The sequence below is a fragment of the Aythya ferina genome, assembly GCF_964211825.1.
Source record: "Aythya ferina genome assembly, chromosome: 4".
Classification (NCBI taxonomy): Eukaryota; Metazoa; Chordata; class Aves; order Anseriformes; family Anatidae; genus Aythya; species Aythya ferina.
The window spans coordinates 13,303,854-13,375,942 of NC_140300.1; the positions used below are offsets into that span (position 1 = coordinate 13,303,854).

At 42.6% G+C, this 72,089-nt stretch overlaps 1 protein-coding gene and 1 long non-coding RNA gene across 2 annotated transcripts; both read right to left on the minus strand.

Moving 5' to 3' along the window:
- Nucleotides 1–5,680: 5,680 nt before the first annotated feature.
- On the minus strand, nucleotides 5,681–8,772 carry MSX1 (msh homeobox 1). Its single transcript, XM_084517007.1, has 2 exons — nucleotides 8,246–8,772; nucleotides 5,681–6,672 (listed from the first exon to the last, which is right to left on the minus strand). Exons 1-2 carry the CDS (start codon nucleotides 8,712–8,714, stop codon nucleotides 6,242–6,244), a joined length of 900 nt encoding a protein of 299 aa, XP_084373133.1. The 5' UTR covers nucleotides 8,715–8,772; the 3' UTR covers nucleotides 5,681–6,241.
- A 24,941-nt stretch (nucleotides 8,773–33,713) lies between these two features.
- LOC311436481 lies at nucleotides 33,714–40,380 on the minus strand. Its single transcript, XR_014692891.1, has 2 exons — nucleotides 40,140–40,380; nucleotides 33,714–33,940 (listed from the first exon to the last, which is right to left on the minus strand). It is a non-coding gene; the product is annotated as an uncharacterized lncRNA (long non-coding RNA).
- Nucleotides 40,381–72,089: the final 31,709 nt, after the last annotated feature.

Genomic DNA, 72,089 nt, shown 5'->3' on the forward strand with positions numbered 1-72,089 from the left:
GAGCACTAAAGAAAGTTGCTATTTGAATTGCAATTTATACCGATATGTTTTTTATCCAATACAATCACGCTGCCTTCTGCCTCTCAGCTGATGAGGGTCTTGCAGAGAACTTGCATTTAGGTTCCCAGCTAAGTGGCAGCTGGGAACATCTCCGTTCAGTAACCTGCAGCATCTGCACGCTCAGGTGGGTGCCTCCAGGGGAAGTAATTAATTCAAGGCAATTCATGCTTAAAGTGTTGAATCGAGTATGCCGACTTGTGTTTCTCTCCATGCCTATTCCAGCCCCACAGCACATGTACAACACAGCACATATTTTGTAACCCTACTTTTTGTTTTACAAATAGAATTTAATGCATATTTTTTATGTAGCCTCCTACCCAAAGGGAGGATTGACAACGTCACGGAAAGAAAAGTCTTCGGTCAGACTGACAACATCCATGACATCCCAATGTCTCTTCTTGTGGTTTACCATGGTTATGGTTTTCACAGTAAGTCCAAAGCTCATTACAAGGTTTTGAAAAGCATTTATGGCTTTTAGTGAGTAAAGTGTGAGGAGCAGATGCTCCCCAAGACTACTGCACATGAGCCTGAGTTAATAAGAGGGCAGGTCTAGGAACCCCAGAAAGTCTCTTCCAGTACTTTGCTGATGTAAATGTGTCTACAGTGCAAGACCCCTTATTTTTAAAGCATCCCAGCATCATTTCTGTATTTGAGTTAGCTGTTATTTGCATAATAATACCCAATGCACACAAAACATTGGATCAAAGGAAAGTTATTTCTTCCCTCCAGTTTGCCTTTTGGAAATAATTCTCTTTTCCTCCCATCCTGAGAGCTTCCCCACACCATTTTGTAGTCTTCCAGTTAACATGTTTGTCATCTTTTGCTACCAGTCCTCTTCTCCAGCTGCCACGTCTTTGCTCTCCTGCATGCAAAATGAGCCTGAGTAATGGCAAAACCTTTAAATCCTACCTCCCCTGGATGCTCCTTCTCATTCTAGCCCTCCACCAGGCAGGAACAGTGGTGGTCAGAGGCTCCTGAATGTATTTGTTGTCACAGGGTACCTCCTTCTCCAAAGTACATCAAGTGCACATCCCACCCTGCCTGGTGTTGGACACAAGACACCTACAATAAAAACATTGTTCAATTAGGCTGAAAGCACATTTACTTTGGTCTACATCTTTTCATGCCCATGTCCCCTGATCTCAGTCCTGCTGATCACCCTGATCCCACTGCCCCGTTGTCTGCCCCAGCTTCCAGGGTGGATTCTGGACACAGAATCAGTCTCAGATTTTGAACATTGCTCCTACAAACTCATTCACAGGTCAATCTTACTGTCAAGGCCAGAGTCAGTACTATTTAACTGAGCAGTTTTGATTATCCTGTGAGCCTGATGAAGAGTTTTGTTTCTTTTCCTCAGTGCTAAGGCAGAAGATATTCTATGAATGCTTGCACCATCATGAGAATTAGCTGAGACCCCACAGCACAGCAGCCAGAGGTGGGGTCCTCAGCAGTGTCCAGAGATGAAATGGGGAGCTTTGCACGGTGGCTTTGCTGCACATTCCTGGTGTCCCAAGGGGGACCGACTCCAAGTAGCTCCCCTTCCTGTTCTCCCTCTGATCCCTGCCGGGTGGGAAGCAGGGCCAGCCTCGAAGCAATAAAAGATCTCTGCCATGAAGAAGTACAATGAAGCGGAGTTAGCGTCGACCGATTTACTGCTGTAAGCAAATCACTACCACATCTCTCCTTTGCAATTTACTACTCGTAGTTAAATGACTCAGAGCTCTTGCTTCTGGCACTGCCGCCAGGCTCTCCTGCCCCAGAGCTGGGCAGACAATGGCTACATGGTGCAGAGGGGCCTCGGGCCAGCCCCTGGGAGCTGTGGGCTGGGATGCCCATTATCGCCGTGCCTCATTTTTGGGCTCCCTGCTGCGGAACAGATTGCTCCGGCCAGGGACAGACACCACTGTGCTTCACACAAGGTGTGGGCAGAGTTAAAAGCTAAGGAAAGGGAACTTCAGAAATCCACAGGCTCCCTGGGTTAGAATATATATACACACACACATATATATACACACTTTTGGGCCCCCATGTTGTGTTAGGCAGTGAGAAGGTGTCTCATTCTGCCACAAACTCTCTGGCAGCTGAGTGCCTAAGCCACATCAGCCTGCTTTTGTGGAAAACTAGGGAGGGAAGAGAACCACCTCGTCACATCCGACAGCTCATTGGATACAGTATAGGATATCTCAAGCAATGGGAGCCTTACTTTCCAGTCACCGCTCTGCTGGATTTAATTTGGATTGCCCTGCGGCTCCGAGGAGTGTCCTGACCACTAGGCTCTTTAGGCGGCCGCTTTTTCTTGCTGTCTCTGGCCACCTCCGTGTCTAATATAAAACCAAACATATCGTGAGGAGAGATGAAGAGCAACTATCTCTGAGTCACTAATAAATCGTTGATTGGGATTTTCACCCTGCTTACGAAATATCTGAGTGCAGATGTTTACCTGAAATGGGGAAGCACCAGGGGGTCAGCGCCCCTTCTGTGGGTGTCTGGCCGCTTTGCTCAGTACACCTTTCAGTTTCCAGCCCTTTGGGAGGAAGGGCTGATGTGAGGGGACGCAGGTCAAATGATGAACCTGGCTTTAAGCTAGTGAGGAGCTGAGAGCAGGTTGCCCCCCCTTCCCCCTCCCCGACCGGCCTTTACAATGGGCAAGGCTCGGCAGCTCCCTGCTTTGCTTCTGCTGGCTGAGGGCTGTGTTCCCAGGCACAATCCTGAGCAGCAGGAGGCTGCTACTGCTCTGCCCAACTCTCTCGCTGAATATAGCTTCCCCTCACTTTTTCAAAACGGGCTTTTAGCTCCTAATTCACTTGAGCACTGTGGAAATCGCGAGATAAAGCATCAAAGGGAACAGGGCACCGGTCTGCGTTTCGAGTCAATCGCAAATTCTGCCAGAGAGCCCGAAACTCCCAGGAATTCAGAGCAGACAGCAAAGCCGTGGTTTCACCGAAGGTTTGCTTAGCAGGTTTTTCCAGCAGCTGTGTTCTCTGGGGTTAACAAGAAGAGTCTTCCCTTCCTTTTGAGGCTCTCAACCCGCGGCTGCCCACCCCTCTGCCCGCGCCCCGCAGCCGGGCTCCTGGGAGCGCAAGGATGCAAAGAGCCGATTGCGGGCAAAAGTGCCCGAAGAGGCTGGTTTCAGGCGCACAGCCGCCGGCCAAACTCTACAACAGGGCTCATTTGTGGGAATAAAAGTAGAAAAATGGCTTCCTCGATTGGTGTGGATGTGTTTTGCACGCTCGCCGTGCTCTGGCTCCCGTGCCCTGAATTTCCTTCCCTCCGTGGAAACCGGCGCATCAGTGTGTGTGTGTTACACGTATGTGCTCGGGGCCCCTCTGTTTTCTCTCGCCTGTCTGCCCAGGCTCTCTCGGAGTGTGTGGAGATAGGAGGGGGGGTATCAGAGTGACTGGGAGGGGGGCGGGGGAGAGGGAGTTATTAGGAAACTTTGCTTTGGCTACTCTCTATCCTTGGGGCTGCGTGGCGCCAGCACCCTCAAGTTGAAAGGAAAACAGCCATTCTCACTTCCAACTGCCCACTGAGCTCCTTAAGGCGACAAAGACACAAAAGTGAGTTTTATTTGCTGGTAAGCCAGAGGCAAGAAAAAAGAAAAGCCAATTCCCCCTTAAAAAGAGCCGACAAATCCTTTTTGCTCTTTTGTGTGAGCTTTTCCTATTCACATGGAGCGTTCATCCGTGTGATTCCCAACTTATTGTCATTACTTAGTTATTAATTGTTCTCATCTGGGTTTAATTGAGCAACCAAGGACTTTAGCCCAAGGGTCAGGGGGAAATCTTAAAGCAAAGACACGTTCAATAGGAATCCTGCGCTTCGAATATCCATCCCGAGTTGACATAATGTAAAAAAAAAAAAAAAAAAAAAGGGGGGGGGGGGGAGTAAATACAGACAAAGCGGAAAGATTAAAGGATCCCAGCAAGCTCGGAGCCCCGCATTGCCGTGCCCGCAGCGCCCAAAGGTGCCGGCGAAGGGGAGAGGGGCTTGCGGGGAGCCAGCTCGCGGCGGTGCTCGCTACTTCAATTCTACTTGACTTTTATTTTTTATTTTTTTAAGAGCTTCTTTGCAGGATAAACCTGGCCTCCTGTGCCATTAGATCTTCTCCCCAAACCCGCGGTCTAATCGCGCAGAGGCTAAGTTTATCTCCAGCCTTTTCTGCGGCAGACGCAACGTGGGAAAAAAGTCGGCACCGCGCTCTCCTAGTCCGGCGCGGCGTTGTGCGCTGGGGTCAGGATCACAGACACCGTCATTCGCACACAGAAAAGAAATGATCGGGGAAAAAAAAAAAAAAAAAAAGCCAGACAAAAAAAAAAAAAAAAAGACCCACAAAAAAACAAAACTCACGCCAGCCCAGCCAGGACTGGGCGGCCAGTGCGGAGCGAGAGATGAGAAGAGGGGGATTAGAGCAGCGAGCTCTGGAGAAAGTGACTAGGTTCAGGTATGTTGTTTCGCTGAGTTATTGAAAGCATCATTGATATTTAGGAGATGATAAAAGTCCCGCCTCGCCCCCAGCTACAGTCTCGCTGGAGCCACAGTGCCTGCAGAAGATTGCCTAGCCTCATTACAGCAATTATTTTCCTTCTAACTTTGCTTCAACCTTAACGTTTTAAATTGCTGGAAATGAAAGCAGCGAAAAAAAAAAAAAAAAAAAAAAAAAAAAAAAAAGAGAGAGAGAGAGAGAGAAAGAAAGAAAAAGGAAAGAAAGAAAAATATAAAGAGTCCCAATTTCTCAGCGCCCATTCCCAGCACGCAAAGATAAAGTAGGAAGGTAGAAAATAACGAGGGAAATCCACCAACCCACCCTCTCTCCTAGCCTAAGGACCCTTCAAACAAAATCAGGTCTAGGGGGGCAATGAGGGGACTCCGGGGACGAAGCCGGCGGGGGGACGCGGTGCTGCCGGGGTCGGCGGACGCTGCGCGGTGCGGAACGGCACGGAACTGCACAGCCCGGCACGGCACGGAACTGCCTCGGCTGTGGCCGGCGGTTTCTGCACGGCCGCAGTGACCGGGACGGGTTTCCAGCGGGGCCGGGCGCTGGGGGCTGCGGGGCGCCCGGAACCGGCGCCGAGCGGTCCCGACCGCGAGCCCCGCGGGCGGCGGGTCCCTCCCCTGGCTGCTGTGTCCCCGAACAGCCCCGTTCCTATCCCCGGCTCTTAACGGCCCCGTCCGCATGGCCCTGTCCCCTCTGCCCCTTTTCCCACACCACCCCGGCCGCGGTAGCCCCATCTTCATCTCACTGCCCCGAAGCCCACCGTGCTCCCTTCTCCTGAAGGAAGGAAGCCCTCGGGCTCTTCCCAGCCTTGGGAGCTCCTCCCGACTCTGGCTGAGGGTGCCCGGCAGGGCCAGGCTGATGCTACCCCGGTATCCACAGCCCCAGAGCAGGGGTTACAGCGCAGGGGCTGGGGTCTATAGGAAGAAATTTCCACCTTGAACCAGCCCTCGAGGCATCGTACCAGGCTGCTCCAGGGCACACAGCGAACTGAGAGCCCTGCCAAGGAAGGAATAAAAGTTTCTGGTACGGCCGGTCCTGCTCTCCTGTCCCCATGACACACAGACATGCTTCGTCCTGTGTCATCCCCCGGCAGGGCAAGGAGCAAAGAAGCTGCGTGAAACAACAGTAGCTTAAAATTAATTTATTTAACAAATATAGCTATAATATAAATGATAATAAAATTTCAAATATACAGTATATTACATAGTACACAGAGCCCCTTCCACAGGAGCCAGTGGAGGAACAAACACAGGTAACAGCCAGTGCTGCTACACAGGGACATGGGAGGCGGCTCTACGCTTCTGCCTCTTGACTTCGCCTTGCAGAAAGTGAGAGAAAAGTTCTTTCAAGCCCCTTTTTTGCCATTTCTCTTCCACAGTTCCTTCCCCCATGCTGGGGGCTTTCCCCAGGTTGCCAGGTGGGCCAGGGGGGAGCAGGGCAGGGCTGACCCATGGCCACGCAGCACCGGGGAGCAGCTGGGGCGATGCCTCAGGTTTTTCCCAGCCAGAGCACGAAGCAGCTCCCAGGATGGCCATGGAGAGCAGATCAAGACTGGACGGGAGAAATGGAGCCAGACTGGAGAAGTCTCTGCCACAAGGCCTGTGGGGGAGTCCGCAGTGAGGGCACATAGCTGGAGGAGCAGGGAGGGAGCATGTGCGGGGCCGGCAGGCTGGGCAGGGCTCAGCTCTATGTGAGGTGGTACATGCTGTATCCCACATGTGCCGTGTACAGTCCCACGGGAGCCACAGGCAGCCCTGCCCGCTGGAAAGGGCTGGAGGCGCCGTACAAGGAGGCACCGGCCACAGCCGGGCCGCCCAGCGGGAAGGAGATGCCGAAAGCAGCGGGTGGCAGCATGGGCTTGGCTGCCATCTTCAGCTTCTCCAGCTCGGCCTCCTGGAGCCGCTTGGCCTTGGCACGGCGGTTCTGGAACCAGATCTTCACCTGGGTTTCCGTGAGGCTGAGTGAGCTGGAGAACTCGGCACGCTCGGCAATGGACAGGTACTGCTTCTGCCGAAATTTCCTCTCCAGGGCCAGCAGCTGTGCTGTGGTGAAGGGCGTCCGGGGCTTCCTGTTCGTCTTGTGCTTGCGCAGGGTGCAGGCTGGGGGGCTCAGCCGCCCTGAGCCGACAGCAGCAAGCAGGAGGAGAAGCAGGGAAGGAGAGAGACAGCTCAGTTAGCAGCACCCAGACACGCTCACTTCACAGAGCCCCCACCCTGCAGCAGTGGGGGCAGGGACAGTGAGGTCCCCCCCAAAGTAAAGTGGCCCAAAAACTCCAGCGCCTTGGTCCTCCCTGCCTGGGGCATGCTTCAAATTGACATTTCCCCTTGCTGTAGGGCCGACGGGTGTTTCACTACGCTTTTTCAAAGCTCCCAGGACCAAAGTCACTCACAGCCACTTGTGCTTCATGGCCAGGAGCCCTGCGGCTCCAGAACAAACCGCTGCACAGGGCTCTGCACACCCCCTCTGCCTTCACTTCACCGCTCCCCTCTCATTAGCAGCACAAACAAATTAAGAGAATGACCCCTCAAAAAAATATATATATACATGTTGTCCTTTTGACTGGATTAAGGGAAAAAAAATAAACAAAACTGGCTGGCTTCTTACTCTCACACCCTCTTCATTAGGCCCCTGGGAACCAGATTAAGCATGCAATTAATTATGAGCTTGGAATTAGCACTCAGCTTCTACAACTCTTCACCAGCCTGCTCCTCTCCTCTTATTCGAGATTTCTAAGGGTCCTCAGCCTCAATTGGCCCGGGTTTACTTAGCAAAAGTAACTTGTACTTTGCAATTTAAGTAAATAAAACCACGGTGGTTCTCTCCAGAAGTCCTTTCGGGAAGTCTTCCTTTCCCCAAAGGAGCAGGCAGCTCTGCTTACAGCTCTAAGAGTACCCCAAAAGCTTCACGGAGCCTCAGCCTGAGCCTTTCCCACAGGAACGGGAGCGGTTTGGGGGCAGAATGTGGCCCAGGACGGGCTCTATCAGGCTGCATCAGCCGGAGGCTGCCGCTCCACCGCGCTGAGCACAGGGGATGCACGGGACTTTCTGCTCGTGTGACTCTCGCTCGTGTTTCCGAGAATTTGGGATCTCTCCGGAGTAAAGCAGCAAAACATTCGGGTGTTGCGGCTCTCGGGACTGCCGAAATAACAACGCCGCAGAGAGCAGCCCGAGGGGCCGAAGCCCGAACAAGTCCGAAGCCGCTGCATCCGGGACCGTGCGCGTCCTTACAAAATAAGGAGAGCTGCTTTCAGGGAAAAAAAAAAATATATGTATATATATAATCCCTAAAAAACAAACAAACAAAAAAACAAACACTAAACTCCCTGCCGAGGCTAAATCCTGCTCGCAGACTGCGCACGGTCGCTTCGCGCCCCCAGAGCGGCTAAGAGGCACCCAGGCCGGCTTTTGGTGTTTTCTTTTCTGCTTTTCCTTCCCCTCCCCGGCCAGCTTTTGGCACAAGAAACAGCCCTGGCGCGACCGCTCTTCCTTCGCCTCTGAAGCCACCGCCGGGACTGGCCGGGCTCCGGCGACGTCTGAGGCGTTTCATTCCTTCGGAAACGCCCAAGTGGCCCGGCAGAGAGCGCGACCCGCCGGGAAAGCCCCTCCGGGAGAGGCCGGAGAGGAGAGGAAAGCCCCCGGCGGCCCCGCAGCGCTCCCCTCCCCCCCACGCCGTCGGGGTCCCGCTACTTACTGGGTGGGGGTGGCGAGAAGCGGGGACTCTGCATCCAGGGGCTTCGCTCCTGCTTGTCGGGGCTCTCCGCCTTGACGAGCGCTTCCTCGGGCAGCTTGACCAGCCCCCCGACGGCGAAGTGGCCGCCGAGGGGCAGCGGGGACGCCGGCGCCTCTGCCGTCGGGGCGCCCAGACGGGGGCTGAGGCTCCCACGGGCGGCCGCCCCGACGGCCGCCGGGACCCCGTTGCCCTCGGGGCCGGCGAGCTGGCCGTCCCTGCCTCCCGGCGCCTTCCTGCGGTCAGCCATGAGTGCCTCCACGCTGAACGGCAGGAGGGAAGGCGAAACCTTGGGCTTGTCGCTCTCCTCTTCTCCGCCCATCGCAGCCGCCGCGACGGGGAGGCCGCCGCCAGGCTTGGCGAATGCGGAGGCGGGCGGCTCGTCGCTGCGGACCCCGGTGGGCGCGGTGGTCATGTCCGCAGCCGGGGCCATGCAGAGGGGGTCCGCTGCCGCCGTGCTGCGCGGGGGCGGCCGCCGCGGCTCATGGGGGGCGGCGTCGGGGCGCGGGAGCCGTCGGCGCGGTCCGGCCCCGCGGCGGGCGGCGCCCCCTGATAAAGGGGAGCGGGAGGCGGCACCGCCCAACCGGAGGGCGGGGGGGGCGGGACGAGGCTCCCCATTGGCTGAGGCCGCGGCCCCGACGGCGGGGAGGGGGCGGGAGGAGGGAGGGGAGAGGGCTCGGCCGCCGTCGGGGCGGTGCGGGGCGCCTCGCTCGGCTCCCACCCGCGGGTGAAGAAGGCCTGGGCCGGCGGCTGGAGCGGGGCATAACCCGGGAGAAGGGGATGGGACGGAACAGGACGGAGGTTCGGGAATCGGGAAAGGGCTTGCTAACGTCGGGGAAACGCCGGTGGAAGGAGTGAGGCTGGGATTTTCCTCCTGCGACCCCCTGACATGGCACCGTGCCGGGTGTGAGAGCTCTGCGTTATCCCCCCTGTGTCTCTAGGGCTGGTTACACATTGGAAAAAAAATAATAAAATAAAGCTTATTTCGTTTTTTTTTCTTCTTCTTCTTTTGTTTTTCTTTTGGTGCTCCGCGCCCATGTGCGCCTACGTGCACGCAACCCCTGGCACGGATGCGTGCGTGTCTCCGGGCCATGAAATATTAATTCCCCTAAAAAAGGGCACATCTAAGCCCCGGCCCCATTAAAGTCCGGGCTATTTTGTTTTGTAAATTTGGTTTACGAGCCCTTATCCCCGCGCCCAGGACGGATGTGCAGTAAAAGGGAGCCGCTCTCTACTGAGGCGATTGGCCGCTCGCTGGGAAAAGTTTATTGATAGCTGCAGGGCTCTAATCTCCTGGAAACACAGGAGGCTCTCGCAGTCATTTAAGGGTAATTATCTAAACGGGGAGGGACAGCGAATTCCCTTTCCTTTTAGCCGGCCCCAATAAAGATGGGAGATTAGGAGCGTATACAGTATGAAATGAATTGATATCATAGACGTTTTATTGACTGATAAACAACGGGATCTGGTTGCAGTGAATTGTCCCGCGCGTACACGACACCCGCAGCCCTCTGCTTGCTGGAGATGGCGCCCCGTGTATGCCCTATCCACGCGTGTACCCAACCCACGCGTATGCATTACCCACGCGTGTTTCTTGCCCACCAAACACACGCACACCTTGTGCTGTGCATCCAGAGGGATGCACCGGGCAGTCCCATTGCATCCCGTAGCCGCTGTCGGGCCGTGGGCTGGGGGTCGGGGGCTGGGGGCTTGGGGCCGGGGTTGGGGGGGGGGTAAAGGGGATAGGGGGGTAGTGCTCGGAGAAGCGGCTGCATTGCTAATTGCGAGAATAAACAATCTGTCACGATTAGTCAGTGCCTCTAATAGGCAGACAAGTGATGTTGTTTTTAGGCGCCAGCAGCGGTCGGATCAAAGGCTTCAGCTGGAGGGGGACTATTGAGGACGTTAACCCGCATCAAGGGAGCAAGGCGCCTTAGCCCTGGGACATCGGCACATTCAGCCTGACAAAATTAGTTTGCTCTACCAATCACACGACATTTTCCCAAAGCCCCGGTGCTTGACGCGAAGATGCACCCCCCCGCCACCCCCGCCCTAGGAAAAGCATGCACAAATACCGGTGCATTTGTGTTTCACGTTGTCCCCCCCCCGATCCTACAGGTAGGATCACTTATTTATTTTTTTTTTCCCTGTTCCCAAACGCAGCCGTGCGAAAGAAAAAAAAAAAAGTGAAAAAAAAAAAAAAAAAAAGTGATGTGTTTATTAGACCCCCGGGCAGCCCCTAGCCTACTTTCGATCTCATTGTTTTGATGGAAATATGAAAAGAAAAATAGAGCTGCTGTTTTTTTTTTTTTTTCCTCCCTTTTCTTTTGCAGAAGGGTTTGGGTATTGGGATGTTGCTGAGGTTTGAGGAGACGAATGTGTGTCCCACACTGAGAGTGAGATCCCGCTTTCCTTGAGAGATGGCAGAATGAGATAATTAGCTTTTTATTTATCTCCCAGCAATGAACGGTTTGTGTTTACGTTTCTGTCATACTTGGTGGTATTTTAATCACTGTACCATAGCGAGGACTTGATTCTAATCCACATGCTGGCAAGCTCTGGGGCTGAAAACGGGAAACCAGTAAAGTTTCTTTCGTTTCTTTTTCCTTTCTCCCTTTCCTTTCTTTCTGGATGAAATATACAGGCTCCAGGTTAGGAATGAAGCAAGCGAATTTACAAAACGAAATCTCTCCCGAGATGGTTTCCCTTATTTAATGGGAACTGCTTAGCACCCGACCTCTTCTCGCCTTGCTCGCCGTGCCCGGGGTGAGCAAAACACCGCTGGAAATTGGGAACTTTTTTGGTATGGCTTCTGTCATGCTGATACTCCCGCTTGTTTTTAGGTGTCTCGTTCTTATTTTCCTCGTTTTCCTATACGGAAAACCGAAGCAAAAGGGCAAGGGGGGGGGGGGGGGGGGAAGGGCGGGTGGATTGGGGAGGGAGAGGAATAGGTGACTTTATTGGCGCTTGTTCCAATCCGGTGTTTTTATTGGGAACCGTGGCGCTTCCCTGAAGGCACTTGTGCTAGATAACAGGATTGGGCAATTAGCATCCTAAACAGTCCCGTTTCGTATAATGAATGTGCAAGGCAAAGCCATTACCCCTAGCATTTTATTTCAGTGGGAATACAACAACAAGCGCTGGTAGGAGAGCGGGGGGGATGGGGAGGGAGGACAGGAGCAGTGCTAAGCCAATTCAGGGCATTGTCTCCCTTTGTAAACGTTATCTTTGACTTAAAAGCAGGAGTAAGAAAGGAGAGGGTTGTTGTTGTTTCCCTTGCTTCTATTTTATTTCCCCCGGGACGGCGGCTCTTAGGAGAGCGGCCAGCCCTCGAAGACACCAGTAGGCTTTGGGGACGCGGGGGACTTGCGGCGCCGGGCACCGCTGCGCGCTTTTTGCGCGCTCCTTGCGCGCTCCCTGCGAGCCCGCCACCCGCTGCCCTCCGAGCGGCTCAGCCCGGGGGGAGTTTCCCCCAAAACCACGTCTCCAGCAAGTGCCAGAAGTGTCCCGCGGGCTTTACGAGCCCGCAAAGCCCTCCAAGTCTCAGCTCCCCCGGCTCCCATCACTGCTTTTTCTCTACTGACAACGCCAAAATACTCGCTTCTGCCTCGCTCCCCGCTTATATATTTCACCTCTCTTTTTCTTTCTCCCTTTCCCTTTCTAGCCAAATCAGACATAACCCAAATTACTTTCAAGGCTTCGGGCACCTGGGTTGTTCCTCGGGAGGTTACCAGGAGTGGGGATTGGAACGGCCAAACCCCAGCCGCCGCGGCGTCCCCGGCTCTTTGAGGGTCGGAGGAGCAGGACTGAAAGGAGAGCCCTATTTCAAGTGGCCCAAATTAATTTGATCGCGACATTATGATGCACTTGGAAAAGATGAAAGAAAGGGCTGGCCGTCTCCTCCAAGATCTCTATAATTATAGATAATATATCCTATTTCAAAGCAATTAGCTCAATCAGGCGTAACGAGGCACTTTGCTGCCAGGGAGTAACAATGCCTTACGGTTATTTAAGCTTCAAGATGTCAAGCAGACTTCGAGACTCTCTGCTCTGCCCAAGAGGGAACTTGGCTGGTGAAAGCACCATGGCTAAGGCGGTGGTTTCCCTTTAGTGACAACACGCCTATTTTATTTCATCATGAGTTTTAAAGCTGCTGCAGAGGTGCCAGCTCTCCCCGAGAACAGAATCGTTTCTCCAAGCGCATTTGGGGCCGTCATCTGTGTGGCATCACCTCACCCTCCCGCTCCGGGCTGCTTTCCTTCTCCGAGCCTTTCCTCCGCTCGATACCTCTTTCGTGCATTTTTTTCTGGGGTGATTCCGACTGTTTCTCGTTGAGGGCTGGAGGAAAAGTCGTTGATGGAATGAGCCCCGTGGCCTGCCTGGCCCCAGCATCCCACCGACCCCAATCCTGCCCCACTGCAACCCCCTTCAGTGCCGAGCCGGCTCCCTCCCCCCGAAACCTTTACCCTGCGCTGGCCTCGGGTTGGGCTTTTTATATTTTTTTATTTCTATTTTTATTTTACCTGAAACGCTTGCAGACTCCAAAGGTCCCAAGAGCAAAAAGAGCATCCGACTGCCGGCTGCGCCTTTCCCGGGCATTACCAGCGAGCCGTCGGGCTGTGTGTGTGCCTAGCCGTGTGCCGAGGGGGTCTGCACTGACAGCTGGGGGGAGCGGAGTCGGAAATGCCGAAATCCCCTAGTCCTGACCCAAAACTGCGGGACGGGGGCGCGGGGCGGGCTGTGTCCCAGCTGTTTCCAGGGGCGGTGGGTGCTGGTTTAGACCCAAATGAAAAAAAAAAAAAAAAAAAAAAAAAAAAGTAAAATAATAACTATAATTAAAATATAGAAATAAAACGGGCTGCTTTGCTTGCTCCTCTCCAGCGGGGCTGCACGGGTCTGGCTGCTCCGCGGAGCTGGGCTGGAGGGGGCAAAGCCACGGCACGGCACAGAACGGTACGGTACAGTACAGCACGGCACGGTACGGCTCCCGCCTGGCCCCGGCCCCGAGAGGCCGCTAAAGCAGAGCCGGGCCCCGGCGAGGCGTGCACGGATGAAACGCTGCTGGGAGGAAAAATGAATAACCGTACAATTAACCTGTCAGCTTTCCTTCCAGGGATTTTTATTGCTGGGTGGGGGGGGAGGCGGGGGGGAGTGAGGGAGGGGAATTAAAAAAAAAAATAAATAAAAGGAGGAAAAGAAAAAAAGAAAATGAAAAAAAAAAACCATCGTCCCATGGGTGAGTCATTTGAACTGGACAGTTCAAGGGAAACAGGAGGCCGGGGGCATGAATGAGAACTAAACAAAGTTTAACTACCCCTCCTTCTTTTCTCTATGCGCAAAATGGAAACCTTATTATATGATTCACTGTGAATCACTAGATTGAATGCGATCATTATGAGTAAATGATAGTCGGGGCTCCGCCGGTCTTTTCTTTCCTAGAGGCAAAACTATAAAATATGAAGGATATAAATGATCTTCTCTCTCTCATAAAGGACATTCATTCAAAGCCGCGCTCTGTCTCGCTCCCAATTCCTTTGGTACCCCTTGAATTCCGCAACGATCAAGGTAGATTACAGCGAGTCCCGGTTTATTTGTCTTCACGTGCTTGTTTATTGGCGAAATGTCACGAAATGTAATTTGTCCCAAATCCTTTAACATGAGAAAATACTTTGTGGTTGAAGGAATCCACGCCGGTACCGCCAAGGCGATCTCCGATGCTCAGAGCATGTTCATTATCACGCTATTTTACAGCGTTTCCATGTTTACTCCTCATTTCTCAGGAGCCTTTTACATATCGTTGCATAAGAAAAGGATTTCGCCAGCTCTAGTTATGAGATTTCCTAGATTTTTTACAGGCGAGGCCAGTTTACAAAAGCTGTATTGTTTGACTGCGGTCTGGGTTTCCATTTGGGGTAATTATTGTATTCCCAGCCTTCTTCTAATCATTTGCTCACAGGGACACAGTTTGGGATTTTTTTTTCCCCTTTTGAAGAAGATGAAATACTCCAAACTTGCAAGACCATTGGAATAATTCCCCCGTTTCTTTGTCTGTTGTGTAAAAGCTATTCCTTACATCTCTCCAAATTGCTGGAAAATATGTTGTGTAGAGGACAGCAAGAAAACATATAGAGCAGAAGAAACAAACGTCACCACGTTTTGAAAAAGCCCTGCAAAGTGCAGAAGTCCAGATCTAAGTCTGTTCCCGATAGAAATGTCTGTGTGAATTGGGAAAAAAAATATAATACAACAACAACAAAAACACACACACAAAAAAGAAACACGCACACCGAAAACACCAAAAAATAAACCCAACCCCCCCCCCCTTTTCGAGAAGGAAATACGTTTCAGCTAGATAATAATTAGCTCCTGGGGGAAAGAAAAAAAGGGACACAGAAACAAAAATCAAGGGAGATCCAACACCTGTGCACGGCAGGGCCATGTCTGTGCAGAAGGGTTTCTCCTCCAGCTGTGCATCTGGTGGCAGCAGCTGGAGGAGGGCCGGGAGCCCCGACTCAACCTGCAGGCACTGAAGCTGGACTTTGCCTGCTCTTTCCTGGACCCCTCTTCAAACCTTCCTGCCCATGTCACCCAGCTTCACAAGACAAGACAGCCCCCTCTACCTCCCACCTTTACTTTGCATCTGTGGAACCTGAGGCCCCAAATATCCCTCTAAACCAGTGGGAAAAAAGACTGGGGCAAAAAATTATTTTTGTTCTCCATTAAGATGGTTAGAATGTGATCACCTTAAGCTAAAATACCTCCAAGGTATGAAAATATATATTCATGCATATACATATACATGGATTTTATTTTCCTTGTGTGAAGGAAGCTACGGCTGAGCAACAGGGTAACTGCAGTCAGCTATCTTCCAGACACTGTCTGTGGAAATACAAAACAACATCACACTCCTGCAACTATCAAAGCCATCCCCAAGTATTTTAAGCTGTCCTGATGATATGTAACCTCCTGTTTAGGAACTCCAGTGCCTTATTATTTTGGTGATGTGATCTCACCACATCCTCTTGCTGAGTGGCAGCCGATGGCTAGATATGATACTGCAAGTTACATCATTCTAATAAATCAATGTAACCAAACAATCTCACTGCCAGAGGAGGAGGGGAGCAATCCCAAATATTTTGTAGGGGAACTGAATTTGTCTTTTAGAAAGCTCACGTTCCTCCCAGATTTTCCATCAACCACAAGTGTAGACATAATCTAAAATGTTCCTGGCTTGTCCACTGCTGGGTTAATTAGGATTTGGAACAGAAGAGATAACATTTCTAGACATCAGTCTGCCTTCAGCTGCCTTCATGTTATTCCCTGCATATGTGTTTTTGACATTATTTATGTAACAAGTGTGGGCTCTCTGTTGGTGTTGGGTCATTTTGCTTTTCAACAGCTGTTGTTTTTTTTTTATTATTTTTATTTTTATTTTTTCTTTTCTCCTTCTGTCATTCAGAGAAGAGCTTCTTGCAGCTTTTCAAACAGCATCTGACTTCTCGCAATCCACAGACTGAAGGCAGGAGCCCTACAACTCAGTGAGTATCCCCTGCAGGGATGAGCCCAGGCTGGTTGCAAAGGGCCAGGTTGGCAGCATGGGCCACGCTGCAGAGGAACAGGGTGTCATCCTGCCCCTGGTGACAATGCTGCTGATGTGGGGCTGCATGGGATTTGGCCTGCTAATAGTGCCATTACTCTGGGGTTGGATTTGGGTCAGCTTAGGTTTTACTTCTGCAACAACTTAAAGGATGCCAACTAAGTATTTGCACCTACTTTTATTTTTTTTTTCCTTTCTATTCATTTTTTATTTTTTTTTTAATTATTTTTTTTACCCCTATAAAATGAAAGGAGAGATAATGAGCTATGGCTGTCACATAAATTACAGAGATGCAAAGGGCAGGCCCTGTGCCAGCAGGTAGAGCAGGGGTGCATTCAGTTCTCTCTCCTAGGCTTTGTACAAGCCTTTTCACCTCTTTTACACCAAAATTTCCCATGGCAGCCTTCTTTTTGCCAGTCACCAGTACAGCTTTAAGCACTGGCAGTAGGTGATGGTTGTACATACACACCTGACATCCACACCCCATGCTGTGGTCACCCTCAAATGGGTCTGGGGGATTGGGGACAGCTTGCCATCCACTTGCCTCAGATGTAGCTATTTACAAGGAAAATCCTAAATCACAGGTAAATTAATTTCCTCTTCACTTATCCACACTATTTAAATACTGGTGATGTGTAGAAAAATAAGGACAGAGAAGGAAATGCTACAGGAGTGTGCAAAGAGCTGACAAGGGACAGGAACAGTGAGCTCACCAGCAGTGACAAGGAACATCTCTTGCACATGAGATTTTGAAAAATAAGGGGAGGGAGGAAAGAAGGTGAAGAAAAATTGAGAAAAGACTACTATGAACATCTTAGAAAGACACCAGAAACTTTGTTCTTAGGACTAAATCTGGCTTCTAGTGACCCCCTTTCAGTAGGGCTGGCTGTGACCCAGACAGGTCCCCTGAAGCCCTCCTGGCATTTTTGTTTGGAGCCTGGGAATCTGTCTGGAGGACAAGGCTGGGGGACCAGAAGGTATCACCTTATGGGGCAGCCTTGTAGAAGAACAGGATTTTTCAGGGATGTGATGGAGGGATGCGGGGATGAAGGGGATGGAAGGATGGAGGGGATTGAGCAGAGCTCCCTGGCCCTCACCCCACACCAGAGTGTCCCACCCCTGCCAAGGTATGGTTACAAGAAGGCAAACACCAACTCAAATGAAAAGCAACCCACAGATGGAATGGAACAAAACCAAACCAAACGTTGTCAATGAGGCAATGGCTCATTACATTTCCCCAGCCCCTTTCTAGCTCTGCTTTCCTGCAGATCTCTTTTGGGGTGAGGGAAGTCTGGATTCTTAAAACTCTTTGTTAAGTTCATGGGTACTAATCAGCAACTTTCCAATACTTACAGGTTTTCAATAGTGACTGAGACCTTTTCAGAGCCACTTAATTCCCTTACTTTTTCTAGTGTTTTGGATTTACTTGTCCTAGGACATTATTTTGCATTTTGTGTTCCCCATCTGCCCCCGACCAGCCCCCCCAGCATGACCTTTAGGGATAAAATTCAATTTATTTGGCTACTTTGCAGACAGAATCTGAAGCCTGCCTTAATTTGTAGTTTACTAGTCCTCTGATGTGAGACTACATAGAAAGTTCCTATCTGATCAAACGGCCGGTACCTTGACACAGCCCAATTATGTGAAAATATATCCTCGCTTATCATTTCAAACATCGTATAAGTGGAGAAACCGAAGTCGCTCCCTGTCTGTTTGATTTTCCTGTTCAGGCACACTTGTTTAAACAGGCACCGTGAGACTTTTCTGTAATTTTACTCGGAGGGATTTCAAACAGCGCTGTCGCCCTGCAAGCCCCAAGCCGGGTGATCGCGGCTGCCCCCGGTCCAATCCCAGCCACAGCACAGCGGGCGAGGGGCAGCACCAGAGCCACCGCAGGAGTTTGGGCTAAGGGCAAATACTGAGCTGGGCCCCCAGAGGGCTGGGGACCCTCTCACCTTTACCCTCCTGGCTTCACCTCTGTGGTGCTCAGCTAGTGAGCCCCACAGTGGAGGATGTCTCTTGAATCGCCCATTCTGCTGGTGATGGAGAGTACCTGAGACCAGATGCCCCCCAGTGTCTCCTCCTCCAGTTCTGCCCAGCAGGATTAACCCTGCTGCTGAGATAGTACGCAGCCTGGCCCCGCTGTATCCCCATTCCCAGCCCAGACCCCTCCTGCCCCAACCCCATTGTATTCACCCACTCAGCCACCTCAGAGGAGGTGTCCACTAGGCAGTGAAGTCATTAAAGCAGCCAGTTACCAAATGTTCATCATCCAGCCCATGTTTTCAACACACTGAAGCTGCCAGGCAAAAGGCATCTCTGAGAGATGCAATCCTAGTTGACCCTGCTGCACTTCCCACTGTATTGCCAAACATTTCCAGGGAAAGAAGGATTGGTTTGGGATCTCATCCCACAGATCCCCTTGCTTTCCTTCATGACCCAGCCATGACACACTCAGAGAGCCAATATCTCACTACCCAATATCTTCCCAAGCTGGACTAGATGTAGAAATCAGTGGAAAAAAGAGATCTATCAACAACAACAAGAACAAAAAATTAGGCTATTTCAGTTGTTTGCCCAACATGCACTGATCCAAAGTCTTTGCAGCCCAGGGCACTACCTCCCTTCCCTTACTTTTAACAGGTTTCAGATTAATCCCTGGGTGCCTATAAAGGACTTTTTCAACTTTCTGATAATTTCATGGGAGTAGGTCTCAGTGAAATCCACAACTCTTAGAATGGAGCATATAAAATAGGCCTTAGGGATTTTAAGTATTCTTACACTTCCCCTTTCTAAGAATCTGCAATAATCTTATCTTCAGTCATTTGACAAAATTCATTTTCTGCTAAAGCCTATGCAGAACATGTAAGACATTCAAGAAAAACCTCAACAACTAGCAAATCAGGTACATTAGACAGTCACTGCTTTTGAAAGATCATATTTTCTACTAATTTCCTTCTTTTTACCTTTTTTAACTCTTTTTTTATTCTCAATTATAAAGATCTAGTGAAGATTACTTTTTTTTTTTTTTTCCCCAATTAAAGCTATGTTTAGTAATTATGTTTGATCCATAAGATTTCTTTTTGCATCTATTTTACTTTGATCTATTTTTATTTATGTTTGTGTCATGCTCTGGAAGACTGATGTAAAATACTGATTGGATCTTCTATGTTGCTTCTCTGATTTTTTTAAATTAAGCTGTATTTGAAAGCATAACCAATATATGAATATTTGAAGTGCTCATTCTTTTAGCTAGCAATGCTATCAGTTTGTAGAGTTGAGAGAAATGAATCACTTACAGAGAGAGAGAGAAACTTGTGAAAATGTTGAAACAGACCAGAGAAGCAGAGATAGAAATAGCAGAATCAGTCAGAGGTTTCTCCAGATACAAGAATGCAAGCAACCAGCTGGGATGCATTGCCTGACTCAGCACCGTAAGAGCAACATATTATTTGAAGATTAGCTTGTAATGACAATTTCCAGGTATCTTTATGGGAGCTGAGGAAGTTACTCAACTCAATTACTGAAGTAAAATAGCAAATCCAAACAAAACAAAAACCCTTTGGTGGGGCAAAATCTTTAAACATGGAGTGCTCCTACTTTCTGCCAGGGACTAAATAACGGAGAGCCCTCTCCACTCTCTCCACTCTCTCCGTGTGGAGCTGAGGGCTTATCCCAAGCAAGAGCCTTGCTCAAAGGAGGGTCGAGCTGGCCAAGCGCCAGGGCCCAAGGGCTGCTCTTAATTTGCATATAAGAGGCCAGCTTGCAGACGATGCTATCTTGCAGAAGGCAGCAAAGCCATGCAACAGGCAGGCTTGATCTCAGCGTTCTGGTTGCATTGCTTGAAACAGAGGGTTTCACTCTGGGAGTTGCAGTCTCCACATCTATCATCACCCTGAGAAGTTTCTGGGTTCATTTATAATGTCTAAGGACTGATGGGAACATCAGATTGCTTAATATGACTTCCTATATGCATTACAGGCCATTTCATTTCATCCAATTACAACAGTATTGAGTTCAAAAAAGTGTGTGTTTGGATAAAAGATAGCTTCCAAAAAGGTAGCTGGAAATACTAAAAGATGAAGAAGTCATCATTCAGATTCAAAGATTTTTGTTTTAATAGTTAATTATCCACACAGTAAGAGGCCTCTTTTATTTCCAGCATAACTTTATCTCCAGGTTCTTGCTGTTGTTTTCTGCAACTGTCCCTGTGAAGTTAGCTAATGCTTGATCTTTTTTTTTTTTTTTTTTTTTTTCTTTCCTGTAACAACATGAAGCCCTCTCTCCTTCTTCCTTCTGGTACACGAACCCAGCTGGGGCTGCTCCTCCAGCTGTCTGCCTTTGTTCTCTGTCTCTAGACACATTGGTGTGGGTCTTGTTGACCCTCCAACATCATAGTATGGACACAAGACTTGAGGTTGCCTTTGCAGTGTGAACTGCACTGGCTACTGTCCAGTGATGCTGTTTGAGCCCATCACTACTCCATACTTTGGCTCCCCTTGTCCCAGCATCAGTGAACTTCAGGTCTATCACTGAATAGTAGTCCTCAAAAGAAGGACAATCTCCTAGGAGTATCCGTACAGACTGCATTTACAAATTATTTAAATGGTTGATTCTCTGCCCTATTCTTATGACTTTCTCTGTGATTTGGGCTTGCAAGACTGCCTGCAGTCCTCAGCACTGTGTGAGAGCTGGAGAGGCATGGGCTGCCAAAGGAGAACAAGGTTGTGCCCTGCAGATGGGCATCCCGATGAAACCAGCACCCTGAAACCAGCACCCCACATGGGAGCCACAGGTGGGTCTGGAGTCACTTCTGATCCTCACACATGTCTAAAAAACTCATTGGATGCTCCTGAGCTCCCAGATATAAGAGAGGATTTTTCTTTGTAGATCTCTGAGCTGACATCAGACAGCAGCCAATCTACTGTGTTCTATTTCACATGCTGCACTGAGTTATTTGTCACTTTTTTTCCTTCTTTTAATATGTCCCTGCAGTTTGTGTGCTCAGCGTATCTGCCAACTGTGTGGAGAGTAATTGTTAAGTTGGTTGCAGTACCAGAGAGTCTGATTAAAAAACACGCAACACATGCTTAAAAGCGTACATTTAGGTCAGCCAAAATCAAATGCAATCACTATGCATGGGGTCAGAGTGCATGCATGGGGTGGAAACAAAGCTGGGACTGGGTGCATGAGGTCTGGAGTTGGTTGTCCTTGTCCTTATTTCCATCTCTGAAAGTAACCTGAGGAGGAAGGGTCAGGAGGAAAGGCTGATGGCTCCCAAGGGTGGCCATGCTTGGCAATAGCAGCACTTTCTTTTTCCAGTGTCTTGGGGACGGTCCTGTTACATGTTGCTCCTCGGTGTGGTCAGAAATCTCTGTTTGGGATGGACTGTTGCCACAGCCTGGTGGCTCAGCAGCAGAGTGAGCAAAAACACAGCACTGGTCTCATAGCAGCCGGTGGAAGAGTAGCAGGAAAGGCCTGGAGCCCGTGAGGACACACTTGGCTCTCACTGAGCTTTTACTTGGTTTGGCAAGCAGGTCCATCCAACTTATTGGTTTAGCATGAGAGTATAGCTGGGGACAGGGAAAGGCACTGCCTTTCACTATTAAGTCTGCAGCAGAAGGTAAACAGAGTTTACCCACTTCATCCTGGAATACAGTTTCCTATTCTATTTTTGATTTTATGTTTTTTTTATTTTGTACTATAACACTCCTGCCATTCCAAGATTGAAAGAGGCAAATGGACCTTAACCCAGGACTCAGTTCTGAGGTAAAAAACTCCTTAATCTAAATACTGAAGACTCTTGGCTCCTACAAACAGCTTGTTTTGCTCCTGTTCACTGTGATGGCAAAACTTCCCTGAAATTAGTAAATGCAAGCCTGGAGCAAAAATCAGCTCGGCACAGAGGAAATCATTTTATCTGAGTGGTACTTAGTATGGGCTTCAGTAACAGTTAAAGGAAAAATATGGTAACATTTAAGAGTTCAACAACAAACAAGAGCAAGCCATCGATTGTTGCAGTTAGTGCAACCCCCTTGAAGTCCACGGCACAAGCGCATGGGAGCTGAGAATCTGGCCCTCTGTCCTATGGGCAGCCTTGGATCAGATAACACAGATGTGTTAGATTAAGGGCAGAACCTTATAAAATAAAGTGCTGGCTGCACTGGGAGAGTCCTTAAAAAAATAAAATAAAAAAAAATCCATCCATTAAAACATGGAAAAACAGCAACAACAAAAAAGTATAAGAGAGCATAAAGAAGGAAAAGTTGATGTACTCCTCTAGATTTACATTCTTTGGACTTTTTTTTTTTTTTCCTCATGCACCCAACTGGTTTAAGGGTCTATTCTTTTTGTTGTACATGCATGCACATAACTACCATTGATGTGGAGTCTCCAGGTGATTTGATGTGCATTCCACATAAGGCATGGTGTCAAGTATATGATCCCCACACAAAAGAGCTGCCTGAGAACCACTCTTTGGGATATTTCCTTTTTTTTTTTTTTTTTTTTTTTTAGATTCCTTTGCTCCACATCTAGATTTTAGCAGATCAGAGTGCCTACCCAAGCAGTGGAAGTACCACTGCTACTCTTTCATTTGCTTTGATCTGTGTAAATCTGGGGAGTGGGGGTTGGAAAGGCTGATGGGAAGGAAGTTTTCAAATCTGGGTGCAATCTTGCAAAATGATGCATAGTGTAATCCTAGCAAAGATGTAAAGGTGTAAAAGGCCTGAAGAGCAAATCAAAAGGGGCAAACAGGAATGAAGATATATGTTTTTGAAATAGAAGAGTTGTAAAAAAAATGATTTCACACATCGCTGGATCATCTCTAGTTAAATGTTTCTGGTCTATAGTGTAACTTATTCTGTCTGCAAAGTCCAGAGTAAGACTGCTCTTCTCCACAGGGTACAATAAAGGCATCTATTTTGGCAATTGCAATTAGTGTGAGATACAAAAGGTTAGCAGAAAAAGAAGAAGAATATATCTGCAATCAGTAAATGATTTCGGGTAGATGTCAGTAGTGTAGCAACAGTGTACACCAGGGTGAACCAAGACTTGCTTTCAGTGGAGGACTAAAGCTATGTATCAGGCTGGAACTTTCTGTTCAAGTTTGGTATAGTGTGCCTCCACAAGACATATGATTATTTTGGGGGTAGGGTTTTTGTGCAGTAAAGTGATTAGTAACTTTTTCAGACAAAAAGTAAAACCATTGTTCTGCATTGTTAGATTTTGCTGTATTTCAGAGAGAAATATCAACAATAAAATCAACCCAGAAATAATCAACCCAGATTTTGCTTTCTCTCTTGCAGGCTTCATCTCAAGTGTATGCCAGTTTGAAGCTGTGGTATGAAAAATTCTAAATTACTGCTAATTTTATCATGTTAACAGAATTACAAAACATGAAATCAAATTAAAATTTATCCCTCTTGGAACAGCTTGTGTACATAAGTTATTTGAAGTTTTCTAAGCCTGCCTTGTTGTTTTCTGATGTTATGCTCTCAGAAATGTCCTGGTTGAACCAGAGGAGATACAGAGAAGCAGGGTGGCTAGAAGAAGGGATGAAAGGATTAGAGAAAATTGTAGTTCAGGGTTTGAGGGAATGAAGGTAGGATGCAGAGCCAGATGCAAAGTGAGTTTGCAGCAGGAGTAGGATGTTCTGAGCAGAACTTTGGAAAGAAAAAATGAGGAGATGAATATGGATATGCCACAGGTTTGCTTTCATGAAGAATGGGGAGAAGGGTACTGTAGGTAGTAAGAATGGTTTTTTTATAAAGAAATTGGTCTGAAAAAAGCTCCACATATGGTAATAGTCCTCTGAGTAGTTCTAGCAACATAATTACTGTCTGAAACAGTTTTTCAGTGAAAACGTACACTTGGATCAGCCAAAATCAAATGCTATCACATTTGTTTAATTTTTTTTTCAGTCAGACTCCTCTCTTTCCAGTTCAGAAGGCACCAGATATATATATATTTTTTCTATTCTAAGCTAGTATTTAACATTGCTCACTTTTAAAACAGAAACTCAAGAACTAAACTCAATTTTCTGTTTGAAAGAATTACAGATTTTTTTTTTCTTTTTTTGTATTCCAGGACAAACGTAAAATTAAGATTAGAGTCAACCTACAACACTTTTACAGCATCTCGCCCCTTCTTCCTTCTCTGAATTTTTGTAGACAAAACATAAATTATTTTCACAACATCCTAGGCCCTTCCCCCTACAGAACAACTTCAATTTCTGAGTGCATCTTTCCCAATTCTATACCTTAAAAATAGTTTAAGAACACAACACGTTTGTGTTTAAATGCCAACATTTCTATAAGGAAGACACAAACATGCTGTTTCAGACATTTCCCCCACCAGAGATCACACAGAGACTGATGTTTTCAAATGCTGACAGAAAACACATCTCAAAGTCACCATTTGCCATCTGACCCTGTACCTCAGTCACTCTTACAAGGATAAAACTGAAGGCAGAGCTATCTACAGTATAATTTACAAAGGCCACTGCATGCTTTGCCAGTTGCCAAAACACTCAAACTTGTTATCAATAAACACCATCAAAGGTCAAGGCATTGCTCTGGTGGTGGGGCACAAGGGTGCTGAGATGTGGCTTGTAGGGGAGGACCAGGCGATGACAGAGATGGAGATGAGGAGAAGCCGAGGGGAAAGTAGGGAGAGTTCAACTAGAAAAATGCTTGCTACTTTCTGCTTCTCAGATTCCTTCTGTAGGACATCTGTGCAGTGGGGCACACTTAATCAGAGCAAATAAAGAAGCTAAGAGTGAAAAATTACTTGCAGTTCCTGGTTTAGCTCTGTCATGCTTGAAAGAATACATATATCTTGGTGAGCAGCTGATCAACACAAACTACAGCATTTTCATAAACATATTTCAACATTAAACTTTATTATGTAATGCACTGGGGCAGTGTCTCCTAAAATTAAGAATGGTATTACTTTCACACAGTTCATTGTACTTAAAACACAAATCTCCATCATGCACCCATGGAAAGACCAGTGTAATCTGTTCTGTAGGTGCAAGCACAGAAAGATCTGTATCTAGATTGCCCTAAGGACTATATTTTGTTTTTAGCACCTTGATATAGCGGAACCAGAAAACACTAAGAAATGAAGATTTAGTTAGCAGTAGAATTCTTCATTAGCTGGTCTGAGCTGCACACATATTAAGGCAATGTTAACCATTTTTTAAAAAATTCTCGATTTAAAAAATCAGTTTTGGAAGTTAGCATGTCAGAAAAAAAGAAACACTCATAAATACATTGATATTATCAGGAATATGTTGACATATTTTACTAAAATTACTAAAAGTAAATTTTAAGGATTTTTTCTCTCTCTCTTTCTCTCTTTAGTATTAATACTAGGAACTTTTTTTTTTTTTAAATGAAAATATAATGATAGATGTCTGTCTTGAAATTCATCTGCCTCAGTTAAATATTTCTTACTTGAAGATAGTTTATCAGTTATGATAATGCATTTATTTTCCATAGCGATTAACAGGATGACAAGAAAATCATTATTTCATGTGTGGAAAGGGCTGTAAAATATGAAGCAATAGCAGAAGTCATATGCAAGCATCTAATGCAAAAATTTTCTTCCCCTCCCAGAAGATTATTTTGCAGAGAGTTTTAACAGTTCTTTTCATATCTGATCAAGTTTTGTAGTTAAGAAGGCTGAATTGTTCCTTTATCCTTCAGGGTTTCCACTTATTTTTACAGCTACACAGCACCAGGAGAGGAGTCCCCAGCCTCCCCCATCTCTAGCCAGCTTCTGACTTCTACAGGTTGTGTCTGCTAAGAGTTAACTAAACCAGAGCTGACTGTTAAGGCAGCTTCCCACCACTCTGAGGAAACTACATTAAATCCTGTTAAGCCATAGTGATAATTTTAGGTCACTGTTGACTTACCTCCCTACCTGTAACTTCCTTCTCTGTTTGCATCCTTTATTTATTTATTTATTTATTTATTTATTGTTAATTTTGACATATTTTTATACAGGCAGCTGAAGTCAATAGCAGGGCCTTTCATTTTGTAAGTCAGTCAAACTTATGAAGGTGTCTTAAGTGTAGAGAGATTTGGCTAAGATGTCTCCCTGAAAGTACATCTAAAGTTTTAACAACTGTGACGATTGGAAAATACACACTATTTTGCCTTTTTATTGTCTTTGAATGTTGAAGGTAATGAACTTTTCTATGTATAAATGGGATGTCCCTCTTCTGCTGTATATCAGTTTGGAGGGGGAGAATCCAAGCATAAATAATCCATCAGCCCAGTTGCCTGGTATGAATTCAGACAAATATGTTTAACCAAACACGGATGCTTCAGAGGGTGTTCTTGTGGTTACTCCAACTGCTTTCGTTATACATTTATATTAACAATGTGTCTGCTCACCATGTGCAATAAAACAATTTCTGAGGCTCAGCCTCAGAACATGAGGCTTGTTCACCGCCTTAGATAATAGCACTGCTTGTTTGCACTGTTCTTATTGAACTTTCTAAATATATGTCATTTTCCTTTTCATTCTAGGAGTGATTGTACATTACAGCAATTACAGACAAACCCTTCCAGACAGTTTGAAGACCAAAACTTTCTTTGTGTGGAAGTCCAAAAGCAATTATTGGCATTACAGTTTAAGAGAAGCATTCCATCTCCCTGATGCAACAGCAGTAGCTTTCTGTGGCATGTTAAATAAAGCAAATTGCTCTGTAGGAGATTAATACATGCAGAGCTGTTATGAAAAAATAAAATCATACAGCTGCTCTGAAAGAAATAGCAATCTCCTCTTCAAAAATATACAGAACTTCTTCTGGCACTGTTATAAACATAAGACACCAAGCATCTTTAACCTTTGCTGTTACCTCCTTGATGTTTCATATATTGCTTCAAGACTCCATAAAGATACAAATGTGCTAATTATCAGTCAGGTCAAAATGGAAGATGACAGCACTTTCATAATACACACCAGAATATAGAAGTGAGTTATAGATTTTTTTTTTTTTTTCATAGCAGTTTCAATTTGCAGAAAAGAAGAAAATGAATGGACTAGAGGCTAGAAGAGATGACCTTAAAGCTCTGAAAGTCATATTTTCCTATTGTGGGGGATTCACCCCCTTCAGTTATGCTATCAAAAATAATTAAATAAAATTTTCACCTAACATATCTGTGAATTATTCACTAAGCTCAGTTAGGTGTGTGAGTACAAAAAAAGGGGTGATCAAATACACTTAGAATTGAATGTCTCAGAAAAAGTTGCAATATTACTGCAAGAAAAACAATGAGCATTTTTCAGCACTTTGAGATCCTCATATTAGTAGCATGAGAGGCTTGATCCTAAAACATGATTAACTGTTCACCCTAAATGTATTTATACCAGTTGACAATCAGTCTGGAAAAAAAAATCGTAAGAAGATGAAGAGGACACTATTACTAAAACAATAAATATATAGGACATAGTTGTCAGGTGAAAGAACAAAAATATGAGTATTCAGGAGAATGTATGCAATCAAAATAAATGGATCAAATATTACAGCAGCTCATTGGCATCTATAAATGGAGTTGTAGCAATTTTTTTTTCCAGATAAATTTCTGCTCTAGAGGATAGAGAAAGCTTTGAACAGAACAGAAAGGAATTGCTTTAACAGCTGCATTATAATAATGAAACATTAGAGTAGCTGATTTCCCCAGTCATCACACAGACTGTTGTTTTGAACAGTGAATGTGGTGAGGTTTGCAAAACAGAGAACACTAATTTTTCTGAGACAAAGCCAGGTTTACTAGGACAGACCCTGAACATGAGGAAATTCACTTTTTTTAAAGAACAAATTAAGCCACTTTGCTTTCCTCTCCATCAGAGTGAATGCCTGTCTAAAAATTTGATGGAAAAGCTGAACAGAGTATAGAGCATTCTTGGAGGGAAGGAGTTGGAGAGAAAAGGTAGAAAAGGTTGGCCAGAATATGATGCTTTTTGCAAAGTTTCAAGTGCCAAGGCAAAGAGCAGACTTCCCATAAACATCAGCATGCAAAACAAGCATGTGCTTTCCTATATTGTACTGATGTTTTGACAAATATATACTTTTTTTTTTTTTTTTCATTATAAAATGATTTGAGGGTGGTTAGTTAAGGCTAGTTATTAATTAATTTGGTATTTCTTCTGCCAAATATACTCTGGAAGGAATTGGCTTGTATCACCATTATGAGCCTTACACAATTCATAGAATCATAGAATGTCCTGAGTTGGAAGGGACCCACAAGGATCACTGAGTTCATCTCCTGACTCCACACAGAACCACCCCAAAATCAGACCTTATGTCTGATAGCATTGTCCAAATGCTTCCTGAGCTGTGGCAGGCTGAGGGCCCTGTGCCCGACCACCCTCTGGGTGCAGAATCTTTTCCTAACACCTAACCTGTCCCAGCCTGTCCAAGCTCCATGCCATTCCCTCAGGTCCTGTCGCTGTCCCCAAAGAGCAGAGCTCAGTGCCTGCCCCTCCTCTCCCCTCGCGAGGGAGCTGCAGGCCACCATGAGGCCTTCCCTCGGTCAGCTCTGCACTGGGCTGAACAAACCAAAGGACCTCAGTCACTTCTCATATATCTTACTCTCTAGACCTTTCAACATCTTCATAGCTCTCTTTTAGACATTCTCTAATAGTTTTATGTCCTTATGTTGTGGTGTCCAAAACTTCCTTTGTCAGGCCAGTCATGCTGAGCCTGATGCACCCTGGAGTACGGTTGGCTCTTCAGGCTGCCAGGGCACGCTGCTGGTTCATATTCAATTTGCCCTTAACTAGAACCCACCGATCCTTTTCTGTTGGGCTGCTCTCTATCCTCTTGTCCCCCATTCTGTAAACACAGCTAGGGTTGCCCCATCCCGGATGCAGTATCTGATACTTGCTCTCATTAAACTTCATATTGTTGGTGATTGCCCATCCCTCTAATTTGTCAAGATCTCTCTGCAAGGCCTGTCTACCCTTGATGGAGTCAACAGCTCATTCTAGTTTAGTGTCATCTGCAAATTTAGTGCAATACAAACATCTGCAATACCTTCAAGTCCTGCATCCAAGTCATTTATAAAAGCATAATTAAAATTAAATAAATAAATAAAATAGAGTCCTGCAGAACCCCACTACTGACTGGCTGCCAGCCTGATGTAACCCCATTTATTATAATCCTTTGAATTGAGCCTGTTAGCCAATTGTTCACCCATCATATTATATATATATATATATATATATATATTATATATATTATTATATCATATCATATTATATATATATATATTATATATTTGTCTATATTTGTCCTGTATGCAGGACATTTTGTCCAGAAGGATACCATGAAAAACGGTATCAAAAGCTTTGCTGAAGTCCAAAATATTTAAATCAACTGGCTTCCTTTGGTCAACTAGGTGGGTAACTTTTTCATAAAAGGAAATTAAGCTTGTTAAAAAGGACTTTCCACTTGGGAATCGATGTTGGCTGTGACCAGATGCATTGGAAAGATGACTATATTGTCTTTCATGTGTTCTTTAACAATTTTCTCCATAATTTTACCAAGCGCTGAAGTGAGACTGACAGGCCTATAATTACCAGGGTCTTCTTTCTTGCCCTTCATGAAAATTGGAACAACATTTGCCAGTTTCCAGTTTACAGGGACCTCTCCAGATTTCCAAGATCATTGAAAAACAACTGACAGAGCTCTCAAAATGACATCAGCCAGCTCTCTCAGTACTCTGGAATAAATCCCAATAGGCCCCATAGACTTATATGCATCCAGCTGGAGCATCAAATCCTGCATGAGTTCAGAGTTGGTTGGAGTTTGCCATTCCTGTGGTCATGGTCCATCAGCCCCAGGTTCCAGGACTCAGGACAAGGGCCCAGGACTAGTCCCACCGTGTTTCACTTTTATTAATGGTGTTGTGGCTCTGGGACAGAACTAAACCTTCTAGCTCTTCTTGCTTGTTCCTAATGCTATGTGCATTGGTGTAGAAACATTTCAAATGTGCTTCATTTTACCCAGCACCTCATGGAGCAGACTGAGGGATCTCATTAGCATCCATTCCCTCAATTTTGTCATGCTGTCCTATAGCTTATCACTGGCAAGCGTGTTTTTATCACTTTACCCCTTCAAATCTAGTTTAAAGACCTATCAATCAACTCTGCTAACTCTTGCACAAAAATCCTTCTTTCCTCAGAGAAAGGTGTATACCATCAAGTGCCAGCAGGCCTGGTGTTGCATGGATCATCCCACGACCGAGAAGTCAGTGACACTAGCCTTTCAGCAACATAATGATCAGCTAGATCTCCCTGCTCATTTCAATATTGTTTCCTGCTACTGGAAGGTTAGAGGGAAAAATACGTGTGCATCTGATCCTTTAAACAATCTCCCCAAGGACCTGAAGTCCCTCTTCATTGACCTTGGCCTTCTCTTTGCTACTTCATCACTGCCAATGTGAAAAAACAGTAATAGATTAATCATCATAGGGCTGTACCAGGTGAGTGAGTTTTCTGGTAATGGGCCCAAGGGAGGTAGCAGATTTCCTTATGTGTTGGGCCAGGTTGGCATATTGGGCCCTCTGTTCCCTTCAGAAAAGAGTCACCTATGACAACAACTCTTCTTTTTTTTTTCATGACAAAGCTGATGGTGATATGGAGGGTAGGCTGACTTGCTCTGGGTGACCCTTCCAGCCATGATGGACCTTCGACCACACTATCATTTACCTGGCCATCAAGTTCCAGAGCCTCATACCTGTTGTATAAGGGTACCTGGGAAGGTGAGGTTTGATTACATCCAGAATTAGATGACCAGAAACCTTATCACATCAGTTACAATGACAGATTAAACTGATTAGCAATAAACACTGATGAAATGTATGTGAAGCAGGGGCTGGACTGTGTGGAACTTCAGGTCGGCAATGGCAAAGTTGAGAGACTCTGGGTAAGGATCAAGGGACGAACGAATAAAGGGGATGTCGTTGTGGGAGTCTATTACAGACCGCCTGGCCAGGACGATAGTGCCGATAAATTATTCTTTACAGAACTAAGAGAGGCCTCGAGATTAACTCCCCTTGTCCTTATGGGGGACTTCAACTTGCCAGACGTTAACTGGGAGTGCCACACAGCTGACACGAGCAAGTCCAGGAGGTTCATGAAGCACCTAGATGATAACTTCTTGGTGCAGGTGCTAACGGAGCCAACTAGGAAAGGTGCCCTCCTAGACCTGTTGCTAGAAAACAGAGAGGGTCTGGTGGGAGATGTGGTGATTGGTGGCCGCCTTGGTCATAGCGACCATGAAGTGGTTGAGTTCAAAATTTACGGTGACAGAAGGAAAAGTGCCACCAAAACCTCATCCCTAGATATGGGGAAAGCGGACTTCAGGCTGCTCAGGGAACTAGTCAGCAAGGTCCCCTGGGAAACTGCTCTTGAAGGCCTCGATGTCCACCAGTGCTGGTCACTCTTTAAGCGATGCCTCCTAGAAGCACAAGATCAGGCAATTCCTAAATATCGCAAGTCAGGCACGCGGGGCAGGAGGCCGGCGTGGCTGACCAGGGACATTCTAATGGAGATTAGGCGGAAACAGAGAGTGTTTCGCTACTGGAAGGAGGGCCAGGTGTCATGGAAAGAATACAGGGATGCTGTTCGTGTTTGTAGGGAGAAAGTTCGTGTGGCCAAAGCACACCTAGAGTTGAAGCTGGCTGTGTCTGTGAGAGAAAATAAAAAGTTTTTTTTTAGATATGTGAATGGAAAAAGGAGAACTAAGGAATACATAGGGCCGCTCCTTGATAGGGAAGGTCTCCTCACAGACAATGACATAGGCAAAGCAGAGACACTTAACGCCTTCTTTGCCTCTGTCTTCAGTGCCGATGATGGGCTTCGGTACCCAGGGAGCCCTGAGCTGGAGGGCCGGGACGGTGGGGATGACAAACTCCCAACCGACCCTGAACGTGTGCGGGATTTGCTACTCCACCTGGATCCCTACAAGTCCATGGGTCCAGATGGGATTCATCCCCGGGTGCTGAAAGAGCTGGCGGACGTCATCGCAGAACCTCTCTCAATTATTTTTCAACGATCCTGGGAATTTGGAGAGGTCCCGGTAGACTGGAAGCTGGCAAATGTTGTGCCGATTTTCAAGAAGGGTCAGAAAGAAGACCCTAGCAATTACAGGCCTGTCGGTCTCACATCAGTGCCTGGTAAAATCATGGAGAAGATGGTTCTCGAACTTATTGAGGCGCACCTGGGGGACAAAGCAGTCATTGGTCCCAGCCAGCATGGGTTTGTGAAGGGTAGGTCCTGCCTAACTAACCTGATTTCCTTTTATGATAAGATCACCTGTATGGTGGACCAAGGGAAACCAGCTGATGTGATTTTTTTGGACTTCAGCAAGGCTTTTGACACGGTTTCCCATAGGATCCTACTGGACAAAATGTCCACCATACAGCTAAATAAAAACATCATACGATGGGTGAGCAATTGGCTAACGGGCAGGGCCCAAAGGGTTATGGTAAATGGGGCTGCGTCAGGCTGGCGGGCGGTCACCAGTGGGGTCCCTCAAGGCTCCATTTTAGGGCTAGTACTTTTCAATATTTTTATAAACGATCTGGATGTAGGAATAGAAGGTATTTTGAGCAAGTTTGCTGATGACACCAAACTTGGAGGAGTTGTGGACTCGAATGAGGGTGGAAAGGCCTTGCAGAGGGATCTGGATAGGTTGGAGAGCTGGGCGATCACCAACCACATGAAGTTCAATAAGAGCAAGTGCCGGGTCCTGCACCTGGGACGGGGAAACCCTGGCTGCACGTACAGACTGGGCGATGAGACGCTGGAGAGCAGCCTAGAAGAGAGGGATCTGGGGGTCGTTGTAGACAGCAAGTTGAATATGAGCCAGCAGTGTGCCCTGGCAGCCAGGAGGGCCAACCGTGTCCTGGGGTGCATCAAGCACGGCATCGCTAGTAGGTCAAGGGAGGTGATTGTCCCGCTCTACTCTGCGCTGGTGCGGCCTCACCTCGAGTACTGTGTGCAGTTCTGGGCACCACAGTATAAAAAGGACATGAAACTGTTGGAGAGTGTCCAGAGGAGGGCTACGAAGATGGTGAAAGGCCTGGAGGGGAAGACGTACGAAGAACGGCTGAGGTCACTGGGCCTGTTCAGCCTGGAGAAGAGGAGGCTGAGGGGAGACCTCATCACAGTCTACAACTTCCTCGTAAGGGGGTGTCGAGAGGCAGAAGACCTTTTCTCCATTAACACCAGTGACAGGACCCGCAGGAACGGGGTTAAGCTGAGGCAGGGGAAATTTAGGCTTGACGTCAGGAGGGGGTTCTTCACAGAGAGGGTGGTTGCACACTGGAACAGGCTCCCCAGGGAAGTGGTCACTGCACCGAGCCTGTCTGAATTTAAGAAGAGATTGGACTGTGCACTTAGTCACATGGTCTGAACTTTTGGGTAGACCTGTGCGGTGTCAAGAGTTGGACTTGATGATCCTTAAGGGTCCCTTCCAACTCAGGATATTCTATGATTCTATGATTCTATGAAATATTCTCCAACTAGTCCCCAAGAACTGCTTCTTGAAAACCTTTCGTCATCCAGAGCTAAGCTTTTTATATACTGACCTAGCTTTAAATATAAAAGCAATTCTTCAGAATACAAAAGAGAATATCCAAAGAAAATGTTTCTCTGAAGCTGAGGAAATAGCCTGAGTGTTCTTAATTGTCTAACCACACAAACATTTTATGGAAATTATATACCCTTCAAAAATGTATCACTCTTACTCCTTGTATCTGAACAGCTTTGTAGTTGCAAATAAACAACAACAACAACAACAACAAAAAAAAAACCAACAGAATATCAGTTTTCATTGAGGGTGGAGAGACCTTATAACAATAAGCAATAAAGTGACAAAATCAGTGAAACAGGAACTCTCCCATTGCGTGTGTCTGCACACTACTTGCAGAGCGGCCCTCTGCCTGGTGAGGACTCTCCCAGTACTGTAGCACAGATAAAGAGGCTTGAAGTTCAGCGCTGTGTCAGGAGATCAGATCTCACGTTCAATAGCAGGTTGTCTGAAAAACAAAACAGCAAAAGGGGAGAAAAGACACTCTCAAATGACTTCTACTGAAGAAGCCAGTCTTCCCTTTTCCCACCTTGAATGGCTTTTTAAAAAGCTGAAAATATGTGGGGTTAAAAACTGAAATATGTGGGGTTTGTGAACAACATAATTAAAAATAAGTCATGAGGAAAATAAGAGCTTACTCTCTTAAATAAATGATCACAATTAACCACCAAGACCAGAGCCTGGCTCCTTAGGAAGTGTGTGCTGGAAGTATCCTCGCTGCAGAGAGCAGTGTCACAGGCATTAATAGAGGAGCTCCCCATGCTGATGGGCCTGCTAGCAGGAGTGGCCATGGTGGGATCCAGCCGTCTGTGGTTTAACATGATCCATCAGCTGATTTCTTGTTCTGCTGCAAGGCAGATCATTGACACCATTCTGGTTTCATCTGTTGCCTCAAAGCCAATTTCACTGCATATAAGCGCTTCATTCAGAGCACAGAAAAAATACATTAGCGAAACAATATAGTGTACTGTACAACAAGGATTTCCTGCACTGTAACTCTACAGCTCACCAGGCGAAAAACACTTCTTTTTATTCTAGTTCCCCAGGGTGCTACATGGAGACACCAATCCTGAGACGGATTAACTGTGGCGCTTTCATCAAGAGGAACTTGTCTTCACTATGACTTTGGAACAGAAAGGACGTGCTATTACCCTCTGACTTTGAAAGAGAAAAGCTTTCTACCTACATTCCTCACTTGCTTCCAGAGTTTAGCTCATAGGGATTAGAATTTGCTAGATATAGGATAAGCCTCTTTCAAAATACTCATTTCAGGAAAGACGGAGATAGCTTTCAGATATCTTTACTGGGTGTTTATTAGTCTTAAAAATAGGTAAATCAGAATTAAAGGACAAGGGCAATATTAAATTTCCACATGAAATACATGAGAATAGTCAGGAAAAAAAAAAGTGGTGTTTTTTTTTTTTTTTTTTTTTTTTGGTTTGGTTTGGTTTTTTTCTCTCTTTCTGTGGCTTTTATGTAAGATTTACCATTCCAAAGCAACTTTTTTTTTTTTTTTTTTTTTTTTTTTTTTTTTTTTTTTTTTTTCCTCTAACCAACAGGTGAGTTTGCAGATACTTCAATCTTTGATTTTGGGAACCTGACTTGACCCATGTTAAAGGAGAATAAAATTTCTGGCACCAGGTACTTAGCATCTCCTGCATGTCAATGTTTCTGAAAAAGTACCAGGCCACACTCCTACTCCAAGAGTGATATATCCCATGTGATTTGAATGCTGTCACTAAGATTTCTGATAGCAGCCTGGACCAGAATTGCTGCGTGGCTTTGTATGATAATTTTCTCTATGTAATTATACAGAGACACAAGAATACAGTGATTGGCTGATGTTATGTAGTGAATTGGAAAAAAATATGCACAGAGTATAGAACAGAAGGTAACATAATTCAACAGATACTGCAGATAAACATTAAATAAGATGGATGGGTCTGCTGGCTTAAGTAGGCTGGCTTCAGCTTCTGCTGAAGTCATAGTAAGAGCAGAAATCAGCATATTAAATTCAATAACATTTGCAGAGACACACCACTTCATTCAATCACAATCTACAATACTGGATTCAACTTTATTAATGCTTTATTTTTTTTTTTCATCGTTTGAAAATGTCTTCTTTCTCTAGTGAGGCATGTTTTACTGTTAATAAAATGGGTGAAAATGAAACCAAGTGTCTCCGAAATTAAACTGATTTTAAAGTAAACTGCATGTATCCATATCTGTATACATATACACACTGATATAAGAATAGGTTAATTTTTCTTTATCCATGTCATTTTCATGTTCACTATATAACAGATACCTTTTTTTTTTTTTTATGTTTCTGAATATGCAGTTTTGTGTAAGCAATTTTAAAGGATAACATCACTGTAAGAGTGGACATTCAAGCAGGAATGGAATAAAATATTACATTTGTCTTGCAGTGGAATTGTTTTTGTTTTATATGACTCATTAAGACTTTCCAGAGACTAATGAGAATTACATTTGAATAAATTAAAAGATAATTAATATGTACCTGTTTCCATTTAACAGCAACATTTCTTTACATTGTATTATTATTATTAAACATTAATATTATGGTACAGTTTACAGAACATTACAGAGAAGCAGCACGCACAGGTAATACTCTTTTGCACTGCATTTATGGGCCTTTATTAACTGTATCAGTAGAAAAATCATTACAGTGCTTCAAAATGCCAAGAACAATATATTAGAGTGAATATACAAATTATCCCACTCTTTTAATGAGCTCCCAAATTGTCATTTCCCTTACGATCAGAACATCTTCTCCTGTTGGCTTGGGGAGGACCATTATACTTGGTCTAAGGTGACACTACACATTCTTACAACAACAAAAGAGTTTGCTTTAAGAACTAAACGTGTTCTTTAAACTTTCCAGCTAGTTACACAAGTGGTCTATTTTCAAGAAGATATTAGACAACTTAGAAGAACAAATGTTTTTAAAAATCAGTCTTTTGTTCTTCCATTTATCCAAGGCAACAAACTAAATTAAAACCTTTTCAAAATGGGGGCATGTAGAAGTTTTACTCTGATAGCAGACCAAAAACCAGTTTGTGGCATACATAAAATATTGCTTATCTAAAATGTGCTTAAACATATATGTATTTTTCCTGTAAGTTACAATAGATAATTTTCTTATTAACTATTTAGTTTTCAGAAGAGTGTTCCTTGGTTATTGTTTGTCAAGAAATTCAGTATGCGTAGATATTGCAGTAGCAAAATTGAAATTCTTGGAGCCGATTTATCTTCTGAAGAGAAATCAGGAATTCTAAAATCTTAAAATGTGGAAATGGAAATGACAGAGTATGAAGGAGATCTTGTTTACTTTCACTACTGGAAACTTCATTTAATTATGGCTAAAAATTCAAGAACAAACCCAGTCTTCCTAATGCACAGGTGTATAATGGCAATCATTCAATTTACAGCAGCAGAACCAGGATAAGGATCTGGCCCCTGAGCTGGCAGGAATGCCATATGATATCTGAATGGTAATTTTCTCTGTATGTTCAACAATAATGCCTCAGACTTGACCTTTGGCTTTGTTGTCACCAAGTATTATCATATGTATAATTTGACCTTTCTCAGTTGCATGAATGCTTGGCCTTGAACTCCATCTAACCTTCTAGGAGCTGTAAAGATAATTTCTATACATTTGCAATAAGGTCTCTGATTTGACCTCTGACTCAAATGAACAATAATTTCTTAATATTCCCATTCCTCCTAAGACTATTTCCCGTAATAGTATAATAATAAGGCAATAAAATGTCCTTCAGTGTGAACTCATGTTATTCTAAATTTTGTAGGTCTGTGCTTCAGGGCATGCACAGTTCATTGTATTTCTGTGTTGTCAAAGGACACTATCAGGGCATCAAAAGTTTCCAGAATTTAAGTCAAAGTGAGTGAAAGGACAAAAGTGATATTATTTAACTGTGTCTGTAAGCAGACAAAACTAAAGACAAAAGTAACATTTATTTAGGAATAGTAAAAAAAAAAAAAGCATATCTTAGCAATAGCAGAAGACCAGAAATAACCTTTGTGTTTCTATGGAAGAGTCTTAAAGCAGAAAAGTATTCAAGTAACATTTTAGTTCTACTTTTTGAAAAAAAAAATTAATAAGTCAATAATCATATATGATCATGTATGATCACATATGATCATATATGAATAATCATATATCATATAAATCATAATCAATAATAAATAAACGTAATTGTATTCTGCACTGAAGTATAGTAACTGATTTTTTTTTTTTTTTAAAAAGTCTGTCTTATATACTGGAGTATTTTCTTTTACAATTAGAGGTCATGTTGATGTCATTAATGAAATATTTAATCCTGTTACCTAGAGTAGGTTAAAAAAAAAGAAAAAAAAAAAAAAAAAAGACCAAGACTCACAACTTGCTTCATGCCATGCTTGCCTCTGTTACGAAAGAGAAAAACTGGTGGCTTTTCAGGTCTCATCCCAGAAAGTTGTGCACAAGCAGGCAGGCCTTGACCAGGGACTATTTGCAGTGGTGTGTTTTGCATTCAGGTCACAACCCTAGCTTTTCTGCCCTGCTGCAATTTTCTGGATTTCAGGAAACTCAGTAAAGGGTCTTCTATACTTTTCATATTAACAGGATGGATACCTATCCTGGTTGCTGCTCTGTTTGGTACCTTAGGACAAGCTGCTGGGAAATGGAGAGTACTAACAAACATTTTCAAGTGATAACTAGATGTTAACAAACCTGTGGATTGTGAAAGACTGGATACTTTATTTAAAAAAAAAAAAAATCACAATGTTCTTTGGAATTTATGTGTCTTATGTGCCTTGGATGATGATGGAATTTTCACTCCATTTGTAAAGAGGGAGATGCCGAGAATAGCTTCTCAAATAAGCAGTCCCTGAGAAACTGCACTAAAAAATCTTAGAATCGATTGAAGATTCCAGGTCCATTGGAATCACATTTTAATAATGTTGGAACACAAGAAAAATGCAAAATATTAGAAGTGTGTAAAGGATCTATGACCATATTTTGAATGGATTCAACCTTATGACTTACAACGTATGTGGTGCACAAGTACCTTTTCCAGATGTGCCAGACTGCAAAATTACCTTTCCAATTGCTTGACTTTCCTTCAGCACCTAAAGCTCTATTTCAAGCCAAATTTTGCTTAGAGTGAATGTTAATGGCTTATACTATATATGATGTACAGTACAGAAGTTTTCATTTTTCATGCAGCTATACCCAAAATATGAATGTTTGAATAGTGACTAAGAATAGAAAGATCACATTTGAAGGTAAGTAATTCAGGAACTTGTCCCTGTATAAATATAATGTAAAAGTTATATACTTACAATGTGGGCTCATGGATAGGATAAATGCAACAACCAACATGGGACAATTGAAAACCGTACAGGAAACAGTGACTGGAACACCAGCTGCCACACATTGCTCGCATTTAGCTGATGTCAAAGCAGAGAAGAATTTTGGGGAACATGAAAGGACTTTGACAAGACCAGCTGCAGCCAGGACATTAATGAAAGGAACTCTGTGGCAATACTTTTGCATACCTCTGTGGCATTTACCTTTGTGCCATGACGTGGATCTACACTGTGTCTTCTTTTTCAGTGACCCCGAAAAACATCCTGCACCTGCTATGTGCAAGATTCTCCATGCATCCTTTTTAGTTAGGAAACAAGAAAGATTCTTTTTTTTTTTTTTTTTTTTTTTTTTGGTGTGTGTGTGTCTTGAAATGGTGCTTCTGGAAAACTAATTTGCATGGCTTTTGCTCTCCACAGCTATTCAAGCCAAAGTTCTTTTGTGAAAATGAGTCTTTTCTACTCAGAGCTGAAGTGTACTTGTTACTGGTAGTAATGCTGTGACATGATCAATGTCGGCTCTCCTCCTTATACAAATTGCTCCTTCCGAGCTATCTGTCTTACTATCTAAGTTTTCTTCCCCACTTCAAAGGCTGGTGACACAAGACTAGCCCAGACACATCACTTGAGATTAATCAGAAGCTTCAGAGCTCAGAGAACAATATAGGAGATAAAGGCCAAATTATTAGTAGAATATGCAAATAGAAAATCAATTCAACACCTTTACGCTGCTCTCCTTTTTTTTGCTTTCCATTAGGGCTGTATGCATTCTGATCTCAGTGGCAAGGGTAGCCTTCCATGGTCACCTAGAGGTCAGCTGCTGCAGGACAGAGGGGAAGATTGAGAACTGAAGGATGAAGGTGCCTGTAGCTAATCAGATCTGCCCAAAACATAAAGGGTTTCTTTGGCAACAAAAAAATACTTTGCGTTCTTTAAGATTAGGGAGATATAGTCTGGTTGGCCAAAAAAAACAGAACATTCAGAAAAGCTTGGCTCCAGAGCATATCTCTATCTTGAATAAGCAGATTAAGAATCACTTACTCTAAACTGTTTTCCCAACAAGAGCAAGCTTTGAATGTTTGGCTCAAGAGAAACTAAAAGTGCAAAACCTCAAGGATGAAGCTTTTGAGTTCTTGTTTTGTCAGCTCAGACCTTCCAGAAAAAAAAATGCAAAATTGACATTGTTCTCTGATCTGAGCACTTGAGACTTTCACTAACTTCATGAATCCTTCCAGAAATGTCCAACAACCTCCACTCACCACTGAAAGTATTCTCATTGTGTCCAAGGGAAGTGGCTGAGATGTGCTCAGTGGTTTGCTCCTGGTGCTACTCCCCTCCATCTCCTGGATTGCAGGGCAACAAAACTGAGTGCAGGACAGCAACATGGTGATGGCCAGTGCAAGGGTGATGCACTGTGTAGGGGCATGGGACAGAATTCTTCAGCTCTTTCCTTTGAGCCTCAGAGAACCCATGCCCTTGTGGAGGGAGCCTCTGGTGGGAGCCATCACTCAGGGAGGCGGGACCTTGGCTGCTGTTGGCCAGGTCCTAAATATTCTGGCAAACAAAAATGGGTCTGCAAGGAAGCAATGAGATTTACAGAGTCCTGAAAACTGCTGCTTATAAAAACTCCTCAGACTCCTCAAGGTAATTCTAGTCTTTCTTAGTAAAATGTAGAAGGTCAGTCTGGGAGAGAAATCAGACTTGCTGATAAAGCAGGAGACCCCAAATGCCCAGAGCTGCTGGGGGACACATCCAAGACCACAGTTCAAGCCTTGACTTAATGGAGGGTTCCCAGACAGTCACTGAGGACAGAGAGAGGTAAGGATAAGACAAACTGCAGTTTCACCCAGATTTATGTTTTAATGTATGTGCTAATTACCAGCAAACAAGACAGGTGGTATCACTGCTTCTCTTCGCCCTCACTACAGACCTCATGGTTTGTTCAATCCTGCCTTATTTCCCCATCATTATAAACCAGAGCTTGCTCTCAGTCAGTTAGCAGAGAGAGACTGAAGTGTGATACAGGCTTGCTCAGGGCCTTTTCTTCCATATGACAACACAAGTCTAGAGTATCCCAAGTGCCTTGCCCCAGCACATTGTATTTCAGGCAGCAAAATTCTACTGGTTTCTGCTGGGAAGATGGGAAGCTGTGCTCTATGCTACATTAACTCCCTCTCACTCATCTGCCTTCATGCATCTCACCAGCATCCTCTGTGGCAAAAGAGTCAGCTGCCTTGTACTCACCATGCAGCACCATGGGGCAAAAGGACATATTGGGCAAACTACAGCAGAAGAAAATACATGTTCATGGGTTATAAATTTTCTCATCTACTGGTAACCTCAGAATTATTGCTGCATGTTAGCAAAAAAAAAAAAAAAAAAAAAAAAAAAAGGGAAAGGGAAAAGAAAAGGGAAAGGGAAAGGGAAATGGGAAGGGGAAGGGGAAGAGGAAGGGGAAGTTGGGCTCAAGCATTTATGAAATCCAAATTCCTCCCACCCCCTGCAAACTGCTTTCTTATGCACTGGATTACAAAGTTTCCAAGGCTGGATTAAAGAGGCTGCTATAAAACAGCTTGCGTGACACAAAACTATATTTGAATTAGCAATGTAATAAACCACACCAAGAGGGAGGGCCTGCTCATGATTCAAGGACATCATCTTTTGTATAATTTTTCCAGCATCATAAATTTCTGCATGAGCTCCTAGCAGGATAGCAATGCTTTGAAATATATTGAATAGGTGTCTTTCATAAAATGTTATACATGGAACAGAATTACAGTATCTAGATCACATTTCTTTGAGATTAGTCTAATTTATACATATGAAGCTCAATGGCAGGATTTAAAACCTTGTGCTCTTAGATGCAAAGTTACGTTTTACTTTTCTGAGACCTTTGTGCTTAGCTGGGGAGTGTTTGTTGTGATTGAGGCATTTTCCTAAACAGGGAGGTGGACCACTTAAAACTTCTTGGTATGGAAACCCCCCCAGTTTGTCCACCTCTTACAATCTCTTCTCTCCCGCAGTTGTCACAGCAACAACTTCAGTATTTGAAAGGAATCTACTGCAATAATCTCAGCCTGTGATCTTTGACAGGCTTATAACGAAGGAACAGTCTGTTAATGCTGACATAAACATTTTGAAAACCTAGAGGTGCAATTATTTCGTGTTGTTTAGGAAGTCAGCACTACGTGGTCAAGAGAACAGCATTCTGCAAAAATATTTACTCATGCAATTTCCTTGCGAGAAAAACAAACGTTGACTACAGAGCTGAACTGGGATTCCAGCCCTGTGGTTTCAGCAGCAAGAATTTTTCTTTGTCTCCTGTACATTTATAGCTCATATTTTCCCTCATAATCTCATGACATCTTTCAGATAATTCTAGGGTAATACACATCTCTGTCCAGTTGCTTTTTATTTTAAAAAGACAGAACATTAAAAAAAAATAAAAATCAGCCTGAATTAGATCTAATCCCAAACTGGTCACCTGATATACCACTTGCAATAAAAAGACAGTGACAAATGCTTCGCAGACAGCCAGATGCAATCGAAGTTTTTTGTCTGTTTAGAAAACAAAGCTGTTAGTTCTGCTCAGCGGAGGGCATGGCAAACTCCTCCATGCTGCGCTCAGCAAAGCAGCCCCGTGCCTTGCAGGCGAAGCAGAAGCTGGAGCAAGCCAAGAAGTCTGTGCTGCACTTTGGAGCCACAGACAGAGTTGTGCCGGGGAGCCCATTCCTCTCGGAGCAATTTTCTCCAGGAGTGCGAGGGCTCCGGCGGTCCTCGGGGGTGAAATCCATCACGCTGCACGCTGCACTCCATCAAGCGGGGCTCCCAGAAAGGGTCAAGTGGTCCGCTGCCATGCTGTTTGAGCTCATCAGAGACATATTTAATTTAATTAAGGTTGTCAGCACTATTGATTTTGGCAGTTTCAATTACCGCGCTGTTATGGCTTCTGGATCTACTGATCTGTGATGAGCCCTATCAGCACTGGCACACATTGAGGAAAAAGCCCTTTGTCTCCTTTAAAACCTGACACATCCTGCCATAGGCCATAACTTATTGCTTTTATCCAGCCCAGCTCCTCTTCTGTTCCTCATAATTAATTTCTCATTAGACAGCTCTTTATTGTTTAATTTGTGCAGTTTATAATCAAATTGGGCACATTAATTGTAGCTGAATTTAAGGCTAATGAAAAATAAAGGTTTTCAATAACTTACTCTTCAATTATTTCAGACAAGATAAAATAAAACACTTTAAGAGTTGTCAGCTTTTTAAATTATAAATTGGGTTGTTTAAAGAGCATGGGCATTTAGGAAGCAGTTATCACACATTTAGTAATTATAAATCCTATGCTGCAATACAATTATTAGGATATATTTACAATTCCTCTTAGTTTTTTCCACCCTGTTGTTAGTTAACTGTATAACATCTAATTGTTGGTGGTTAAAAATAGCATCATCTGAAGTCTCTGGTCCTGATTCCTCCTCTTCCACAGGCTGAGCTGTAAATCAGAGGCACTTCTGGGAAAGTCCACATCCATAACACTGCACCAGAAGTGTCGGGGTAAGGCGAAGAGGATCCTGTTTGCTAAAGAGTTTATAAAATTCTGCTCTTTCTCTTAGGCAGCATTGTATGGTTCAGCCCCTTTCCTTTAAGAAAACAATAATGTGCTATTTATGTTTTATACACATTAAGACCAGGACATCAGATAGTAAAAATCAGTAAATTCCTGTTGATGTAGGCTACAATATCTCTTATGATGCACATAACTTCCTGTTAGCAATGGCGAAACCAAAGCAGAGAAGCAACTTATTTAAGATGGCATGTTGGAGCTGAGGCCAGACTTCTGGAACAGGCTTTGCTTGGTATTTTTTATTTTCACACTTTTGCAGTGAATGTTGAATGAAGGAAAGGGAACGGTGAAGGCAATGGGTTGATAAATACAGATAGCAGCTACCTTCTTCCTTGATAAGGTGAAAAATGGAAAAGCTGAGTTTCTGTCTTCACTCAATGGCTGGATGTAACCCACAACATTTTAAGTGTGGGTAAGAAAAGCAAAGGAATGGCTGTGAGTTTCACACCTGCACAGAGAGGAAAGGAGAGTGCTGAGAGTAGCTTGAGCATGAAGGGATGCCAGGGGAATTTAGGACCTCCTGTGAGACCAGGACGCTACATTGTGTGAGAGTAGGTACTTAGTCTGGCTATAGAGGAGAGACTGGAAGCTGAGTATCCCAGTTTCTGGAAAAGGAAAAGCATCCTTATTGTCTCTTAAGAGAGACATTCAGCCTCTCTTTCTTAAGGAGCAAGCAGGGTAACTTCAGTTGGATAGGGAAGTCTGATACTTTGGTTCAAATACCCACCCTCAGCAAGGGGTCTGGAATTGATACTCCACCTCTCCCCAGAGCAGTTTAACCCCATGGGCATTCCTTATGCTCCATCTGGGCATAAAGCAACAGAGGGAAAGGCCAAGTAGCTAGGATGCTACTGGCAGGCTGGGTGGCCAGCATCAGCACGTGCCCAGCCCAGAGTCCCCAGGGCAGGGACATCTCACTGCAGCATGCACATGGTGTACTAAGTTGCTTCCCAGCCCTGCCTGAGCAGCCTTGTGCCTGCCCATATCCCAGCCCAGATGGAGAGATGGATTTGCATGGGAGAAGGAGTGGCAGAGCTGAAGGGTATGCCTGGCATCTGTGTACCAGAAAATATGCAAATTTAATCACTACATCCTACACTACATACGCTACATACATCACTGCTGCAAAAATTCAGGGCTGATGCTTTGATTCTCAGTCACTTGATGTGTGGTTTCTTTTTCATTTAAAAAAAAAAAAAAAGTCTATGTTGTTTGGAGAGGAAAAATTCTCTCTTGTTATCACAAGTTCTGCTTGCTATCCAAATCCTGTTATGAGGTTGTACAAAATGAGAAGGCAGTGTCGGAGATTTTCTTTGCATACCCCACTCTGAACTGGGAATATTTTCTGCTGCAATGAAGTATGTTCATCCAAAATTCCTAGGTGGGGATCCTGCCCTTGTGGATTTGTAGGAATTTTCTAATTTATGTTTCACTTCCTGCCCAGAATGAATAGCTGGTCAATACTACTAAATGTTTCAGCACCCTGCATCTTCTCTAGCTCAGAATTACTGGGGACAGAGGGAGGAGGTCCAGTCTCCCCCAGCAATCCACATTAGAACCACCAATTGAATATGATGACCTCCTCCTGACCAGCTTTTTGGAAGGGGAAAAGAGAAGAGCTTTCTTCAACAAGGGCACAAGAAACACGTGGTGCAGCACATTCACCCCGAGCTTGGTGTGGGGGCAGAGGAAAGCAGTGTGCAGTGGGGGGACGAGTGCTGCTGGAAACTCAGTGTCTGATAAGGATACGTGGGAACAGCAGGGGAAAAACAGATCAGCAAGTCCTGAGTAATGCACGATAAGGAGGCAGGATGCACTTTGTCCTCATCTGTACTTGATACTACGCGTCCAGCAAAAGCACAGGCACACCTGATGAGCAGCATATGCTAAGGTTATGCTCTTTAGGTTGCTTTACCTTACTCCCCTAGCAACTTTTGGCACAACTCATTTCCAAGAGGGAGCTCCTACACTGTTGTGCTCTTCCTTCAGTTAACCTGAAATTCGTGTATATGTATATATTTCCAAAAAGCTTGGCCAAAGATGCGCACACTTGCTAGGACCCAGTGCCATCCAAGTACACAGGAGCCACAGGCTTTCCATGCAGTTTGCACTTGGTCATGACCCTTTTTTCAGCTGGCATCACCCACAGGACAATCACGTCCCGTAATTTCTAGTTGGCATCTACCTGTGAGTAGGGTTGCCAGACCTACTTGTATATGCACAGTGTAGGCATCTGAACCCTGTAAACCTTTCTCACTTTTAATTTAAAAATAACAGAAAGATTTTTAAAGGGAAATTTATATAAAAAATATTAATAATAATTGTTCCCAGGCAAAGTCACTTTCAGCCAAGTTTCAGCTGTGAGGAAACTTTTATTAGCCAAGAAATGAACTCATGAAAAGAGAGGTTTATAATGGAAACGCTGAGAGACTGCAGCAGCACCACTAACAGGTGCCACTGCTACAGCAATGATAACGTGAATGAGACTTTTAAAGCAGCAATTGCCAGAGCTTCGCCCACCCATGCAGCTAAAAATCTATCAAGATTGCTATTACAAACCTCTGTTTTCAGGGTTTTGATACTTTAGTCATAAAAACTATCTTAGGCTGAGAGAGAGCAAATAGAGACAGAGCACTCCAGGGCAGTTGAAAATAAAATAAAATAAATAATAATAATAAAAAAATCCATATAATTGTTTTGAAGGATCTCTTTGGGATTTCATAATTAAAAAACAAAGCAAAACAAAACAAAAAACTACCTCTACAATGAAATTTGGCATTTTTTTTTTTTTGTGTGTGTGTCAATAGAATTAACTGAGGAGGGTTCTTTTTGTTTGGTTGCATTTTAATTTAGAGTCTTAAGAAAGCCGGAGGCATTTTTTTAATCTTAAAAAAAAATTTACAGCTCAATTAAGGGATAACAGAAATAAACCAGGATTACCCGTGTGTAATTACACAAAGTCCAAGAAAACAATATACTATCACTACCCTCTTGGGTAATTTGAGCAGTCTCCATAGGATTTCCAGAGGCAAGAAAAGGAAGGTTGAAATTGCAGCTTATACCTGAGCATTTACTGCAAGATAGCAAAAGACTCCCAGGTACAAAAGACCACAGAGGTAGATGGAAAGACACCTCCCAGTTTTGGATCAATCTTTTAACAGTCTTAAAGGATATGTTACGATCCTAAGTAAACCCTGAACTAGGGCATGAGATCAACCCTGTTCCTCGAGGTCTCTTAGTGCTCCTGACAATTTTGCTCCCTCTGCCTCCCTCATGTCTAGCCATACACAGTATTTGAGTCCAGTCTGCACTTAATTACATATACCTGGCTGACAGTAACTATAATCAGCACAGCGTACATATATCTGAAGGCAGAAACCAGTATTTAGTGCTTCCTGGCCAAGGAAGAGTACAGGTTTTCTATATATTTCTAATTAATCCTTACTTTGCTTTAAGATGTGAACGCATCTTCATTGCCACTACTTGGGATTAGCAAAGTCAGTCAAATAACCTACCATGCTCCTGCAAGAATAGGAGAGTATTGCAGAAGAGCTAGCTGGGGAGGAAAAAAGCTTGGTCCTAACTTCTGTGTTCTGAGAAGGACTGTGTGAACCCAAGGAAGGCACTTTTTGACTGCCTGACAGTACTTGCAGCACTGAGGCCCCAGTGACATGTTAGCTGGACATAGATCTTCCTGTTTGGACATAGTATAGCTGGCTCAGATTCAACCCATTTAGATTTGATCTTTTTATTCCTGAATGATTCACCCAAGCTTCAATGTTTTCAGTGTAATATGTACATATATATATATATATATATATATATATATATACACACACACACATATACATGGTGGTGGATACAGGGATCCAGACTTGACTGGTGGTGGATACCGGAATCCACACTTGAATGCTTAAGAAAATTGACCATAAAACCAGTGTCTATCACTTTTTTTCCAGCAGGAAGTACCAAGGAAAGGGATTGATTCCATCTGTAATTACAATATCAGTTTTATTATAAACATCCCAACCTGGAATTAAACAGGAGTGTGTGAGTAGCAGCACAGTATACATAGGTACTGGTGGGTACCTTTTCTGTAATTCAAAACAGACATGTCATGTTTTCCTTAAGAGCAGTCAGGTAGAATGTAGCTATCCCTCTATCACTGCCAGCATTTCCTACCTGGGCCAGGCCTACATATTTATTGGTTTTAAGAATAAAGTGGACCTGTACTCAGCTGTATTTGGTTAAACTTGGTATGAATGGATGGGAAGGAAAGGTGGCTTTCAATCCCCAGGTCCTTTACCAGCCTGGTGATAAGACGTTCATTCCTCACTGTATTGTAGCAGGGTATTCTAGCCTGTGAACTAGGTTAATTTACACCAGCTGCTAGTCCTGTATGGACTGGGCAGACATAACACCGAGACCCTGGGAGGCTCCTTGTGTGTTGCAGAAATCCCCGGCCTCCCCTCTGGAGCAACCTTTCAGCCTTTAGGGCTGCAGAGACAGTACAAAGCATCTGAAGCTCAGGGCCTAACATTTTCTCTTCGAATGTTTCATATTTATTTTTCAAGGTCTGAACTATTTGCTTATAAAGCTAATATGACCAGGAGAGTAAAAATGAACACTGACTCTCAGATTTGACTTTTTTGACTCTGTTCAACCCAAAACATTCTGTAGACTCAGAAGAGGAGTGCACAAGGAGCACCTAAGGCAAGGGTTTTGAAACTGAACACAGATGCTACTTCTGTTCATTTGGGACCAGAACCTATTTTCAGACAGGGAGTGCAGATGTATATTTATTTATGTATATTTATTATATTTTGCTCTTTAATTTGAAGGTACTTACTGTCTTTTCCCTGGCAGCGGGGTATTGGAGAGGATGAGATTGCAGACTCAGAGGAATGACCCTTTCCATTCCATTTGCCCTTATTTATAAGTGATGGCCTCCTTTTATTTATTTATTTATTTTATTGCTCAGAGGAGTGGGGGGCACACCTCCCTGTTCTGTCCTTCAGGCAGTTCACTGCGTCCACTGTATTTCAACAGGAGCTAAAGACCTGGTTCTACTTACCCTCCCCCAAAAGGTCTCTATTAATTGTTTTCAAATGTTGGCAGCCATGTGAAACCCTGCCTAGCAAGTCTGGCTCCTTATATGATTTTTATTAAAATTCACTTTGCACACAAGGCACATGAGATTTATGGCTGAAACTAATAGGTTAGTTCTCACTAAGACATAAATCCACAGGCTGTTTATTGAGGCTCATGGACATTGAGAACACAGGTAATTGTTACTGTGAGTGTTCAGCTTAAAAATAGTCAATCATGTCTCTAAGGAAATCTGTTTAACTAAACAAACCACATAAGCTTCTGAAAAATTATCTATGATGGTGAATGGAAGGGCTGTGCTGGGTAACTTCTGTATCTCATCTGCACAGTTTAATTTCACTCAGAACACTTTTCAAATTTTCCTCTTACAGGGTGTCTTACATTGTAAAAAGCAAATGTAAAAAGGATCCCATTCATTTTCACTCCGCATATTTTGTTTCAAATATCCTCAGTTTAAGCATAAGAAATTCTACTTTCCTGCTACTGACTCCTGTAAACTCCAGATGAGCTTTTGCCCATCCAGTTCATCCTGGCTCACTCACAATCACAAGCTGCCATGCAAACCCAGTGAACAAGTATGATGGACACGTGATGTAGAGTCCTGACACGTCCTCTTTGGGTCTGATCACTTTGCCATGTGCTAACAATTGCCAGCTAGACTTGCTGGTGAGCCAGCTGGGCTCTGGAAGCCATTTAGATGTGTTAGCTCAGAACTGTGCTCAAGCAAAGAAGTACTGCTTCTCAACATTACGTTACCTTTCAGCAAGACCCAAACCTGTCTAAATGGCTTCCAGCTCACATCTGTTTTGCAACATGTCAGCTCACAAAGGAGAGGCAGGTAGCTCATGCCACCTGAGTGGATTCTTTCTTCTCTGTTGTGCTGACAATGTGATTGTGAAATGAAGACGTGGACAACCTTCCTGCCCCAGTGATTAGGTTACCCAAAACAGGCTCCTAGCATCCTGAGATGACAAAGGACATCTTTCCTCTTCTATCACCCTTCCAGAAGGATGTGATATGGGTCTCATATAGATTCTGTGTCATATCTTCCAGCCTTATGTGAATCACTCAGGCACCCTAAAATGTCTCCTACAGCCCTTGACACCTTTATTTATGCACTGTGTGCCTCAGTAAAATATCTCAGATGGCTCCTAAAATGTAAAAAAATAAAAATAAATAAATTGTCGTTGCTTTTTTATCATTTCATGACCATAGTGAACTTTTGAGATCAGGTATGTTTATTATCATGGTCATATCAAAACCAGCCCAAACAGGTGACTATTTCATTGCCTGTTACAGAAATACATAGGAAGGCACAGACTCTGAGTCTACTGATGTATCAGGGAGTGTTTATGATATGGATAAGCGTCATACCAAAACCAGTGTAGCCTCTCCAGGGCTATTTTGGCTCCAAAATAATTAACCATTCTAACAGATGAAGTTTAGTAGCTTGGCACAGTGCTGTACTAACACAGCTTGTTTTAGGAATCAGAGCTAATATCTCTGCATAACAACTGCTTAAAGGTAGATTTGGACTCTTTTGCTGTGATATGCAAATATTTGATATGTGATATGCAAATAAATGATTATGCTGTGATAGGGCAAAGCAAATCTGCTCTACAAAATAAAGATAAATGGGTGCATGAATGTCTACAGTGTAGCTGACTATATTTTTAGGTTGATACCTCATTTTTTTTAAAAATGGTATCTAAATACTGAAACCCCCCAGAGAGCTAAAAAAAATACCAAAAAATCCATAAATTCTTTAGCAGATGAAGAATTAGAATGAATACAGACTTTACCAATTTCAGGGAGTTTTGACACACCTTGATGTTTGTCAATGTTTGTCCTCAGTTTCTCATGCATCCCAGTACTGCTGTTAAATACAGACACAGAAGTAGATATTTTCTGAACAAGTAATTTCTCTCTCTTACTTCTTTCCATCTCTCCCTAAGCCTTTCCTTCCTGACAAGCTCCTTCTCCTTCACTCCCTTTTACAGCATTTGCTTAGTAGTCTATCAGTTATCTAAATCTGTTAGGTTGTTGTTTGCCGATGGAGTCGCAGCGCTCTTGTCTGATCTAGTAACTAGGTCAGCAAGGTTGTGTGTCCTGGGGACTTGGGGAACTGTATGGAAGTGACCTCTGACACCCATCAAAGGCTGCACTGCACTGTTTGGCTCCTATCAGTTTAATCAGTTGGCTCATTCCTGTTCCTTCACCATTTGTGGCATTGCTTGCATCCCTCAGTGCCTGCCTTGCAAAGTGCACAGCCCTGCGTACATGCTTCTCCTCCATGCTGAGCGTGGCTCAGACACATGGGCCTCGTGCATTATGCTGTACATTCTTGTCCTGACTTACCTCTTACAGAGAGCCTTCTTTATGCTCAAAGGAAAGACAACAAATAGGTGGCTTCCTTTTATTTCAGAGACACAGAGGTCAATATTATTCCATAATCTTTTGTGGCAGGTTGAGATGCTCAAGCTGTAAAGTCCAGTACTCTATTGCATGATTTCAAGAATTAGAACTGTTTAAAACATAATAATAAAAAAATAAAAAAAAAAAAACAGAACCACAAATCCAATAACATTTCCATGAAAATGTGGTGAAAAACACACAGAAAATGTTACAGAAATCTCTCCACTTTTACCGAGCAAAAATAAAAACAAGGGAAAAAGAAAAAAAGCAAAACACAACATAAGTTTATTATTATTTTTAATTGACTAAAGACACCATGAAATAACTTTTTTTTTTTTTTCCATGCAGTTTATAAGGTCATCATTTACCAGTAAAGCTAAAGGAGCTGTCACATGTCCCTCATTGCCATGTGGGGAACACGTACCCTGGGCTACTTGATGCAGAAGCTCTGAAACCTGGCTTCCCAGCCTCTCTGCATGTACATTGTGGCTATGCCTGGGCCTGCCAGGGGATGACATCAAACATCAAAGAAATGAGAGTAGCACAAATATGCAAAATGTGACAGCACTACCCCCTTAATGTCTACTCTGTGCTTTGCACAGGAAAACTTCTCCTCTGTGATTTTTCAGCCAGATTACAATGTAAAGACACTCTCAAGTTATGGATTATTTCCTATCACCCATCCGTAAATCTTCTCCTGTAAGAATCTGAAGATAGAGAAATAAGGCTGTCTTATTTCTGCAGCCAGTGCAGCAATCTGATGAAACAGCTGTTAGATAAAGGACATTGTGCTCTTCTGTGCTTCAGTGAAGAACCACCTGGAAATGGAATAATATTCCAGGTGACTCTGGGGCAGAAAGCTGTCACTGCCAGCACTGCTCCTTCAGATGCCAAAAAGTACCCTACAGTATACTGTAAAAACTATCCAGAACATAGTGCAACTCCAAACAATACCAAGCAAGGCTCAGATACCTTGTCTGCAATGGAAATATAGTATCATGCTTTGTGGACATTGACACAACAGTGCAAATGCACTTAATTGGAACAATATCAATTAAACCAAAGCAATATAGGCTATCTTGGCAATATTTCTCTGTGCAGAGCAATGCTTAAACCATCTCAGCTGAATACATTTTTTGAAATGCAAGAGAGGCAGAAGATTATATGAACCACAGCACTAATAGCCTTTTCATTCATCACTGAGTCTTGCAAAAAGAGTCTGAAGTGATTCCTGACACGGATAAATTCTGTTGTATAATGTGAGGATCAATCCTGAAATCCTTGCTAAAACAACAACTCTTTGCTCTCATTGAACTTTATACCTGTCCTGGGAGAACAGGAAGAAAAGCAAACTCTAAGTATTTTTTTTTTGTGTAAATGTTATTAAGAAATCTTCACTTTCTGTACTACTTGTCCTGCCTCCCCCAGTCATTATTATTCACTCTAAATTCTGAAGTGGCAAACTAGATTAGCAATCTCGTTATCAGTTGAATTTGTCTGTCTACTCCAATTTGCTTGGCAATGACCTGTTAGTATTAACTATTATTTCCATTTAATGAATATTTTAGCCACTCATCCTTCACAAAATGCACTATTTAAAATGTAGTTTTATGGTTCCATCAAGAAAGATAAAGTGTATAGCATGCCAATATGAGGAAGTGTTACTTTGCATTTTGATGTTGATGCTTTAGCAAACTATCAAAATATGAAATATGCACTGTTGCACTGAAGTTAACAGCTTTTCTTAACTTGTATTCCTGTTGTGTCAGAGGTTCAGCTGTTGTTCAGATTATGAAGCTTCTCAAAAGATTATATACCTCTTTTGATGTGTAAACTACACTTATTTTATTCTGCCTTCTCATTCCGTCCTCCAAACTGATCAGATTTCTGCAGTTGAATTCAAATCGTAGATGTGAATCATCAAAATAATGGATTATTCATAGTCTCTTAAAGACTGAATTGACTTCCTGGAAGGTGTAATAAGTCTCAATGATTATTTAATGCTTTTTGTCAGTATATATCAGTCATTGTAACACAGGAAGCAAGCAACATTATGTATTTGGGAGACTAAGGCACCAAACTGAATTCTCATGTCAGTAGCAGCATCATGACATAAACAAGTGTCTATCACATCCCAGACTTGGGCTCTATTCTCTGATTCCCTGTTGTAAGAAAGGAAGGAATGCTTGTTTAATTCTATCACCTATTTTAACTCAATATAGATTGAGTAAGTTCACCATGATCATAAGTGAATTTCTTAAAAGCAGCTTTAAAGTCATTTTTATTTTCTCTCCTTTTTTTTTTTTTTTTTTTTTTTTTCTTGCCAGGAGTAACCAGGTTGGCTTTGTGCCCTTGCAATGCTATAAAAGTAAATGTGGTTCCTCTCAAGCCCAGCTTTACAGCTGTGCAAAGCAGGTACAGGGAAAAGGAACACAAGGAGGAGAAAAAGAAAACCAAGACCACTACAAACCGCAAGTATTCAGCTTTCTGTACCTGTCCCATTTTTTTCCATTAGCAAGTGAGTAAAGGACTGGAACTCCATCCTATGTGGTATGCCTTTAAAATGGCAGATGGAAATCGGTTACCTCAAGTATCAGAGGAAAAGCCTCCTCCACCTGCAAAACAGGCAAGTCTCAGCTTTATTTAGTTAGCTAATTACCACAAAAAAAGTTACATGATACCAGCATACATATCTCAGTTGGTGTAATATGTTACACAAAAAGGAATATTATACTTTAATAGGTTAATTAAAATCATATATAAAAACTTTGGCTCTAAAATCCATAATTTACCTTTCTAATGGATATGGTTTTCAACACATTTTTCTAAAAATTTATAAACTCATAAAAGGAGGAAAGGGTTTTAAACATGAATGTTATTTTGCATTGTTTTTAGGTTATTTCCATTTGTGTGGGGATTTTGTTTTAGTTTCTTTTAAAATACACAGCTGAAATGAATGGAATGTTTCACACTAAAGACCTTTCAAAAGACACTTGTGCTTTTGTGTTTCATTGTCATAACGTGCTAATGCTTCTTCAAGGGATTGATGGAGGCTGTAGTCAGTATAGTGTGCTTTTTTAAAAGGACTTCAAATTAAAGAGATGATTCAGTAATATAATAATTACTTTTCATGTCCACGTTATTGCTGCTTCTCTGTTTATTACTTCTTGACATAAAGGTCATATTCTAATATTTTGTACCAGTGCTGCAACACAAGACTTTAAAGAAAGTGCCCTTTGATCCAAATTATATGCCCTTTATACATTAAAACAATTAACACTGAAGTACTTTATGAAGTATCTGAGTAGTTACGGCTGTATGGAGTATCAGAGACACTAAGTCATTAAATGGATCCATACAGCCTGCACAGAAGTCAGAAACAAATCAACAATTTAGGAAGATTTCTCCCCAGATTACAAGTATGGATTTTAGGGTTGAATACTATTTTGTCCAGATATAAGGGGATGGTATGCTTCAGTTTCTATCCATGTTTAGGGATCAAGTAAAGCTTCTGGGACTAAAATCAGAAGGCATAAGCAGACACTTTCATTAATGTACTGACAAGATACTGATGATGCTGATATAAGGTGCTTCGGGTATCCACAGTAGTCAATGGCGCAGAGGCTTAGGGAGGTAATGCATTCCAACTTGCTTGCCTCTAGCACAATGGACTTGGCATTGCAGTGGCTATGTTGTGTGGGAGATCTTTAAGAACTGTGGATTAAAAAATAACTTGTTAAATAAGGAGGAGCATCTTTATTTGACACCTTCACTTGGGTGCTGTCTTAGCCATTTGGATAATCCTTGGACCCATGTCAAGATAAAGGAAATGGATCTGAGAAAGCAACTTCAAGGGCAGTCTGGTTAGAAATGAGCCAGAGCCACTAATCCCATTTTTAAGTGTTTGCCTACAGCAATTATATGCTTGGGCTGTTAAAAGTAATGGGACAAAACATAGTAATGCCTGGAACACTCTTGCTTGAAGCAGGTACAGCCGGCATCAAGAAGCTAAGGCAGAGATTCAGAGACCTCCATTACATGCCTTCCTTCATTCATCAGACTGAAGAGTCATCCAGTTCCCAGTGAGAATTCCTCTCAGTCAACACCTAAAGCAGTAGCAGATAGGGCTTAAAGTTGCTTTCAACTTGATCTAATATGTTTTACAAGAATAAGTAGAAAAATTCTGTTGATCAAGGGCTAAAAAATCAATCAGTCTTGTTTCCCAGAGACTATATGCATCATTTGCTATACTGTCACTATTTTGGAGTAAACGTCAGCCCCACCATCTAATATGTGTGGCAAATACCGATGCTTAGGATATGGGAGAAAAAGAAGGGGAGAGAATCAGAGAATGTTAAAGTAATCTAATTAAATTTCTAATCCAGGTTTACATAATTAAGCAATAATGACTATGGGGAAGGGTATTTCCTGGCAGTTAATGACCGGCTGGAGGATTTGAGGGCTTGAGGTAAAGCCAAGTGCTCTTAACACTGTCAGTCATTAATTGCCAGGAAATGCCCAACTCAGGAGGTTATTACTGCTGTTATAAACCAAGAATAGAAAAATATAAAGAAAAAAGACAGTAATTACCTTCTTAAAGTGTTGAAAGCTGAGCACTGAACTGCCTGTCACTATGGAGACAGAGTTTTATTTATAGCATCGGTCCTTTGCTGGCATTTAAAGACTGCCCTGGTACCCAAAGGAGGGCAGGAGTTGGTTCTCAGGGCTCCATTAGGTATATAATTGGTAATTTAGAACATCAGCTCTGTGCCACGGGCCACATAACATCTGCAGACATCAAGAGTATCACAAAACTTTACAACACTGATTACAAAATACTGGCAGCCACTCAAAACATTTTATAGTTACACATACCTTCAGAAAGCATTTCCAGTAGTTCCTGCTTTGATCTGCAGAGTGTGTGTCTCTAAATAGGATCCTTGTAATGTCACATTCTGCTGTTTCCTAGAAATTAAGTACTTAGGGACCAGATCTTTAAAAGTGATTAATGCCATGGGCCTACTCAGCCAGACTGTGATCGCTAACCAATTTTACCATTGCGTGACTCTACTGATTTCATTGGAACTGCTCCCGATTTACACAGAATAATATAAAGAAAAAATTTCAGCCCATTGTGTATGACAAATGCAAAATTCAAAACCTCCTTTCCACCTTCCTTCAAACCTCTGAAATAAATTATTCAATACCTGATTTGTAAAGAAATTAAAATAAAAGTAATTTTGTTTGTTTTAATGTTCTGCTGCTTTTTATGGGGTGGAGTTCTTGCAATATGACCGATGATTCAATGAGCACATTCTTCCAAATGAAATGGTAAAAAAATGTAATTTCTACCATTTGACTAACTTGGAACAATAATTATAAAAGAAGATCCAATAAATGGCTTGGGTACCTACATCAAGATTAAAGCAGAACTGAAGTATCTGTTGATAAAGTGGAAATCCGAAAAGACTATCATTGCATTTTGACATCCCACCAAATTCACTGATGGCATGACTTGTAAATTCTGGCTTTGTGCACATGCAAAACCTGCTATCTTTGATATTCTCACAACAGATGAGCCAGGCATCGACAGAATAATTTAATTTCAAAATACAGTGAGATGAAGAAAGTTGGTTTCTGCTCCCATCTCTCCTCCTTGTGTAGCAGCCTAGTAGTATGAATACTCAGCCATGAGCACAAGAACTATGCAGCCTCAAACACTGAACCTAGGTCTCTCTAAGCTCTGCTGAGTGCTCAGACCACCATTACATTGTAGGTATTCCTTCTGCACTTGATTTCCAGCCACAATAATGTTGCATTCTTTGCTGATTGCAGCAGAAATCAATGGAGTGGTACCCATGTTTCCCCATTTGGCCATATTTCAAAACATAGGCCTGGGCCTTCTGAACCCAAACAAGTCCTTATCTCAAGACTGATTTCTGAAACACGGATCTTAAGTTACCTCTTCAGATGCAAGCATAGAATTATTTATGCTTCAGAGAAGGGTGTAACTAATGCCTTTCTCTACTCCCTTAGAATCACGGAATCATCCAGGTTGTAAAAGACCTCTAAGATCATCAAGTCCAACCATTAACCTAGCACTGCCAAATCTACTGCTAAACTATCTGCACCACATCTACACTTCTTTTAAATACCTCCAGGGATGGTGAGGTATTGGAGCAGGCTGCCTAACCACTTCCCTGGGCAGCCTGTTCCAATGCTTCACAACCCTTTCAGTGAAGAAAATTTTCCTAATATCCAAGCTAAACCTCCGCTGGTGCAACTTGAGACCATTTCCTCTTGTCTTATTGCTTGTTGCCTGGGAGAAGAGACTGACCTGCACCCTTCTACAACCTCCTTTGAGGTAGTTGTAGAGAGCAATAAGGTTTCCCCTGAGCCTCTACTCCAGGTTAAATAACTCAAGTTCCCTCAGCCTCTCCTCATAAGACTTGTTCTGTAGACCCATCACCAACTTTGTTGCCCTTCTTTGGACATTCTCTAGCACCTCAATGTCCTTCCTGCAGTAAGGGGCCTAAGAACTGAACGCAGTATTTGAGATGCAGCCTCACTAGAGCTGAGTACAGGAAGACAGTCATTTTCCTAGTCCTGCTGGCCACACACTTTCTGATATAAGCTGGGATGCTGTGGGCCTTCTTGGACACCCAAGCACACTGCTGGCTTGTGTTCAGCTACCTATCAACCAATACTCCCAGTTCTCTTTCTGCCAGGCAGATTTCCAGCCACTCTTTCCCAGCCTATAGTATTGCATGGGGTTGTTGTTCCCCAGGTGCAGGACCCGGCACTTATACTTCCTGAATCTCATACAGTTGGCCTTGGTTCATCAATCCAGCCTATCCAGATCCCTGTGTAGAGCCTTCCTACCCTCAGGCAGATAAACATGCCCTTCAAACTTGGTTTTATCTGCAAACCCACTGAGGGTGCACTTGATCCCCTTGTCCAAATCCTTGATAAAGACATTAGAGAACTGGCACTAATACTGAGCTCTGGGGGACACCAGTAGTGACCAGACACCAACTGGATTTAACTCCATTCACCATGACACTTGGGACCGGCCAGACAAGCAGCTTTTTACTCAGTGAAGCATACGTCTATCCAAGCCATGAGCAGCCAGTCTCTCCAGAAGAATGCTGTGGGAAACAGTGTCAAAAGCTTTACTAAAGTCTAGGTAGACCACATCCACAGCCTTTTTGCTCATCTGCTGAGCACGTCACCTTGTCATAGAAGAAGATCAGGTTAGTCAGGCAGGACTTAGCTTTCAGAAACCCATGCAGACTAGGCCTGATCACCTTGTTGCCCTGTGTGTTGCGTTATGGCACTCAAGGTGATATGCTTCATAACCTTCCCTGGCACTGAGATCATACTGACAGGCCTGTAGTTCCCTGGGTTCTCCTTCTGGTCCTTCTTGTAGATGGGTGTTACTTGTACTAGCCTCCAGTAAACTGAGACATCCCCAGATAGCCAGGACTGCTGATAAATGATGGAAAGTGCCTTTGTGGGCACTTTTGCCATCTTCCTCTGTACCTTCTTTTGGATCCCATCTGGCCCCAAAGATTTGTATGTGTATGTGTCTAAGTGGTGTAGTAGGCTGCCAACCTTTTTCTTGGATTATTGTAGAATCATTCAGGTTGATCATCTAGTCCAGCCTTTAACCTAGTACTGAAGTTCACCACTCAGCCATGCTACTAAGTAAAATGGGGGCTTCATTCTGCTCTCTATCCCTGTCTGCCAGCTCAGGGGGCTGAATACTTGAAGAACAACTGCTCTTACTATTAAAGACTGAGACAAAGAAGGCATTAAGCACTTCAACCTTTTCCTCATCCTTTTTATCTATGTTTCTCCCCACATCTACTAAAGGGTGGAGATTCTTCTTAATCTTCCTTTTGTTGTTAATGTATTCATAGAAGTATTTTAGCCCGATGCTGTCTAGAAGCTATATTAGTTCATGCCCTGTGCCATACTGATATGTCTGTGCAGCTCCTAGATTGAAGTGACATGTATGAGCCAGAGCTGAGCAATGGCAGAAAGAATATATCCTCACTATGATGACAAAAGTATCAGAGCCACCTAACCTTCCCCAGGAGTGTTATAGGAAGCTTACACAATAAACACATGACATCTGTACTCCATCCTGGGCACCAAACACCTAAAAGCTAGAGGCTACAAAGCCTTCATTAGGTTTAGGTGACACTAAAAGCCAGGAAAATCTATACTTTCCAAACTACCCCCCCACTGTTTCTATTCAAGATTGATGTTGCAATATCTTCACTGTAAACTACGGTCCAACAGAATCTAGGCAGTTTCTTCCCAGTTCCTGAGTTTAGTGCCTCAGACTTATGAAATGCTTAACTTTATGCAGAGCTGACATTTCTTGTATACTGTTGCATGAGCTGATGATGTACTGGATGATGTACCAGGAGAAATACCTATAACAGTCGATGCAAAGCCAGAGCAGAGGCCTCAGTGATGTGCTGCAGTGAGGAATGTGCTTCACGATGGGATTCTGTTTTGCACATCGTGTTGTGGCTTTTCTCCTGCTCCATGATCTCACAGAGCAGACACAGCTGGCTGGCAGATGTGGCCAATCAACCTTATCTTGTACAAGAAGTTGTGGAGTAGTGAAGAGGTTGTGGCGCTGCCCTGCAAATGCATAAGATGCTGCCCTATATGAGGAAGAGAGGGAGGTGAAGATAGAACCAGTTGGCTAACTCTCAGGAGAATCAGGAGGGGGGAAAGAAAGGGTGATTTTTTTTCTTTAGGTCAATGTAAACTCTTGCCCTTTGGGTCACAATGTCAGGTCTTCCTTTTACATTATTAAATCATGATAGATTCCATATTTCTTGTTGAATTTTTCTCTTTTTTTCTTATAAAGAATGTAACAGAACTGTATCATTCCATAGTACGGTTTTATCTCCAATAGTTAATTCTCTTTATTATATCCTTTCCACCTGACTAGAAAAAAGAGGGTCTGTCCTACACATAAATAATCTAAAATGCTTCTGTACAGACCATTCTCCTAGCTGTTGCTTTGACTGTTTCACTCTGGATTCTCTCACTGTCCCCTTCTCTGTTTCATAAAATACAGGAAGTGAAATATAGATAGAATATTGGAACAAGCTTGCAGTCCTTGCTGCACAGTCTTCTTGCTAGTTGTAGTTAGGAATATAGAGTTTCTGTAGAATTCATTGATCAGAAAAAAATGAGAACTAGCCAGTGTGTTCACCAACACAACTAATTGACAATGTGCTTTTACCTTTTTACAATCCCTGTACTTATTCTAATGGCCAAATACAACTGTGAATACTGTAAAACATTTGAGGAGCTTATGGCCAAAAGCAGTAAGGCTGCAGCCATATGTGTCCTTTCATAAGAAACAGGAAGGAAAAACTGGACTTGGCGTTTACCCACTCAAGCAAGGAATGTCAGACTGTCAGCAATGATCCCACACTCTTTGCAGATTCCAGATTCCCCGGAACACATCAGGTAGTCTGTTTCACGTCTTTTCGGGAAACTTCTGTAAAATGACAGCTGTATTATTAGTTTTTTGGATGTGTTTAGATTAGTTTAGTTCTGGTGCTTAGATTGGAGAAGCAGACATACAGTTATTTCCAAGGGAGGGCAAAAGACATACGCAAAGAACCAAGGAAAACTGTTAAGGAGCCTCGTGTTAAGATGCTTATATACAGAAACAACCAGAAATTTGTAATTGAGCTCTTCTCTGCTTTGCAGGCTTGTGGACTGGCAACACGTCTCCTTTGTATTCTAGTTTACAACATTCAAGAATTTAAATACGTGCCCAAGTTTGCTCAACGTGAGCAGTAGATCTGAGTATGACAAACTTTTGAACCCCAGAGATTATTACAGATTCTTCAATTCTCTAGTAATAATTTTAAAAGTAACAAATTATAAGAAACTAAAAATAACATTTAGGAAGGAAACAGGCATTGTACTGTTTATGACACTTTGTTGTTCTGTGACATAGTTCATAAGGGGAACAATAAGTCAATATTGTAAAATGTGATTAATTTAGGATCTATTGTATACAGATAGAGCACAACATTACATAGCCTAAGGGTCAGCATGTTTCTCAACACTTATGATAAGCTTTATCATTTTATAGCTAGTTAGATGCCTCTCATGAACTTTATAAGCAAAGATAAACAAGATAAAGATTGTAACTACAGAACAGCAATTATCCCCACACTTGGCTCAACAGCTAAAAATATGCTGCCTTTTCTCTAGCACCATGATAAGCAGATTGCTTAAAAATGGAAACATTCAACTTTTATGCAAGCTTCATATATTAACAAGCTTTTTCATCAATTTTTGATATTTTTGGGGCCCTAAATATAATCATTACAGGCAGAGTGATCAGGGATATAATGATAACTATTGTACTCTGTCTATCAGCTACAAAACTGAAATGCCACAACCACACTAGCCTGGTAAGCAGGCTTTGGCAGACCTGCTTTTGTCTGCACAGTCTCTGCAAGCAAAGAGTAATAGAACTGAGCAAACCTAGAATTTTTATTTTACGAGGTTTTCGTTATATTTGTTTCATAATTGGCCATATAACCTTCCAGATTAAAACAAAATAAACAAAATGCATGAAATAAAATGCCAGAAAAAAATATTTTAGGTTGAACAAAACATTAATTTTAAAATAAGTAATTTGGCTCATTTTGATTTTTCATATATATTGTAGGACTATCTAAAAGAGAAATAAATAATTTTCAGAACCAGAACATCTAACTTTTTTGTTCAAGCATGGTTGAAATGGTACATTTCAGTATTTTAAGACTCAGTTTTTCACAGTTTTTGTTTTCACAAAGCAAATGTGAAGTAAACACATTTTTGTAAGAGTTTCACACTGGAAATTTAATTACAAGGAAATGTGAATTAACATCAGAATTTTTTGTTTAAAAATTACTGAGTGATTTCAACCAAAGAAAAAAGATTTTATTTTTGACATTTGCTTTTTTTATTGAATAGGAAAACCCTTGCTGATTGGACATATGTTTTTATATATGTTTCACCAATGGAAAGAAAAGAAAAATGTAGATCTTAATGAAAATTTTTTCCACCTTTTTCCCTTTCATAAAACTTTTTTCCTCTTTCAGAAAAATCTATCTTTCAGTTCAAAACACATAAAGTATTTTCCCAAATGATACATTTTAATGAAAAAAAAAAATGTGGTGGGAAACACATTTTATATTGCAAAACAAAAAGAAAAAATACTTTATAGTAGATCATAAAATTATGGATCAGTACTAAATCAAAGAATATGAATGGTATTGGTTTTTGTTCATTTGTGTGTTTGTTTTGTTTTAAATGCGTAATAAAATGACATTGAAAAATAGGTCAGTGGAATTTCTAACATGTATTCTGGGGAGAATATTAGCTCACCAGCTGATTTAATAATCAGGGAGCCATTGTTAGAATTACAGAGTGAAAGAGTGATAGCCATTATTAATTTCTGGCAGCATAATGCACAAATACTACAAAGACGATACCATTATTCTAGTTTGGATTTTCCTGGTGTTTAGATCTTGTTATAATTCATTTATCAGGGAGTACCAGCAAACCACAAAAAAAAGAAAGGTTCTGTAACATTCATGATAGATCAAAATAAACCTGCAGGGGAGTCTGCTTCTCAAGACAGTGATCTGTAACATGGACCTTACTGCCTGCTTATAATAAGATCAGGACACAAAACCATTGTTCAAGATAAAAAGCTTCAAAAAAAATGTCTACAGAAATTGTGATATGATACTGGTACAAGTGCAATAAGTCCAAAGGCCACTAAAGGAATTCAGTGGGCTTTTGAACCAGCATCCAGTTTGATGCATGCTGTGTTCTGTCTTCTGCTTGTGCTCCTTAATACTGCCCAAGGTTCATGTTTCATAGCTGCAAAGGCTGTGACAAAGCTCGGCAAAGTTCTTAGACCTTTCTTGAGAGCTCTGACACTTGCAATGGGATCTCCTGCAACATGGCATGGCTTCTTCATAATCTCAATGTTCTTCTGTACCCCTTGTTGCCGGATCTCTGCTTTGTGTCTCAGACCCCAGGTTCAACAGCTTTGGAAAGGAACTCCCAGCTGAAAAAGAGAATTTGGAAATATCCTTTTTTTTTTCTTTTTTTTTTTTCCTTTCTCTGTGAGCAGGGAAATATACTCAGGGCCAAAACATGGTCTGACATGATGCATCCAGCAGAAAATGTGAAGTGATCCTGTTCGAGTTTAATTGGAAACATCTAAACCATAGAGGCTATTCATCTAACAACAACAAAATAATAATAATCACTCTATCAGGTGCATCACAAAGTATAATAAAGTAAATCTTAGTTAGTGACTCAGAAATCTCCTTGCCAGATCATTTATACTCATATTCTTGGACACGTTTCTAAATGATCAGAAACAATCAGAACTTTGATAGTTCTTTGATAGAAAAATGAAGTTTTTTTAGAGAACAATGTCATTAAGATTAAACTTATCTCTGCACAAGTGGCTGGTTTTAATGACTCTGTGTTTTCATCAGATAATAACCATACCCAAGGTACCTCAAATTGGAGGTTTTTTTTATTCCAAATACCTGTTGACTTCTATCACTTCACACACTCTCTAAAGAAACAGAGAACACAATGATTCCTGGTACCTCTCATCTCTGCATGCTACCTAAATCACGAATAATATCTGCTCCTTCTTTGAATCTTTCTTGTGGAGGCTTCTTTCTCTTAGGCTCTGCAACTCTTAAATTCCAAGCCACAGGACACAGATGCTTCAGAGGACAATATTCACACAGCTGAATGTTTCCTTCTGAACACATGCACGCTCTGCACAGTGTGAAAAGGAGGTACCATCACCAATACTAAAGCAGCTCCGGTACAATGTGAAACTAAGACAAAGCTTGTGAGGAAAATGAGGACACCATTTCAGCCTTGTAAAGCCAGCACTGCTGCTAACATTGCTACTCTCATTGTGGAACATCCCCTCTCCTTACCCTGGCAGGCCCTTTCCATGCCTTTGTCATTCCTTCCATTGTGCCAGTACGAGAGTTTGTACAGCTGAACAATGACTCAGACCAGGGACCTGATCCAACTGAAAACTAAATTATTTTTTTTTCCTGGCTGTGTTACTTCTACCCTCTCTCAATTCTGGTTCACTGTGTGGCTGCAAGAAAACTTGTTCCAGCCAAAGGAAAGGCTCAGCAAAAAGAAAGAGACAAGTACCACTACAGTGGAAGTGCTGGATTTTATTAGCTGAAAATGATACTATGGAGCTATGAAAGTAAAGACTACTCCCAGCTACAAAACTAACTTGCTGTACAGTGCCAGACAAGTTGCTCCAAGTCCCTCTTCCCAATTTCATTCTATTTAGACTATGTTCTTCAAAGCAAAAATGTTTTGCTTATTATGTACTCATGTAATTAATTCCTAGTCTAGGTTGGGGTACTGTGGTAATGAAAAGAAATAAAATAAAAAGCTGCACCGATGGGCTGAGGTCAACTGCATGAAGTTCAACAAGGCCAAGTGCCGGGTCCTGCACCTGGGGCGCAATAACCCCAAGCAGAGCTACAGTCTGGGAGAGGAATGGTTGGAGAGCTGCCAGGCAGAGAAGGACCTGGGAGTGATGGTGGATAGTCGGCTGAATATGAGCCAGCAGTGTGCTCAGGTGGCCAAGAAGGCCAACGGCATCCTGGCTTGCATAAGAAACAGTGTGGCCAGCAGGGCTAGGGAGGTGATCGTCCCCCTGTACTCAGCTCTGGTGAGGCCGCACCTCGAGTACTGTGTTCAGTTTTGGGCCCCTCGCTACAAGAAGGACATGGAGGTGCTTGAGCGGGTGCAGAGAAGGGCAACGAAGCTGGTGAGGGGCCTGGAGAACAAGTCCTACGAGGAGCAGCTGAGGGAGCTGGGCTTGTTCAGCCTGGAGAAGAGGAGGCTCAGGGGCGACCTTATCGCTCTCTATAGGTACCTCAAGGGAGGCTGTAGCAAGGTGGGGGTTGGTCTGTTCTCCCACGTGCCTGGTGACAGGACGAGGGGGAATGGGCTTAAGTTGAGCCAGGGGAGTTTTAGGTTAGATGTTAGGAAGAACTTCTTCACTGAAAGGGTTGTGAGGCACTGGAACAGGCTGCCCAGGGAAGTGGTGGAGTCACCATCCCTGGAGGTCTTTAAAAGACGTTTAGATGTAGAGCTTAGGGAATGGTTTAGTGGGGACTGTTAGCGTTAGGTCAGAGGTTGGACTCGATGACCTTGAGGTCTCTTCCAACCTAGAAATTCTGTGATTCTGTGTGATTCTGTGAAAAATAATGATTTCTGAGGGTAAGGGGAGTTTACCTAAGGGATTCATGTTAGCTAATGGAAATGCAAAGTAATCATCACCTCATGCAGTACTGCCCTATACTGAAAACTGCAGAACATAATCTTTTGTTTATCAAATTTCATCATGAAGTCAAGAAACTCATGTTAAAGACATCTGCCTAATAAAGGAATGTTTATTGTATACAATGTCTTTAAAATTAACATTATACTTCTCGTTTGAAATGATAGAGATTTTTTTTTCTTTTTCAGAAACTAAAATCAATTAACTTCATTTTCTTTTTCTGTGCTATCTGGTAATATATATTTAATCATAAAATGATTACAATTGCTGTTTGGTGTGATTTGGGGGGAAGCGTCAGAATATTTTTGTCGCTTTTATTTCTGCATCTGAGAGCAGTGTGAATGCATCATATCCTGGACAAGGAAGTTGTTCCACACGTGAAGTTTTAACAAGGGGTTCCTACCACCTTCTGTGGATCCTCTCTGGCACTTCTTCATCTTGGAGACTTCACTGGGGCTGTTAATGTTTAATACTTTATTTCTGCACAAATAACTTTCCCTGGGTCTATGTTTCCATTTCCTTCTGCTACAAACAAGACCAATGGAGAAATATTGTAGTAGTTAATTTTCCCCTTGAAAATGCACAAGGTTTTCTAGTTCTTTTCCCATACTTTTCTGGTGACTGTTGCACATTTCACAAAAGACAGGATCTCTGCAGATTAGCCAGTGGTTACCCCAGTGATGGAGATACAGTTCAACCAACATCCCTATCCTCACTACCATTTGTGGAGTTGAGCAGAGATGTCATTAGTAGAAAATATCACTGTAGTGTGTGACTATCCAATGATAGAACACTATTCTCTTAATTTCCTTTATTTAATTTAGTAGTAACAGTACTGAATATGTTGTGAAGTCCATCAGAAGGAGAAGATTCCTTTCTTCAGGCAGCCTTTAGGCTATACTTTTCATCCCATATCTAACTGCTAATGCTTTTAAAAAAATTTTTTGCTTTACTAGTGTCCCAGTAGGAGTGTAAGAAGTCAGTTACAGCCAGTTGTACTTTCTCCTTTTTCTCAAAAGGGGATAAAGCTTTCAAATGATTTGAATAAACTGTGATTACATCTTCATTTGTCTGTAATGGGATTACCACGCTGATAAAAGAGACTTCAGACAAACATACATGTTTAAGATTGGTGTAAATTACCCAAGAGGGTCGGGAAAATCCTTTGGACTCCTTAGGGCCTTTCCTCCCTCTTTGAAAACTGGCTGGCACCAAGAGCCCTCAATAGGCTGAGACCAGCTGACCATTCCCTGCTGGGGGTTGTGGCTGTTCTTATGTGCACATGATTGCTGAACTGGAAAATACAGTTATATACATCCAAGCCCACAGTTTTTTTTTTTCTCTATAGCTGACAAGCTGAAGATTTTTCAACTAATTGATTTTATCTCTGGATGAAGGAGATGTCATAAATCTTAGTCAGCTAATAATGATTAAGAGATAAAGGCAACCTGAGAAAAATATAAGTGCTGTTACTAAATGCTGATGGACTCCATAGTGAGATAATCTTTTTAACATGGTGACCCATCCCACATACAAAATGTTTGTCCAAAGGTCCATTTGTGAAGGAGAACAAATGGGGAAATCTGAAAGCAAGCAGGAAAGATATGAGTGAGAAATGAAAGGCAAATTTAAATCCTGTTAGGACTAAAGAAAAAGAAAGGATTGAAAATAATCCCACTTTGAGTCTCTATTATGAATTGCGTTTTCCAATACAGAGGGATTTCTCAGGAGGATTCCAAACCTCTCTAGAGAGCAAGCAGCAAAGGGATTAGTTAACTCTATAGTTGTCTTCAACTTTATGAGGTCTTGATTCTACTGTCTATATACATTTTCAGTGGGTTTTACTTGTATTGGCATCAGTGGGATTCCTTGTTCAGTTAAATCCTAACCAAAATTTATGGGCTGCAGACCAGGGTGTTTATATTGGAAACTGGGAAATATAATTTGAGTATGTGGGCTAATCTAGTGGGGAATAACTTCATGGAAGTGAACTGAATTACATCAGTATTACATACGCAAAACTCAGGAACAAAAAAAAAAAAAAAAAAAAGTATGCAAGTTTCTTGCAATTGCCATGCTAGAAAAAGTATAGCAATTAGACAATTGCTATATATGATAAACAGCCTTAAGTAGATGGCCAAGAATATGTTGTGGTCAGATTTGTCAAAGATTTGCTGATGGTACTTGATATATCTACCATTTTTTCCTTGAATGTGTTACAATACTTTGTGGGAATTGATCAATGTAGTTAAAACTTTCTACTAGAATTAAGCAGAGCTTTTCTTTTGCCTTTATCATATTGCAGGATATATCGTAACAAACTTGGATATAATATAACACAGTGGAGGAGAAGAACAATTCAAAGAGAGAAAAAATATGAACAGAATGTCATGGTAAATATATTCACAATTATAAAGGAATTATCTGGACAGATATGTCAGCATGATGTGGACTACAAGGAAGGCATAGATGAGAAGATTACAGTTATCAGGTTGTTCTGGTTGACTTTGGAAGAAGAAGAAAAGTCTAGAATTTAGCAAAAGCAAAATAACGATGTTTTGATTTAGGAAAGATGAAAAATTGAGTCAAGAAAGGCTTTCCAGAAAGTAACTGGAATCACCGATGACATGCACTTTGACAGATATAATATTGTCAAAGTATTGTCACATCATCTATGACAAAAAAAAAAAAAAAAAAAAAAGGAAAAGGTGAAAAAAAGTACAACACCTTGACATTGTGACAAATATTAAAAGCTTGGCAAGTGACAGAATGGCAGATTTTAATTATATCACATTTAAATGGACAGATAGATAGTTCAGGATAGTTAAAAGATGATAGAAGATACAGGTCAAAATAACAGATAAAGAGATTTTTGAGTCTTTAACACAAGACAGTAGAACCCACATAAGAGGAGGAGGTTGTAGAATCAAAAAGTTAAGAGAAAGAACACAGGTGGATGGCACCAAAGAAGAAAGGAGAATAAACCACCTATTAATAATACTATTATTATTAATGATTACACTATTATTAATTAAAATTAAAAATTAAAATTAATAATTATAATTAATAATAGTAATAATAACAAGAACAACACTGCAGAAAACAGAAGAGTAGAAACGGATAGAATAGAGACAGAAGTTAGTCATAAATAAAGTAGTGAGTCTGACAGAAAAATAACAGAAAAGCATTGTCAATGGCTTGGTAAAAAGGTAAAGAGTCTGGCAAACAGCGAGTTGGCAGGAAAATTAAATAGCAAGTGTTCAATAACACATGCCAAGCTGTAAAATAAGGCAATATAACTATTGCAAGGATTACCAAGCAACAGAAGTAGTGAACTAATGAGAGTCAGTACGTGAAAGAAGCAAAGGCTTCCTGAACAGTGAAATGTAGAGCTCAGGAGTTTTCAAATTATGTCAGAACTTGTGGGTGCCAGAAGCAATCCAAAGTTGTGACGTGGATAGAGGGTGGTCTCCTTCCCAAAACTTTCTCCTTTCTTGCATTGGCAGTCCTTTCTGATATCTGCCTTTGATTCTAAGCATTAAAGTTCATCAAAGATCTCAGAGAAATCTCCCTTACTGTTCAAGCCATTCTTTGCCCCTTCCTAATCTGTTCAGTACCAAGAAAAAGGCCCCAAGGAAGCATTAATCCGATGATCTTTGGATCTAGTAAATACAAATTCTAAAATCAGGACCCATTTGCTTTGAGTGTTCTCCCATTAGCTACATGTCATTTTAATAGCTTATATCACTCCTTAATATTTGTTTGTTTTTCCTTTCCCATTGGGCACTTTCACTTTTTTCCCCATTGAAAATTGCACAATATCCTTTTGAAAAGTTCATCTGTCACTTGCTGGAGAGAAAATTAATCAGATTTTTGAGGCCTGTGTGATAAATCATCACAGTCATATTGGGAAGTTGTATTGGGAAGTCATATTAGGAAGAAAATGTTCACTACAAGGGTGCTGAGGTACTGGAACATGTTGCCCAGAGGATTTGTGGATGCCCCATCCCTGGCAGTGTTCAAGGCCAGGTTGGATGGGGTTTTGAGCAGCCTGGTCTGGTAGAAGTTGTTCCTGCCCATGGCAGGGGGGTTGGAATTAAATGATCCTTAAGGTCCCTTCCAACCGTAACCATTCTGTAATTCCATAATTCTGTGGTGTTAGGAAGAGACACCAAGAATGTCAAGTATATAGAGAAATTCATTTAGGCATTTATCTGATGGCTGAGTTTCATATGTGCTGAAAATAAGCAGCAGCTTCTTCATAAATTTAATAACTTAAATTATTACAAACCACCAAACACTCAAGTCTTTTGGAAATTCTATCCTAAGGAGTACCCTAAGAGAGTTTAAAGCCCAAAACTCATGGTTTTCAATTATAATTATTCTCCTAATTCCTTTGTGTACTTTTAGAAATCCTATTCATGGACACTTTAATTAAAATATTGGCACTGATTCTCAAAAGTATTTCTAAGTTATTTTGATTTCAAAGAGAGTTAGGAACAAAAAAAGTAATTGGAGGATTAGATACTTGGTATATATGAGAAGCCCAAGTCAAAGTTGCACCAGGCTTTACTGGAAAAACACAGACTTTAAAACTTGAGAGTTGATAGAGATCACAGCAAGTAGTAGCAGCGTACTTTATATGAAGCTGCACTTAATAACTAGGCACTGTAACAGCTGCAAATGTTGAGTAATTTGAAAGTGTAACATCAAGGCATTAATCCCAATGCTCATTGTGGAAAAGGATTTATTTAAATGATTGTTTACAATCTTTTTAAGGTTTTACTTTATGAAGTACACAAGCTAGGAACTACTGTACACTGGCTATCCAAAAGCAGAAAGATATCTCACAAACCTTTTTGAATATGAGTTAGAAACAGCAGGTATGGCCACTCAATCAAGGGCAGTAACATAATCTTTGCTTTTTTCATTCAATTATTTCTCACAGTCTATAGGATTTCCAAAAATTAATTGATTCTCTATAGGGAATGAAATACTGTTACTGTAGATGTAAACCATGGGATTTAATTTTTTATTCTTTTATACATGTTTTCAGAGATTTCTTTTAAAATTTTTTGGATGATCACTGTTAGTAGAATATAACAACACTAAATTTCCCCATTAAGAAAAAATCATGGAACTTAAGTAGAGGTAGGCTAATTCAGCCTTTTTGCCTTGTGTCAAGGAATCTGTGGCACAGAAGGCATCACTAGCCAAGCCTCCAACTCCATAAGTGCTTTAACACTCACTTCTGCAAGAACAAGCTGCAAGAAGGCAACAAGGTAGATACCATCAGATGGTGGGACATACATCCATTAAGGTCCCTCCCATGCCTCTGATTTTATCATAGGATATTATATACTGTCACATGATCAAATTTGTCCCTGTCATCAAGTCACAGCTAAGGCATACTTTTGTGACAGTCGCCCTGTCACATGTCATACAACCATGGGGCCTCCCTGAGATGATCAAAATGCAGACTGTTGGAACTGGGCACATCTGTATCTTTCTGGCACACTTCAGTCCAGGTGAACCACTGCACATACAAAGATTACTGTGTGATGGGATCTGGACCCAGCACATGATGGCATGGCTGCAGTTTGTTGAGATTATTGTACTTCTTGCCATGTGTGTAGGACACAGCCAAGAAAAACTGTTGGGAAGTGGGCTGTTTTAACATTTAATTGTGATCACTCACCCACTCCAAAAAAGAGGGAGGAATAAAATACCTTCCCTACAGGTTGTTGGACGGCTCCCTCTGCCCTAATCGTTGAAACTCTGGTGTTTCCTTCAGTTTACTGAAGCTTCTCTTCAATGACATACATGAATTGAAAACAGAATGAGAATCTCTGTGACAGAAGAAAAGACTTTTACAAACCTTCTGCTTTTAATACAAACAAAAACAGATTGTTGAAGTGGTTATGTGACTTTACCAGAACTACTAGTTATGTTTTCACAAAGCATGAATTGATTTAGATTTAATGGGATTTCAACCCATCTAATAGTCCATTATTTAATATCATTTAATAGTCCATCTATTCACTTTCTAATGGTACCAAGTTTTGAGTTCATAATAAATATCTTGGAAGAACTCAGGTATAAATATTAAATAGTTCATTAATAAGTTTTTAATTATGAAGCCAAAGATGCTTGAAAATGTGTTTTCCTTGGGTGTACAAGGGAAGTGATTTTCCAGTTAGAATTAGACAGCATCTTAATGACTGGAAGTTAGGAACAGAGGTAAATAGAGATATTCAGGAAAAAAGTTGAAAAATGAGAAAAAGTAGCCAGACTTGAAAAACCTATGCACATTTTTCTTAGAGGAGGGGAACAATCAAAGCAAAGTGATCCCAACAAATGACAACTAACCAGCAGCTCAGGGGGAGAGGAAAGGAGAAAGAGTGACATTCAGATATCTTTGCACAATAGGAATGTAGCTAAGACTTTTTCTGAGTAAGAGCTAAAATAGTTATATTTTAGCCTACTACGTTTCTTTGCTCCACATCCTTTGAAGCATCTTTGAATTTATTCCCTATTTATATATAACATTGTCACTATTTTTTTTTTCTAATCTCTAAACATTAAGGTCAACCTGAGGCCAAGTCTGGATGGTCTATAAGACCTAAATTTGGTTTGGCTAAGAGAATACTTGTAACTGGG

Coding starts and splice junctions, on each gene's coding strand:
- MSX1 (XM_084517007.1), bottom strand. CDS start 8,714: ATGGCCCCGGCTGCGGACATGACCACCGCGCCCACCGGGGTCCGCAGC. Junction 6,673..8,245: donor CTTCTCGCCACCCCCACCCA/GTAAGTAGCGGG, acceptor CTGTCGGCTCAG/GGCGGCTGAGCCCCCCAGCC.